Raw genomic sequence first — 71,477 nt, 5'->3', positions numbered from 1 at the left:
AAAAATTTATTTTTAAGGGGTTGAATTAAATTTAAAATTTATCTTTTAACATGATGCTAAATTTATGCTTTAAAATACTTGTTGTTTATTAGACATATTATTTCACTCACGTTTGAGTGAATTGATTTGAGAGAGAATGAATAAATGATTGTGACATTGAAAATAAATTGTATGTTGTTTTTTAAAAGAATTTGGAAGTAATTAAAAATGATTTTACAAAATAAAGTTGGTGAATGTTTCAAGAAATTTGACTTATATGATAAATTAAAAAAATGTTTTAATATATAAAAAAATGAAAACTAACCATTGCCCTTAATAATAAAAATAATTTAAAATGATATTTATAAGTAATTTGTTAAAAATTATTTGGAATAGTAGAATTAGAAAAAAGTAATAAATAGTTAATACAATACATTCTTTTCAATACTAAATTTTTTTGTTTAAATAAATAATAATAATTATCATTATTATTTATTATCATTATTAATTAACAAGAGAAAAAATTGGTTGGAACACTAAAAACACACCACCTGCAAGAGACTGCTCGTGAAAATGAAAGATACATAAGTAAAAACATAAACAACACCATCAAATCCTTTCTCTGAACATAATATGCCAATGAATGAATTATGCTAATCCATCTTTACAAATATGTACAATTCAATAGAAATGAACATAACAAATTTTCATAAATTCTCACCTAACATATATTAAGTTCTTTCTATTTTATATGCCTTCCACAAGAATAATATCCGATTAAAAATATGTCATTTAAGGCGACTCTTTTTTCCGTTAGTTTTTCTATATTCTTTATAGACTTCGAATGATTATTATCTAATCATTTACTTACTTACCTAGTGGGAGTCATCACATGCTTATTTAATGTAAGTGCCTTTTAAAATAATACTTTGTTTTTTTAAGATTTCATGTATTGGAGGTTTGAATTAAATGATAATATTTTTTAAAGTGTAGTGTATAATATTATCTCTTTCATCAAATCATATAAAACTTTATCTATGTTTATTATATCAAGTTTCTCTTTATTTCTACTTTCAATGTTTCTGGTGAGAGAGAGGGTTATAGATCTTTTATATCAACTAGCCATATGATTGAGTTTTTAATTTATAAACGAGTCCAAATCTACCTCCTTAAATCAATTTTTTGAGATTGAATTATAAATTATCTAAAAATGATTTGAAAATTTACAAGACATTAGAAATAATTTTCTCTCAATGACGACTCTACAAAAGTTAATCTTGAAAATTTTAGTATTTGACTTTAAAAAAAACTAGCCTCTTACAATTTAGTATTGACCAAAGAAATCTTATTTGCTAGATAAAATAAATTTATAGATCAAACCTTTTAAAAAAAAATACAATGTCTTTCCATATCGGATTGATAAAACATTCAATGAAAAGGGAACAAAGCCTGAAATTTCATCTTTCATATCTAGTTTCAAATTTTAAAGAATGTGATAAGATATGATGTATGTTTTATTGTATATACATTTAAATTAATTTTGCGACAATGAGTTAAATTTATATTTAACTACTTTAATATGATATTGGGGTCTAATATGATATTTAGTCTAGTGATATTGGAATGATTGAAAATCTATAATTGAGATTTAGGCCTTTTCAGTCACTTATCATTGAACTCTCTCAACTTTCTTGTTCGATGTTTTTGAAATATTCTCAATATATTATATACTAACTAACTAATTTACAGAATATTAAATTAAATTAAATCTACTTTTCATTACTTTAATGATAAATAACGATTTATTTCTACCGACCAAATTTGATAACTATGTTTATTAATGTGAGGTAAGGAGTAAAAATATAATTAATATTATTATTTTTTTCTCTTGCTGCCTTGTAACATGTTGGCACATTCGAAACGCGGGGGTATAACAGAGAATACAATGTGCACATTCGAAATGCGGAGAGTATAACAGAATACAATGTACGTATAGCAAAGTCGATTTCTACATCAAAGCAAAACATAGAATACAGTGTAAAAGGGGCAGCAGGAACAGGAGAAGAGATTTTGTTGTCTGAAAAACGGTACGGTGTTACAAGTTACGGTTGCAACGCAGCGTGGCCCACTCCAGTTCTGACACGTGCACATCCCTGTCCTCCTTCACTGTTCCATGCATGCAGATCTCGAACACTATGACAGTTGGAAGTGACAATGTTTTGTCCATCTATTATCACTCATATTTTTTTTTATAAAAATTATTAATTAATATTTCTCACATATCATCACTTTCGTCGTTTGAATTAATAAAAATGTTTTCCTTTTTCTTTCTTAAAAAACATTCAACGTTACTTTTCTAGAACAGACAAGAGTACTGAAATGACTTACTGGATTAGCGTAGCTTTCTGTGGTTTGGGTTTGACTAACAGGTGTATTCAGGGTACATAAATGGCAACTTTTGAAAATATAATAATTATTATTTATAGATTTATCTTAATTCTATATTAATCTAAGCAGAATTTATTTCTTAAACGGTGCGGATTCTGTATTCTTTTAAACTAAAGTGACGATAAAAGAATAGGAAGGTTCCTGATTTTGTTGAATGAAATTGTATAATGTTGATCTGGTGGCTTGGTATAGATATTGTAATTTATTAAAATGGGAAAAGAATATGAAGAATAAAAGAAATGACCGAAAGATGAAACAGGAACACGTAGATTCCTAAATTATGTTTCCTTAATTACCACCTAAAGCAGTCCTTTTCAATTTTTACTATAAAAAAATTAAGAAGTAAGAGAAGGTTTAATTACTTAATTATATATTGTTTCTCACCAACTTATTGTATATCTGTACATCACTTTCCGACACCGTACGTTTGCATTCCCAATAATTGTAATGTCTGTCCAGTTTTATATTTGGTTTAGACTTTTAACACCAAAAGTAAACAATTTGCTTCTATTTTTTTTAAGAGCTTTAGGTTCTAATTATCTGTAAATGAAAAACTCCATGCAATTATTTTCTTACAAAATCATCAGAGAAGGAATGCTCTAGAATGACAGTACACTTTGCACATATTGAAATATTTGTAAATAAAATAAAATTATACGTATAACGGGTAGGGGCGGATTATTCGAGGGCCAGGAGTGTCATGGTCATCAATTTTTAAAATTTTTCTAAATTATACGTAACATATATGGAAATATTGAAAATTAATGAAAATTTAATTAGGTTTTTTTCTTCTTCTATAAAGCATAATATTTAATATTAGTAAATAATAAAACATAACATTAAATATAATAAAAAGCAAAATATTTATTAAGATATTTTTTATTATTTTTATTATTTTTTTAGTTTTTCACCTATTGTATTTATTTTCCATTGTCTCACAAACTAATATCTGTGTTTTCATTTTTCATCTATTCTTTTTTATTCTTGAAGAAAAAGAAAGATAATTCTATCTTCTCTTGATAATAAAATTTTACTTTAATTGTAATTCATTTTTTATGAATATAAAAGAAAAACTAATGAATATATGATTTTTAATTGTAGCTTAATCATCATATATTTTTTTAGTACTTATATCTTAATGTTTTATTAAATTACGATAAATTATTTTTCAGTATTGAACTTTAAAAAATTATATTATAAAATAAAATAGATGATAATTTTCTTACCAATATAAAATAGTTGAAAATTTTAGTTTTGATTCAATTATTAATAAAAATATGAAAAAAAAATATTTATATGTGTGTGTTTTCTTTATAGTTATAATCATACTAAATTATATATATATATATATATATATATATATATATATATATATATATATATTAACCATAATTAAATATATAAATTTTAAATATATTATTTTAACTCTTAAAAATATTGATAAAGATGTGCTACTTAGACATATATTTTTTTAAAAAAGTGAACCATTCCTAATTAAGCATTATAGTATGACTTTTCAGAAACCACAATGAAATTGCAATAAAAAAAAACCTAATTAGTTCACTGGTTATGTTATTAAAATTCTTTTTCTTAACTGCCCCTGTCCTTAAATGGGAGAGAAAAAGAAGTAAGAATACTTTATAGGGATATCATTTATTATTAAAATGTGATACGTAAAAAAAATATTTAAGATCAGAAAATTTTTTAAATAATTTTTTAAACAAGTAATGATAAAAAGGTTTATAAACTAATTTTTTTAATATCATTTCCCTTAAACTCATATTATTTAAACTCTCAAAGTTTTGAGAAGATTTTAACTATTGTGTTGTTAAGAGATTGTATCTCCAAGGTAGTAGGATAAATAATTTGAATATTTAGACTTTTAAGACGAAACGATTTGATGTATAAATTTTAACGAAAATCTAACATTAATTTATTGGAAATAGTCTAATTAGATCATTTTACAAAAAAAAATTAGAAATATAAATTGAACCAAATAAAAATTAAAGATTTAATTGATTTTTTTATATAAAAATTAGAGGATAAAAAAAGATTTTAACCTAATTCGTATGATGTATACATGTTATGAGTTAATTAGAAGTTTAAAAACCATATAAACAAATGTTTGATTTATTAGAATGTAAGTTGGGTTGAAATTATTTATATTAGTTTTCCTCTCCATTTGCAAAAAATGTGTGTTTTCATAATTATAAATTTCTTAAGGGGTAACTCATTGTTGGGAAATTGATTTGTTTATAATGATTACACTTAATATTCACCATTACTTAAGCAAATATGACATTCCAGTGATGACATCTCTCTTTCATTTGGAAGGATATCAATCAAGTGACATAGTATTTTTTGTGATGCACATGGATTTCGGAATGTTGGAGAATCAAACATATAGTCAAGGCTTACAAATAACACCATATTTGCTTAAGTGAAGATAGGGTTAGTGTACATTAGTTATAATATCTTGATAAATCATGCAAATACATCAAGGTCTCTCTAGGGAGAGGAATTCACTCAAACAAAATGTGATTGTAATTATGTTGTATATATTTGAATGTATTTGTATATATTTAAGTTTATTCACGTATTTAATATATTGATAATGGTATAAATAAATTGATATAATTAGTTATATATGTACTAAAATATATAACTAAAGAATGACATACGTGATGATATATATGTGATGACATACACATAAGGCTTACTATTACGTACAATGTATTATTTTTTTTAATACGTCCTTTTGTTGTACAATATATTTACAAATAATACGTTTATGTTGTATATAGTACTATCAACTTGTACATATATACTAACTTGAAATGTCACACTCCAAAGTCATAGCTTATCAAAAGGCTAATAGACATAAGTTAATAACCCAGTAAATTTAATTATTTTATTTTATTTTTAAGAAATATTTTCTAAAAATCACAATTAATTATGTGAGTATTGTATAATTATTTTAACGAAAAAATTAAAATGATTGTAACTTTTTAAGAAAACATTTACTCAATTTCAATCAATAATTAAAATTTAGTATGCAGATATTCCTAATTCACTAGTAAAAAATGACGTTTTAAACTCGGACATTATGCCTCAGTTTCTACGGAACCGAAGTCTATCAAAACGCGGTGGCACTCTGGTAATTTTAAAAGCATTATATGCCTCGGTTATTAGATAACCGGTGTCTAAAAACGATACTAATTCGATTTCCAGACTGAACCGAGGCGTAATGCTCACATGCGAAACATACGGACTCGGTTGAAAATAGAACCGGGGCATATTACTAGGCCTACGGACTCGGTTGAAAATAGAACCGGGGCATATTACTGGGCCTTAAATCTGAGATTTATCAAAAGTTTTCCCCAAATCCTCCTCTTCCCCTCTTCTCTTCTCTTCTCCTACTGCGACCACCATTTCTTCCTTCCTCTTCTCCTACAACGTCGACGACAGTGGACGCAGCGAGGACGCGCGGTGGCGAGGACGCGCGGCGGCGAGGACGCGCGGCGGCGAGGACGAGGCTGCGGCGAGGACGTGGCTGCGGCGAGGGGAGGAGCGGGGGATCTTGCGGCGCCACGCTTTTCTCAGCAACCGGTAGCGGAAGACGAAGGATACCGGGCGGAGAGCTGCGGCGGAGTGCCCCGGAAGGGAGATCCGGTGCGGAGGCGGAGGCTCAGGGCGGTTAGGGATGAGTTCGACAGGTAGATCTTTGTTTTCTTCTTCTTCTTCTTTTCTTTGCTGTTGTTGCTGATGGAAGAGGTCTTCTGTTTCTTCTTTTCTTTGCTGTTGTTTTCTTCTTCTTCTTCTTCGTTAAAGGGTGTCGGAGGTGAGGAGACGAAGTGGTCTTTGAGCTTGTGGCGGACGCGGGCCTCGGGGAGGGGCGCGGGATCTTGCGGCGGGGGATGGAATCGGCGTCGGGCGAGGAACATGCGGAGGGTCTTGCGGCGGCGCAGGTGGATTACATGGGTGATTGTTGGACTGCGAGTGGGATCTGAGAGAGGAGAGGGAAATAGATTGATTAGAACTGAGAAAGGAAAGGGAAGGGAAGATACTGTGTTGCCCTTTGCTTTGTGCATTTTGGTTCTCTGATTTTGGACATTGATGATACTGTGTTGCTGATTGAGTATGGACTGATTGATTCCTGTTAAAGTTTTCTTGTTTGTTTTAAATTTTTGAACTGAAATGGAAAGAAATTTTGGGAGCTGAAATTGGAAGAATGAACTGAGAAATGAATGAACTGAGAATGACTGAGAAATGAACCGTGAATGAGAGAATGACTGAGAAATGAATGAACAATGAACCGTGAACGAGAAAAAAAAATACACTCTACTGTCTCGGTTATCTAAGAACCGAGACATATTCTTGTCTCATTTTATCCCGGTCTATATAACCGAGGCATAAAATTTAATCTTTTTACATCGCCGGTATATGCCTCGGTTGTAGAACCGGTGCCTAAAAGCAAAAGTAACCGGTGCAGTATCATCTTATTGTAATAGTGATTTAAATTCCATTCTCATTATACGTTTACATGATTCAAACCACACAATAAGAAAAAGTAATTATTTAACTAATAGTTATATTGTTTTATTTAAATATTATATATAATATAAAAACAGGTAGAAAAAAATAAAAATGCTAACTAGCAGCTCACTCATACGGATTCACTTGTGTTACCATATTACACTGAATATATGTTGTGTAGTAAAAAAACCAACATAGGTCATAGGTGATGACTTGACATTATTGGACTTTCAGAAACACTTTTTGTTGGTATTAATTAGGCAATGATGCAATATCAATCTTAGAGACACCCCCAAGAACGATACAAGGAAATTTCCAAACTTTCACATCCCCACAACATTTTCAAATTCATTACTTGGTTTGCACATCAAATTAACAATCTTTTCCAACTACTATTCAATTAACATAAAAAATTGTAACACTTAACGTCAGCAATGAGCTCCATAGGAGGCAGAAAGTTCATGCCCCAGATGAATATTCAATTTTGTAGTGGTTAACTTAGCTTTGGAATAGTTTGACAAGGTTGATCATAAACAAACACTTAAACTACTTAATCGTTGATTTTGATAAAGTCAATCTGGTTCTCACTTCGAATTCCTGGATTGCATTTTACTTCGAGACTTTGTCAAGAAAATGACCCCTTCAAGATAGGATTTGAAAAAGAGGGTTATTTCTTGGAAAAATTCTTTGGAGGATATACATGACAAAAATACAAAAATACAAAAATATATATAGTAGCAAGTCAAACCAAAATTCGAACTAAATGTTTCCTTTCTGATGTACATAAACTCATAAAAACTGCGAGAGAAATAAATACGTACACTGTTTGCTATAGTTGTTACAAAAAATATTAATATTATCGACGAATTTTTATCGACGGATCAATATCTATCGATATATTTTAATTTTCGATGGAATTATTGATTGTGTTTTTAATCTTTTTTACTAACAGTCAAAAGTCTTCGGTATTTCCACTAGTAAAAAATGGGGTTTTAAACGCGATGTATACGTCTCGGTTTTACTGAAACCGAAGCGTATAATAATGCGGTGGCAATTTCGTAGTTTAAGGAAAAATATATGCCTCGGTTGACCAAAACCCGATGTCTAAAGCGGCTACTGCCTCGGTTCTGAGAACACCCGAGGCAGAAAACCTCAAACATTTAATAGAACGGTGGCAATTTCGTAATTTTAGGGAAAATATATGTCTCGCTTGTGCAATAACCGATGCCTAATAGTCCTAGTGCCTCGGTTATGAAAATACTCGAGTTGATAAGTTGATATTTCTGCACACCTTCCAAAATTCTGCACTACTAAACCCTAAACGTTTCATTCCTACCCATCCCATTTCCTCTCCACTGCAATTGTCCTCCTCCTCCAATCATCACAAGTCCCTTGAGGCCGCGGCAGCCCAATCTCCTTTGAGGACGCGGGTTGAGCGAGAGCGGTGAGCCATTCGTCGTCGCCGCCGCGGTTGAGCGAGAGCGAGAGCGGTGAGCGAGAGCGAGAGCGGTGAGCGAGAGCGGTGAGCCATTCGTCGTCGCCGCGGTTGAGCGAGAGCGAGCGAGAGCGAGACCGAGAGTGAGAGCGAGACCGAGAGCGAGAGCGAGACGGGCGGTTGGTAATCTGCGTCGAGGAAGGAGGGCGAATCCACTAGAGGCGCGACCTGGGAGGCTTGGGCTGTTGAATGGGAGGAGGCGTTGAGATGCGGTCGTGCGCAGGTTCTGCTGGGCATGCGACTGTTGTGGGTTTGGGTTATGAGGTTGGGCTTGTGGCTGGGGTGGGGGCTGGGGCTGTGGTGATGGCGGTGGCTGGGGCTGTGACGGTGGCAGTGGCGGTGGATGGGTCTGTGACGGTGGCGGTGGCTGAGGGTGAGGATGATCAAAGGTGGGTTTTTTAATGATGGGTTTGGAGATCTTTTGGTAGGAAGGACGCGTTGGAGGAGCAAACGAAGGGGAAGAATCGTCACCACCACCAGGAGCAAACGAAGGGGAAGGACGCGTTGGAGGTGCGTTTTGCGAGTAGGAGTGTTGGTCGCCATGGATCACCACCACCAGGATCGTCACCACCACCAGGATCATCACCACCAGATCCTCATCCCCATTTTTATTACTTTCTGCATTGGGGTTATATGAAATTGGGTTTCTGAAATTGGGAAATCTTGGGTAATTTCGGGTTGGAATTTTCTGGTTGCATAAATGTTTCAGGTTCCAAGTTTCCAAGTTGAGATTTTCTGGTTGCATATTGGGTAATCTTGAAGGTTTGCACATGGCTTCCACTGTACCACATAACCAACTATGAATCGCGTTCGAAATCTAAAAAATAAAAAACACGCAACTGCCTCGGTTAGCGTTCGAAATCTGAAAAAAAAAATACGTAACTGCCTCGGTTATTTAAGAACCGAGGCATAATCCTGTCTCATTTTATCTCGGTTTGTGACCCGAGGCATAAAGCCTGTCTGGTTTTACCTCGCTCGTATATGCATCGGTTGTAGAACCGATGCCTATAAACAAAAATAACCGGTGTCTATTTATCTTATTGTACTAATGGACCGTCGGTAAGTGACATGCACATTACTAACGGATTTACCGAAAGCTTTTGATTGTCAGTAAAAAGAGTGAGAATTTTCCCGCCCATTATTTCGCTTGACGATATTGCCGACAGATTTACCGAAGGCTTCTGAGCGTCGGTAAAAAAATGGAAATTTTTCGGCACCAGCTTCGCATCCAGTGCCAATATATGTGGCAAACACTCATTTCTCCTCTCATTTCTCTTCTCATTTCTCTCCATCTCAGTGTAATACTTCTTCCTATCGCTGCTCTCCACCGCCACTGTTCTCCACCGCCGCTGCCCTCCACCACCACTGCCCTCCACCACCGTTGCTCTCCACCACCCTGCTCTCCACCGCTGCTGTCCTCCACCGTCGCTGTCCTCCACCGTCGCTGTCCTCCACCGTCGTTGTCCTCCACCGTCGTTGCCCTCCACCACCGCTGCCCTCTACCACCGCTGCTCTCCATCATCGCTCTCCACCACCGCTGCTCTCCACCACATTTTTGCGATTAGGAACATTTCTCTGACAAATATGAGAATTGCAGAGAAACTCTCCATGATTCCCTATGATTTTAACTATTGAAAATAAATTAGTTGTTTAATTCTTTGGAAACGAAAATAAAATGACACAGAGGGAGGAAGGAAGAAGAAGAAGAAGAATCAGATCGCGATAATTACCGACGGATTTATCGAAGACTATAAACCTTCGATAATTATCGACGACTTTACCATAGGACAAAGCCTTCGATAATTATCGACGATTGAAATATCCGTCAGTAAAGGTTTTTATCGACGGTATTTTGACCGTCGATAAACGATAATTACCGACAGATTTGATATATTACCGATGAACTACGACCGTCGGTAATATCAATTATTCTTGTAGTGGGTTATTGGTCAAATATACAAAATATTTGGTTGAGAATTTAAAAAAGTCTCAAATTTTCAATACTTGAGTGATGAATCTTTAATTTTCTTTTTAACTTAAAATGCCGTGTATTTACTGGCACCGGTGTTGTAAAAACTTGGATTACATCTTTAATGACTTTGATTTAATTTTGGTATATTTCATTCCTGCCATAATCTCTATAAAGTTGTTGAAATTTCACCGTATTTATAAATTTAAGTACTTGTTTTCTTTTTTCCATAATGAACAAATTCATTATAATTATGCTTAAAGTTCTTTGAAAGTCGTCTCCACATCCTTGTGTTTTAATTTTTAGTTATCTTTAATAAGTTTTATTTCTAAGGTTAATCATTACACTTCATATATTGTCTGTATAGATTAATTTTGTTTTTAACATTAATTAACAAGCTATAAAATTTAATAAATGTCTTTGATCAACGTGTCTGATAATTAGTTACCAAAATTTGCAAAAGAATTATCTTTTGAATTAATTGCACTCTATTTTGTACTAAGATCATGATAATATAATGTCAAATTATTTGTTATAGTAAATGGTTCAAGATATTTGATAATGCATGGAAATTCAGAAACCATATAATCTTTTAAGAACCATTTTAATTTGATTTGGTGAAACGATTGAAACACAAACGTATGGTATGTAAACATTAATTCAAAACTATTTTATGCTTTATTTATTTATCAAAACAGGTCATCTTACTTGACTCAATCCATCAGTTTATTAGGGATTGGTTAATTAGTGAGGCAATGCAACTCAATTCAATTATTAGCGAGTCCAAAAATTTTGAATACAACCTGATCTATCACAGATTAATGGATTAAATGGGTTGGTTCACTTAATTAAAAATTATTTTTCTTTAATCCAAAAGAAAAAATTACAAATTTTTTCTAATTGAAATCTAAATAAAGTTCAATCTAAATATAATCTAAAATGATGTTAAACTCCAAATATAATCCAAATCACAAAAAATACAATATAATTCAAATACACTTAAAGATAGAAGAAAATTTAGGATTTTTATTTTTAATATAATTTAATATTTAAAATTTATAGGTGAATTGGTGAGTTAACCTGTTGATCATGGATTCAATTGGAGGAAACGAATTGATCAAATTTATTTTTTACTTTATGTCAAAATTTGTAATTTTTTAAACCAAACTTGAATCTTAATTTTGGTAAATACTTGTAAGTTTTAATTTATTTTAACAATTCTAATTTATATGGATGAAATTTTAAAAAATTATATTAAGAAGTAAATGATATGATAAATTTATTATTGTTATTTAATTTGAGGAAAAATTGATATAAACAATTGTGATAATAACTAAATTAATAAAAAAAACCATTTTTATATAATATTATTAATGATATAATCTATAATAATATATAAAAAAATATTTTTTTTGTCTTATGTATGCAATTTATATTTCTATTTTACCCTTAATTATATTAATTAAAAAACTATCACAAGAATATATGTTTGATATTTCTATTTTACTCTTAGTTATATTTTAAAAATAAAAAAAAAACTATTAAAACAATTAAAGTGATGATTATGCAATATTAATTATTTTTGTATGTAATTACTATTAGTGATATTTTTTTCTTAAAATATATAAAATCACAAAGTGTCTCTTTTTCATTAGTATTTTTAATAAAACAAATTTGCTTTTGTAATTTTATAAATAAATTATCTCTCCCATATAATTAGGGTTACCCATTTATAAGAGAGACCCCTTATAATTAAAAATTTTGTTTTCCCTAGTCGGGTATCCATTAGATAGGAAATAATAATACAATACACATTCTTTTATATAAGGTAATTTTTGTGGTTAAATATAAACTTAAGCACGAATATTTTACTTTTATTTTTATTTTATCGAATCTACTTATCTCATTTAGGTATCAAAAACAGAGACGTTGCTTAAGAAATTGGGTCGACAGTTGAACTCCAAGGTTTACGAAACTAGTTTTCCACAATATTATATCAATTTGACTACCCTAATTTTTTAATATATATTTTGAACATTGCAATGTTACGCGTACGCGTGAAACTGAAACAAAACGTTCACCAAGCTTTATTTCATTATATAAAGATAAAAACTCCAAATTAAAATATTTTATCAAATTCTTAGTTTTTCAAATAATTTCATTTCACTTTTTTAATTTTGTATTAACGAATAATTTTCATTTTTCTAAAACGGATAAGAAATTAAAATAAGGTTAAATGTCACGTCATGGGTGTGCTGGTAAAGAGGCCACAAACCAGAGTCCTTCTAAAAATAAAGTGAAGAAGGAAAATCTGAAAAAAGAAAAATGGAAATAAAATAAAAGGAATTTGAGTATACTTGTTCGACTCCACGTGGTTGGAAAGTGGAAACACTGTCTCTCTCTACTTCCTCTCTCTTCATCTTCATCTTATTCTTTCTTCTCCTAATATGTATATATATGTGTGAAGTGTTTCATGGTGAAGGATCCCATTACCTTTGATAACAAGTTCAAGCTAGCTACCAAGTTCAGTTTTCCTCAATCACCATCTCAAAAACCACCATTTCACTTCATGTAACATCTCATTTCCTTAACTCAAAAACACTGTTCATTAAGATTCATTCTCTCGTCTCATCAACCCAATATAGATTCTTTTCTTTTCTCCTTCCTGGTTTTCGAATCTTCAGGTACTCTACTACCCTCCATTTTTTGCTTTTAAGAATCTGTTTTATTATGTATTTCTTTTTTGTGGAATGAATGGTTTGCATTTCCATTTCTGCATATTGAATACGGTGCTGAATGTTTTTCTTTGAAAGCTATTCTGCTCAATCTAACTACCTGTGAAGAAAAATATAGTCTTTTTTATTGTTGATGTCTTAGTGAAAGTTTTTGTTTTTAGATCCTTAGTATTCTTTAACTGGGTTATCTGATATGTGTTGGTTTGGAATCTGTTTAGGAGAATAAAATGGGTTTGCCATTTACTGTGTTTGAGGTTCTCCTTTCATGTATACGAGACTATTTTCTGTGATTTGTCTTTTAAAATGGGTGTTTGGTTGGTGGGTTTTTCGGATCCGTGATCCTTTGTTTCTGATGATTTTGCAGCAGCATAAAATATGAGTTATTGTTGATGCTTTTTGTTTTTGCCCAAAGAATAGTAAAAAGAATAGTGCATTTTGAAATGGGTCTCAAGAATTTTTGGTTTTCTATTTTTTTTTTGTCTTGGTAGAATTGTGTGTGGCTTGATGTGGTGAGTATGGTTTGAATTTGATGGTGTGGAACCGTTTTATTTCTTATGACTGTTCATATTATTGATGTACCTGTTCCATCCAGTTTGACAAATTGAAAATGTATCTTCTTGTACTTTAATGCCGACTTTGCTATTTTCAGGTCCACGAATTGCACAAGTTTCTGCATATTGGTTTTGTTGTCATATGGGGATATCCTTCTCATGTCCATTTGCCAAGTACAATGATGTGGAAGATAGCTTAGATTCTGTGGTTGTAAAATCCATCAACTTTGGCAATGATGAAATCAAGACTCCAGTACGATCTGTTAGTTTCAAAAAAGAAGATTTAGAACCCACCATTCTGAAATCTCTAGGTTCTGGAAAGATGACAATAGAGACATCAGTGAGCTTCAAAAGAAAAGACATTGATGACATTATCTCCACCAACACTTTGTCATTTGACAAAGAGGAAAACATGCCTATCGCAAGGACTAGCAAAAAGATCAAAGAATTGGATGATATGCCACTCAAGTCAGAGAGTCAAGTGGAAACCATCCAATCAGCACTTCTAAATCCAAGCAGCCCTAAACACATTGCTGCGCTTAAATTGCAGAAAGTGTACAAGAGCTTTCGTACCAGAAGAAAGCTAGCAGATTGTGCAATTCTTGTTGAACAAAGCTGGTACTTATTCAATGGCCTAAAAATCTCTTACCTTTTTCACAAAACTCAATGTGTTTCTAACATGTTTTTATCGAATCTTTGAATAGGTGGAAGCTTTTAGATTTTGCTGAACTCAAGCGCAGCTCCATATCTTTCTTTGACATTGAGAAACACGAGACTGCAGTTTCTCGTTGGTCTAGAGCAAGAACTAGAGCTGCCAAGGTACTTTAACATTATTCAGCTTTAGAACACGGTATTGGTGATTACTGGTTAATACCTTCAGTAACTACCATGCTCTAACCTTTTAGTTCAAATTTTCATGCTGGATTGAACTTGATTAAACTTTTCTTTGTCATTGCAGGTTGGAAAAGGTCTATCAAAAGACGATAAAGCTCAAAAACTTGCTTTACAGCACTGGCTTGAAGCGGTTAGTCAGACATAATTGTCATGTTCTTTCTCTGCTTATATATTGGTTTGTTAGTCTTTCATCAATTATTAATGTTTTTCATGTGTAATAGATTGACCCACGCCATCGCTATGGACATAATCTACACTTCTATTATGATAAGTGGCTTCGGTGTCAGAGCAGAGAACCCTTCTTCTACTGGTAAGATTCTTTATAAACATTGCAACTTAAGCTAGTTTAGTATATAGATCTTAAGCCACCAGAGTTTGAAACTAATCTTGTTTGAAATTGCAGGCTAGATATAGGAGAAGGAAAGGAAGTAAATCTTGACAAGTGCCCTCGTTTCAAACTTCAACAGCAGTGTATTAAATATCTGGGTCCGGTAAGGTTTCCTTCATTTTATGAGAACAACTCTTGATAGATAAATTTGCTTGAGACTCTTTCATTTCAAATTTTATTAATTATTTTGATTCTACTTTGTTCCAGATGGAAAGATTGGCATATGAAGTTGTTGTGGAGGATGGAAAGTTCTTCTACAAGCAATCAGGAGAACTCCTTAACACCACTGGAAAAGATGCACATGCCAAGTGGATTTTTGTCCTTAGCACATCCAAGACATTGTATGTTGGCAAGAAATCAAAAGGTTCATTTCAGCATTCTAGCTTCTTGGCTGGAGGAGCTACATCATCTGCTGGGAGACTAGTGGTTGAACACGGTGTGTTGAAGGTAGAAATCCGGCACAAAGCTTGTGTAAATTTATGAATCTTATGCTAGATTCCTACCACCATGGATAACCATTTTACTTGCTTAGCTAAAACTGATTTTGTTGTTTCTTTTCAACAGGCAGTTTGGCCACACAGTGGACATTATCGACCAACAGAAGAAAATTTTAAGGAATTTATTTCATTCCTTCAAGAGAACAATGTTAGCCTTTCAGATGTCAAGGTATAGAAATTAAAACACAGAACCAATGCTGTACATTATTTTACCACGCTCTAATAGTTTATGCAATGTAATTACAAGAGGTGAGAGAATATCTAAGGAGATTCATTTTGTTATATGCAGATGGATTCAGTTGACGAGGCTGATGAATTACGTTCTCTGAGAAGTGGTCATCTTAGAAGCCACTCCTCTGAAGAGGACTTCACTGAGAACATGAATGGCCTGGAGATTGAAGATACCATTATTGAAGGCTCAGCTGCAGCAGAGAAGGCCAATTTGATTCAAACTGAGAGGGCTTCTGCAGTGATGACACCTGGCCCAAGGCAGTTTCAAATTATTGGAAGAGAACTTAGCAATCTTGAAATACCAAAAAAGGGTGGTAATGTGTTTGAAGGACTAGAAAAAGAGGTAGAAGGTGTTGAAGAAAGTAGTGAGAGTTTGGAAATGGAATCTGAGTCAGTTGATGAAGAAACAACACAAGAGAAAAAGTGTTGTGATGATAATGATGTAGAAAGCATTCCACCAGAGTCCATACTGAAAAGAATAAACTCACATAAAGAAATGAAATCATATCAGCTGGGGAAGCAGCTATCATGCAAATGGACAACTGGTGCGGGACCACGCATTGGATGTGTGAGGGACTACCCTTGTGAGCTTCAGTTCCGAGCATTGGAGCAAGTTAATCTGTCTCCAAGAAGTGGATCACGCCATAAATCATCCTTGACTCCTAGAAACACCACTTTGTTGAACTCTAGTCTTTCAAATGTAGCAAGCTTATGTGGGGACACAAGTATTGAACCACTTCACATGGCTCAAAGAGGTGAGCAGAATAGTTCAAGATCAGAATTCTCCCCTTTGTTCAGAGGAACATCAGTTATACCAGTTATTCATACTTCATGAGTGGATAGGAGACTCCATTGTTTTATTCTTTTTTACTTCATAGGTAACCCAACAGTTGTATTTTTGTTATTCTTTCCATTGATTCACACAGCCATTCTTTTTTCACTCATGTATAGTACTATATCATAGGATCAAAATTGTAAAATTATCATGGGATCTATTTATTCTCCCATTACAAAGGAAACATTTCATCTTCCACCATGATAATTGTAAAATTATCATGGCTTCAAATTCAATTATATCTATTTATTTATTTTTGAATATTTGAAGCTGCAACTTTATGTTATCCTTTTCCCTCATGATTGTTCGTGTGCTGTGCTGCTGGAGGCATGTTTATGGTTTTTCTGGAAACAAAAGGTCTCTAAAGAACATGATCATACCTGCACTTCTATTATTACTAACTCTTCACCTCATACTAATAGAAAAAGATAAAAATATTCTTCTCACTGCACTATATCACTGCTTCAGCCATTGTCATGACCATGGCCATTGCACCTCTGCTCTCCAGTGCACTCTTTGAGAGCAAGAAGAGAGAGAACTCATTTTGGAAAACTTGTTCCAAAAATTTTGTTCTGAAAAGCTCATCTTATTACTCATTTCATGTGTTGTGTAGAGTTTATTATGAAAAACTCATTTCAGAAAGCTTGTTCTGAAAGGTGTCATATATGTTCCATAAATTCTATAAATCGTGAAATCATTCCAAAATATATCTCATTTATTCCGAAAAACTTGTTCCAAAAATCTTATGAAAATCTTATTTCAGAAATTCTATTTCGAAAATCTTGTTTTAACAATTATGAAAAGTTTCTTCTGAAATAATTCAGAGGTCAGTTCTACAATGATAAAATAATCCTTTTAAAAACTATAAGAGTACAGTTAGAAATAATGACGGTATATGAAGAAAAGGCCCCAATTGTAAATGGACAAGTTTCCAAGGACAGACAATAAAAGCCGAGAAAGAAAAAAACACAATATGAGAGAAAGAGGAAACGAAGACAGAAAATGAGAAATTTTTTTCATCTAAGCAAAAATGTTCTTAATTAGTTTCGATTTATTTCATAAAGATATTTTTTCAAATAATCTCTGAAAAATTACAAAGGTAGCAATACTTGTCTTTCAATGTTTTTTCTCGTTTCTAGCATAGTCTTTAAAAAAAGTGAATAAATACTAATTTTAGTATTTGGTTGTGTTTTTGGTTTCGTTTTGAACAGTAAGTTGAAGAACTGTTTCTTAGAAGAGAGTAAACAAAACTGTTTGACAATTATTAATTTGAACAATATTGTTTCAGATAAGAGAAAAGATAAAGATTAATAAACTTCTACTGAAAACATAAAAGATATACAAGAAAAAGAAATAAAACATAAAACTCGTTTAATGGAATTTTAAATTTTTTATGATTTTCTAAAATTAAATATAAGAAGTTAAATATGCGTGTCTGAGGTAGTATAATTATAGTTTAATTAATAAAATAAGGTTCTTTATTATTTATAAATAAATAAACACTTATAAATATACGATTAAATGACTTATTATTTTATTTAAATATGATTATATATATATATATATAATAATAATAATAAAATATATAAGTTTTGTTATATTAAAAACACATTACATTGGAATATCTATTTTATGTCATATAAAAAGTTTAGATTTAGGATAATTGGATGCAATTTTTATAGAATTAAATCCTTCGAATTTTATTTATTTATATGCAACACTAACATTTCTACTTCTTTTAATTTCAACTTTCATAAATTTCAATTACATTATAGTTAATATGTTACATTTTTAAATATAATGAACATGATTTTTCTTTTATAAAAAAAAAATAAGTGGACGTTGTTTTATTAAAAGAAAGGAGGAAAAGTAAGTATACTTTAAAAGCAGATAATTGTCACTTTATCAAAAACTAAATTGCAGACAACCTACTATAATAACATAAATAAATAAGAGAATGATTTATGAACAAAAAAAAGTTTATTAACATTTAGCATATATTTAGAGAGAGAAGAAAAATGATGTGTTTATAGGTTATCTCATGTGATAAGAAGAGATATATAAAAGAAATATGCAACAGAATAGACAAATTTAATGTTTTTGTAAAGTATTTTTTTAATTATCTCCTACTAAAAAGATTAAACAAATTTTTTAAAAGAATTAATTAAATTTTAGAGTAAGATCTATGTCTCATGCTTGTTATGGGACTTTGAAAAAAATATATTATAAAAACATAGAAAATGGTATCTTAGAAATGATAGTGATTTAAAAATAATGAGAATTGATTATTTTAATATTAAATGGTTTTAATATAAATAGTTTCATTATAAAACGAGTTTCATTATTTTAAAACACATCATCTATGAATCACTTTTTTATAGTTATCTGACTTTTCTCTATGAGTTCTCATCCCCTGCTCATCTGTTTGAATATCAGATACTGCTTAAGTGATCCTTGCGGCGAGATCTTTAAGTCTAATCGATCAATTTTCAGATAAAGTTGGTTTTTTGCTCCTTTTCTTTGGTCAGTTTTATTTTCCTTGCATGCTAGCTCTCTTTGTTTTGCATGTGAAGTTTGAGTCTTCTATAAGACTCTAAATCGATCGATGGTCCTAACGGTGTATCCTGATCATGTTTTTGTGGTTCGTAGGAGCATATAGGAATTCATGTATGTTGGAACTATTTTAGGCTTTCTAGAGTGGTTTTGTCTTCTGTCGGGTAAGAGAAACTAATATTCGCTTTCATTTTTGTATGAGAAGTATGAATTTATGTTTGATAGGTTATGAAATTTATGCTTGGTTGAATATGATATTAATTGAAATGCTTGTTGAGTGATGTTGTATATTGATGAATGAATAATTGAATATTGATGAATATTGATGAATATTTTGGTGTATGCTTGTGACCTGATAATGGTGTGAACTTTGGATGCTGCTATTTTGAAGTTCTATAGGTATAAATCTGATGTAGAGTTGAAAGTAGGAAATAAAGAGTGTTGTTGGACTGATTTTTAGTCTAAATTGAGGTTTTAATAGGTGAATTTCTAGAGGAGGGACTTTGGAGAGATAACTAATGTTTAAGGTATATTTTTAGATCATTTTAAACTTGTCTAGAACCTTAATTAACCATAAATATGATGTTGTGATGGTAAGTAGTTAATAGGTTGAGTTTTAGGTTACTTTTAGTCTATTTGTTTTGGGGTTTTAATGGGTGAAATCTTGGAGGAATGATTTATAGGTAAAGTTGTTGTTGATCTTTACCTTGAGGTCACTTAGGACTTAGTTGGTTAGTTAATGCATTGAAAATCTGATTTAAAGCATTAGAATTCTAATTCATAAGTTGTGAGTTGTAGGTTGATCGATTGAACCTTGATTCCTGACCAAATCACCAAATTGGTATCTAATTCAATATAAACCTGTTTTTGAATCATTTCCCATGTCTAGGATGTCATTTTGATCATTTGGATACATATTGGGGGCAAATAAAGCTAGTTTTGAGTTTATGGTGTTCTGGTATGGCATTGAGCAACCCTTTGTGGCATCGAGCAACCCTCTCTACTCTAGCGCTTCTTTTTGGCGTTGAGCGCCACCTTTCCAATGGGGTTTGGGCATTGGGCGAAGGGATACACTCGTTGGGTGAGTGTAGTGTTGGGCACCATGTGTGCATTTTTTGTGTCTTCTTTCCTATTGTTCCTTGTTAGGTTTGAGCTGTATCAGTACTTTGATGCTTGTTTGGTACTATCTATTGAATTGTATGATGTATGATGAGGATTAGTAGGTATCATGCACATGGAAGATGGGGGTAATTCCATGACTCTCGTGGAGAGAGTCCATGATGGTGCCCTTTAGTGTATGTATTGATGTAGGGACTCAACCTTGGAAGTTATCATGACGTTCCAATAATCACTAAATCTTAGGTAGAGAAGGAAATTATGTGGTGATGAGTAATAAAAGGTCCTAGTCTATGGTATGGTATTCTTTGTCCATAAACTATTCACATACTATTCTTGTGTGGTAGCTTGAGGGGTAGTTGTTCCACCACTACAAGTGTACAACTTGACATAATCTGACATCAATATATGTATCCGGATTTGCTCAAGTCTAGAATTTATCTGTATATTTAGGTTTGATTTGGTTTGGAAATGAATTGTGTTATAGGATGTTTTATATTTACATGATTTGATTATTTTATAATATTAGCTTAACCTTTTGTCTTTGTCCGTTTGTGTGTTTGTTTTCTCTTTTGCAATGATTACCTTAAATGACCTTAAATGGTGTGAGCTTAAAGGAAATTTTCTTGCAGTTGATCCAGCGTAGGGTAATTGTGAAGCAACAATGTAGTTAGGTTTTCGTTAAACAAGTGTAAACCTTGAAGCTAGATCTCATCCTTGTAACGTTTTATTTAATAGTTTTACACTATTAAAATGATATATTGCAACATATTTTAAAATCTCGCCCTAAAATTTTTGTAAGGACCTAGAAAATAAATAAGAGTAGTAGTTGTCTTAAAAAGACGATGCTAAATTATTTTATTACTAAAAATTAAACTATAAATGATATTTTTTATTAACAAAGTTTTATTCTATAAGAACCATTTCCCTATAACTTTTTTCTAAACCTTTTCTCTATATCTCTTACTTTATCATTCACCTATTTGAATATTGCAGTACGCCACAGGATTCTTGGCGTTGAGGTTTAAAATCCCACCTTATCATAATTTTGAACAGAACGAGTCCATTTGTTTTGCTCTTCTTTTGAGTCTTATTATTAAAACTATTGCATGCAAGGTTATGGGGTTTCCATGATGTTAAAGAGTTCAATGTGAATGTATGTTCAGTTAGGATTGTAAGGGTGTGTTCTCATTATTTATTAAAGTTCTTTGTGTGCAGGTAGAGCAACCTGTGTGAGGTAGAGCTTGTGTGGAACACTTTTTTAGTTTATGAGCATCCATCCATGCAATAAAAGCTAGTATTATTTTTTGTATAGTTTGATTTACCTTGTTTAAATTGTGTGTATGTTGATCTTTAATGGAATGGTTAAATTGTTTGGTTTTAAATTGCTTGATTTAGTAATCATGTATTGAACATGGTTGTGGTAAATTTGTTATCTAATTAGTGAGAATTGAGGATTAATATATGAGTTTGTATCCTTGGCTGCTAACGGTTCATTTTAAACTAAGTTATATTAACTTTGATTGAGATGGAGATAAAAATATGTTGACTAAAGAAGAATATGAACATGTTGCTTTAATAAAGAGTTTTGATAATGATGACTCATGAAAAATTGTTAAAGACTTAAAGAATGCTTGGATTTAAGAGATACAATAAAGACTTAAGAGTTTAGTTGTTGAAATCTTCTAATATGTGTATATTGTCTAAATTAGTAGGTCAAGAGTCAAAAGGTAGAACCCAAACAACAAAACATTCAAGAAAAGTTTTATTTATCATAAAATCAAGTTTTTCAAAAGAGTGTATGTGATAATCGGTTATCAGTGTTAGTAATCAATTATCGCAATGAGAAAATATGTTTTTGAAAAGGTTTCTATGATAATCAATTATCACTTATGATATCGATTATCAGTGGCAGTTACGACCAAACTCTTCAGTTTTTTGGCCTAATTTTTAAAACATAGAGTTTATATATTTTAGCTAAACCTACTTTCCAAAATAACTTTTTCACTCGGAGGTTTAAAGTTGTGACTACTAGATAAACTTTGTGTTTGTGAAAAGGGATTTTGAAAAACCTAGTGTAGGTAGAAAAATAACTTTCACTAAGTGTGTCTTGAGTGATTGAGTGTTGTCGATGGTGATAGGAAAAGTTTTCATCCTTTGTGTGATTCAAATGAGGTGTTTTCATTCCTTGTGTGATTTCAGGAAGGTGTTGTTCATCTCTTGTGTCTTCAAGAGAGATGTTTTTTAGCCTTAAACTTTATTTTCTGTGATTGGAAGTTGTGATTATTTTTGAGTGGTTGGTTTAAGAGATTAATAATTGGACATATGGTCTTTTGATCTGAACTATCTATGCAAATATCTTTTTCCCTATATTCCTTATTTCTCCTCTTATTATTTAAAAGGAATCATTTTTAATTGTCAAATTAGTTCATAAAAAGGAAAAACTTTTAAAAGCACAATTTTATTAAAAAAACTAATTCACTCCTTCTTGGTTTTTGTTTACATGAGAATATTTCTAACAAAATACTCATTAGAGCCAATGGTACAATGTGATATGCAAAGTTATGTTTTTAGTTTATTAAGACTTGCTGGATGAGCCAAACCTCTGAGTGTGTGTTGAAAGTAAGATTACAGATAACTTTAGGACTTTCTACTTGCTAGACAAGCTAAAGCTTATTGGACAAGCTTGATTTAAATAAGTTCCCAAGGCTTGAGTTGTTGGGCGAGTGAATGAGTCATTAAGCGAGAGTGAAATTCAAGTTTTGGTAGAGGCAAGGGAGGTTGGTCGCTAAGCGAGTTTGTCTTCACTAAGTGAATTCATATGTATTTGGTTTCAATGCTTGTCTCGTTGGGTGAGTCACATAGTTGTTGAGCAAGTACATCCCCAGGAATAACTTGTTAGTGAGCAACTGTACTAGCTAAGTAGGTCTGTGAATTGTTTTATGTGGTATTGTTTGGAATGCAGTATTCAATTGATAATGTATGATTTATATGAAAAGGCATATTTTTGTGTAAATGTTGCATCTAGTTGAAATAGTTGAAATTTTATGGTGGTTTGATATGAACGATGAGGAGAGGATAGTGATTTCTAAGGTGGGAATGCTACTATGTTTGGTGACATATGGAGTGTACTAATGTCAAAGTTAAAGTGAGATTATCATGATTCTACTAAGTATTGGACTCATGTAAAGAAAGAGATTTAAGATAGACTGTAAAAAGGTTCTCATTTATAAATTTGGTAAAGTGAGTCAAATCTTACATATACGGGATTTACCTATCATAATCTTGGTGGGGATGTGGCCTTATCAATGATATAATTATAATTCTTGTAAGACATGAACAAGTGTGACAAGTGCATGGTCTCAGATTTATTGAATACATTAAATCTTTTGGAGGTCATGTCAAATGTATATTGGTATATAAAAGAGTGATTAGACTTTTGTATTTGTGATATTCTTTTAGATTTTGGTTATTAAATGTAATGTGTGTGATTTTTTTTAATGTTTAGAACTTCAAAATTTGTAGTATGATTTATATTTATACTAACTTACTTTGAGATTGTTGATGAATAGTTAGAGTATAATTGTTGTATAAATATATAATTTTTTATTATATAAATATTCTATTTGTTGAATTTTTTATTATATAAATATTCTATTTGTTGAAAAAGTAATATATATTTTGTGAAATTATTTTGAGTTTCAATGAGAACTATAAATAAGCTTATGTGTTTTTTTAATATTTTAATATCTAAATTGTAATAACATTTAAATAGTATAAACATGTTAGATTTAGACGTTACAAATTTACTTTTTATTAATTTTAGAAAATTTATCAATATTCTAAATTATAATGGAATGATAACTTTCGTTTTCTTTAAAACTATATTCCTTGCAAATTTTGAATTTAATCATGAAAACCCATTTTTAACAGAAATAGTAATGCAATGCAAGTAGTGATAAATTGTTACGTCAATATTTTATTTATGAAAAATGTTAAATATTTTTTATTTAATATTTGTAGTTATTTATAATAATTTCCTAATTTAATTTTAAATATATGCTTAAATACAATAACGATGGTTAAAAATAATTATATGTTTATTTTTTTGAATTTATTGAGTGAATATATAATTACTCTTATTTGTATGTCTATTTAATAAAATTATATTTTTATCATCTTTTGGTTACTTCAGGAGGATATGAGAAATATATTTCCAAATTCCAAAACACTTGTCTATTTTTAATATGATTATAAAAGTATTGAATTGATTTGTGAGCCACATTACTGAAATTTTATTTTTAAATAGACATTTTTCGTAAAGTATATAAAGGTGTATATGGGTTTGGATAAATTATTCTTTAAACACAATAAAAGTATCTCACCTTTTTAGGTTTTTAAAGAGTCAAATAATTTATCATTTTAAAATATAGTTTTTAACAATATAATGAAAGAAATTAAATAATAATTATATGATTAATAGTATTATTATTTTATAATTTTGGTTAGGTTGCATGTATAAAAGTTTTCTCAATTAGTCCCTACGAGATCAAGATGAGAAACTGCAATTGATCAAATTTTATATAATAAAAAAGATCTGTTTGGAATATATCCTGTCACCAATTAGTCCACCACATCAAATGAAAATTCACAAATGGATTCAGTATGAAAAAGTTAATAATACTCTTTGGTTTCAGGTAATTTTATTTTAAGAGAAGTTGAGATGAATATGTTGGTATTTTTTTTATTTTTTCTAAAATACATATTTATATTTACAGTGAATTTATGAAACTATTTATATTTTTGAATATATTAGAAGAAAGAACTTTTATAAGAGTAATTATTTTTTAATTTATTATGGTTTTTCTATTAATGAGTAAATTTTTAGAGCTTTAAAAAAAATGACATTTTTCGCATTTATGTACGGTTTTGCACTTTAAAATTTTTTATGTTTTTTTTTGTGAAAAAACTATTACGATAATAAATTAATTAATTTAACTTTAATTTATAAAAAACAATATATGTAACTTAATATTTTATTTTTATATATTTATTTAGATTTTTTATAATAAATATAATTTATTTGTGTATAATAAATTATAAATTCTATCATAAATTTAGTGTAATTTTATGTTTTATTTTTTATATATTTATTTTAATAAATTTTCATGTGATATGAAATTATTGATAGATTGTGTGATGTCAAAATTCACATATCTAATATGATATTATTTAAAAAATAATAATAACTTTTTTTTTGTTCAAAATACAATTATCATTTACATTTTTTTCAGTTTTAAATTTTTGTATTTTCTAATTTATTTAAATGTGTTATGTAGATTTTTTTTCTTTTATAAGATTGTGATAGTATTACAATATCATTAGGTTGTATGATAAAAAATATGGAGACTATTATTATTATTAGGATTAATTAAGTTTTAACTTTTTTTATAAATTTATGAATTTTTAATTTATTTGTTATTAAATTTATTTTTATTTAATATTCAATATTTTTATATTTTTTAAAATTGAATATGTGGTGTTTAAATTTTTTTTTTATTCATCTTACAACACATCTTTTGAATATAAAGATAAGAAAGGAAGATAATTATAATCAATTTATCCAAACAAAAAAATATATATATTACAGAATTAATTGAAAAAATATGAAAATTTTGAGTATCTAGTAATACATAAGTTCATAAACTTGAATTTAATTAATTAGGATTATTATTATAATTATTATTATTATTACAATATAATAAAGAAAAAGATGACTACACAAGGAAATGCCAACTGAATAAGTTTATAGCCACCTAAATGTACTTTTAAATTCCATTTAAATCGAATCAGGAATTGGAAAATTCTGGTTTCTACTCTCAATTTCAAAACCGAAAGAAACGAACCCTTTTTATTTTGCTGTTCATTGCTAATCCCTGATCTCTAATAGCTGTATTCTCCACCGCCACTTTCAGGTTACCCTTACTCTTTTTTCTCTCTCATTCTACAAATTAATATTATTCATTTTCCTTGTTGTTTTGATCTTCTATTCATCTCTGATGCTGCCTACACAAATTAGGTCAGAGTTTGGCTCGATTCTTTATGCTAGACCAATTACTGTCAAATTTTAAACGTATTTGCCTGATTAAGGAACAATTCAATTGCAACATGCAATCTTGAAACATTTGTATAGCATATATATTTTTTTTTAATTTCATTTTTGTCCATTTCTGTTGTTCGTAATGTGCTCTGCATTCTTCAAGATAAGATTTTTGAGCTGTTACTCAGTTAGAGTCTGATTCGCTAACTGTGGTTCTTACTTCCCAAAGATAAGAAGGCAAGCAATGAAATCCAATTGATTGAATTTCTTTGTAATGGATTAATACTTCCAATTTCATCATGGGCTTCTCAGCAAATAATCTTAACGATGCAACTGGTACCGAGAATTAAGAATCTCATGTTCTAACACTAAAGCTACTCCGTACTAGAAGGGGGCACTTTACATTGGAAATGTCCTTATGTTTAAAGAATACATTATATGGGAAACATGGATGTAAGAATAACAGACTATCGGTACCAGTAACATGCATGTTAGTACTGTTGTCCCCAAGTAAGAATTTCATCCTAGAGAGTTATCAATTTTGTGTCTGTACTTTGTCAAGAGTAATAAACTTTTGGTGGTTGGAAGACCAAAGTGTGCGAAGTTAAAAAAATGATTATGTGGAAAAGCAGAATCTAAAGTTCAAACTTTCATATTTGAGTTAGCTGAAAAATTGAGAAGTTTATAGAATAAAATAATATAGGAGTTTTAATTCTCTTAATTGAAGTTAAAGACACCAAAAAAAACCTAAGACATTGGGACAACACTAGAATGGTTCATCGGATTACAGTGATAAAAACCTGTGAATATCAGTTGTCTAACTTGATAAAGGGAGTAAAATATTTAGGATGCTAAAACAATAACTAGTTGTTGGTTTCTGGGACCCTCATCAGCAGGAGTCTTAGAGTTCTGTTAGTTGAACATCATACTCTTTTGCATCTATTGTGATGTTATTATGCTGAATTTGTTAGTTTTGTGGAAAATCACAGTATATAGTCAAATATCTTTTTGTTTTCTTTTTGTATTGTTAACTTATCCAGTATGATGTGTATTTTTTTGTTACCTCTTGCCTTGAGGTATTAAAAGTCCCTAGTGCCTATTGGGTGCTTTCTGCCTTGGACTTCCTTTATGCCAGTTCCTTTATAACTCAAGCTTCTACCAAATTCAAAGTCTCAATAAAATTATGCTTATTAATAAACTATATTTCTGAATTGGGTATATGCAATTCCGAAAGGCTGTAAAGGCTAGGAAAAAACATCTAAGAGAGGGAACCTCCAAATTGTTAATTATTGGGGTTCAGGGGAGCTGGAAAGTAACCATTGGGCCTAGCAATAGACTACAGGAGTGAACATCAAATGACACCCATTCTTCACCCAAAACCTTAAGGAATTGGGTATAGGGGTCTGTTTTCTTATATTTTCTTCATCTAACCCATTCTTAAACTATGTTGGACTTCAAACAAGCTCTTGAATTTCCAACATTTGTTTAGTTCTGCAGCCTTGTTTTCGGTTGGTGTTGATAGCTTTTCCTCCCTTTTTTCCTGTTTTTGCCATGATAGACCAATAACTAGATGAAGCCATTATAGTATATCAAATAACAGTTTTGTAGGGGTATGAAGAATTGTTTTAGAAGAATGCTGAGTGTTGTTTGTGTCTTTTTTATGTAATAAACAATGATTTTTTGTTTTCTTTTGTCTTGGGTATATTGTTTTTTGTCATGAGAAAAGTGAAAGCTGGTTGTTGCTGTATGTTGTCATACCAATTCATCTATTGCAGAGCCACTAGTTCTTAAGCTTTGGTTTTCTTCCTTTGATTCTCACTTCAATATTATCCACAAAAAATATCTATTGTTCAGTATACCTTGTAAAATTAAATTTTGAGGCTTTTGTTGGAGACATGCATTAGCAGTAGATATCTCTAGTAAATAATCAAATTTCAGGATCTCCTAGTGCACTTTGAAATTGTAGTAAAAGTTTGAACATGTGTTTTTTTCCTTGTGGATCTATGTTTTCTTGCTAATGTTTCTGCTTCAGGTGAACGGTGCTCTTCAGTATTAAGTATCTATTAACAAAAATGAAGTTCTTTAGTCTGTTTTAATTAGTTTGTAATTGTTGTTAATACAAGTTCCCTGGCATAATTTTTCGGATCAAGTATTTATTATATGTTCTGTTTATAACTTTTATATGCTATTCATTCGTGTTTGTGAAATATGAAGGAATTATGGGCATGTACAGCTTGTTAATGTCTAAAGTTGCATTAATATTGATAAGAAAAATGAAGAGTTTTAACTTTTTGATCCATGAGATTTACTGGAAAACTCAATTGTGTGATATCTTCTGATGTTTTCTGTACCTTCTCATTTCTTTAAAATTTATAAAATTTTATGCATTTGACTTTTTGTTTAATTTATGTCGTATCAAAATCTACTAAGTTTTTGTCTTTCTCCTGAAGAGCATCTGAAGCAACTGACATTTTGGGCAGCAGTAGGCAATATTCTGAAATTTTAAAATGCTACGATTGTCTTTTATGTTGTCAGTGACAAGCATGGTATCCTCTTTTAGTGTGTCTAAAATAGATTTGATTATGAAGTGATATCTTAATGAACAGATACACGATGCCACCATATATTATTGTTTTAGATCAATGGTCATTGGGCAGTAGTCATTGGTGGTGTCAATTTGCACCTTTTCTAGGTCCAACTAATCGTGTAAATGGACGCAATCTTCAAAATCGTAATATTTGTGAATACGAATCAATCTTGTAAACAAATAGTGGTTGGATAAGAGGTAGAGAATTCTAATGATGTGAAGAGTGGACCTTTTCAAAATAAAGAGCTTGTTATGCTTTAATTATTGAATTACAATCGGTATTTCTTTACGTAATCCATTTACTTTTTGATTGTTTGAAATGTTACAGATCTTGTGTTTAGCTACTGCATCTTGAATTTCAAAATGCCAAAAGTTAGAAGAGTGAAGTCCCCATCTACTGATTGCAATCGATCATTTCCTTACCCATCCACCTCCAAAAATATTGACATGCGTAAGCCTACGAATTTGTCCGGATCAGTTGATGAAATGAAAGAATGGGAAGAAGCTAGATGTCCTATTTGCATGGAACCTCCTCATAATGGTGTTCTTTTGAAATGTTCTTCCCACGAGAAGGGCTGCCGTCCTTATATGTGCAATACCAGTTACCGCCACTCCAACTGCCTTGACCAGTTTTGCAAGTCCTTTGCTTCTCATCTCTCATCAGAAGTACTGGAAGAAATTCCTGCCGCAAGCAGAGTATCTCATGGTAGAGAAGTTCAGCCAGAGCCTGGGCACCCATCTCATCCTGGGAGCCAGTTAAAACCAAAGCTCACTTGCCCTCTTTGCCGAGGAGAAATATATGGATATATGCTTTTGGATCCTGCTCGAAGCTATATGAATTCAAAACCAAGGAGTTGTTCTTCTGAAACTTGTGAATTCCAAGGGACATACCCAGAACTCAGGAAGCATGCTAGGTCCGAGCATCCTTCTGTTCGGCCATCAGATGTGGATCCCTCGCGTCAGTGCGATTGGTTAAGGATGGAACAAGAAAGGAGCTTGGAAGATCTTTTTAGCTCAATCCATTCAGGTTCTGGTGTTGAATACAATAGAAACGCCATTCTGACGGGGGGTCTTGCTGACTTGATGTCCTCATTCTTGTATGAAATCTTTATCTCTATTGAAGATGTTAGCCGAATGGCTACTTTGTTAACTAATTCCAGACACAGAGTGCCATTATATGACAGAAGGTCTGGAATAACGCACAGGGTATCAAATCATACACAGGCAAATCAATCGGCTAGATGGAGATCCAATTTACCTTCAGTGCATCAACTGGAGAGAATTGCTAGGAGTAGTAGAGTGAGAACCAATGTTCCAATTCTATCATCCCGTGATCTGGAGGCAGAGGCTAATCGAACTGCCAGATGGAGGACAAATTTATCATCTTTAAGAACACCTCGTGAGGAGCATCAGTTTTATAGAGACCTCAGCGCAGAGGTCACATCTTCAACAAGGATGCCTCGGACCTCACAAGGTACTCAGACTAATCCCCAGAGCGACATTTCTTCATCTGGAAGGATCCCAGGTCGTCAATTACGTTGGCGTGATCAAAGATGGTCCACCAACAACAACTACTACCAACGATGAGTGCCAATAGATACCAAACACTCTTTCATATAAATATTTACTTCTGCTATCCATATATGCTCATGGAGATACCCATCTATCATTAAACTCGTTTTATTAGATATTTGGTTCAATGAAATCCTTTTATTTGAGTTTCTTAAATTAGATCGGTAGCAGTTACAAAATATTCATCTAAATTCTAGATACTATCTTACCCCTCAACTATCATTCTAAATTCTAGACACCAACATGATTTAATTCTCTTCTGACACTTGTCTTATTACCACAATTTATAGCAGCATCATTTGTCACATCTGGCATGATGTTGTCTCGTCCAATAATTTGCTTGAAAAACTTTAATTGCATCATTTGTTTCAATGGATTTTAAGAAAATATTTTCAATTTAATTTGTACAATCACATGTCAAAAGTGAAATCCCATATCTATTATTCACTTGCATATTTTTCTGAACTTTTTTTCGTGATGTTGCCAATTACTTTTTTTCTAAAAGAATCCTCTCTTCTTATAAGTTAGGTGATTTGAAATTGCATTTGTTCTTCAATAACTTTTCATGGTTTGAATGACAAGTGAATTTTTACCAAATTTAGAAGGTAAACAATCCATGTATGCATTTGCCAATTTCTTGAATGATGTCATCTTCTATCATTTTAACATTTCGTTCATATTTTTGAATTATTAATAATAATTAAAATGTTCTGTCTAAAAGGAATAAAATAAAATTTCAATTGCCCTAATGTACGTGTTTTTCTTTAATAATATTTAGCCAACTAAAAATGAAACCTTTTCAAGTCCCCTACGTGCTTCTTCTTTGTTAATAATTTCATTCAATCTATTTTTGTTGACTTTTTGAATTCTTCTTTATAGGTATAATAAGTTGTCTTTTATCCATTTCTTTATTCCATTACATGCCTTGCTAAATACTCAATATATCAAAATTTTAGAGATGTAAATTTTCTAATCGGATGTTAATGTTGAACATTCGTGTGTTTTTGGAATTACGCAGTTTACAAAATTTAAAGTAATCAAAGAAATTTAGTATGCGCCACACAATCACACAATATGTTATTTCTAAACAATAACATAAACGTGTTCGGTGTCATTAAAATTTTTTTTGTTAACAAAAACAAACGAGTCTATCATTATATTAGATTGTTATCATCGTAACAGCATAAAATAAATTATAGAAATATTGAAAACCTTTTTTTCTCTCTGAAAAATCATAAAAAATAGAGGGTTATTTCATGTGGATACAAGAAATCTGGTTACGAAGTTTTTCTAACTTAGTTTTCACTAATATTTATTAAAGACTTAAATTTAGTTCACTAACAAATGGTATGACACATTCAAAGTGCGGATTTAAATTGCACGGATTTAAATCTTCATGTTTTATTAATGAATTCGAGTCCTTTTACACTTCAAATTTTTAATTTTGAAAAATAAACACACATGTAAAACGGAGACACACATAAACACATTCATAGACTCCATCAGTATTTGTTTGAACATTTTAATTTTGTCTTATCCCATTACCTTTCTTCATTAGTAACTATAAAATTGCTGTAAGGTACTACAGACCCTATTAAAAGATAACAGTAAAAAGAACAATTGAAATTAACTTATTTCAAAACTGAAATTAATTTATACATAATATCATTCTCCCTTATTTTAACTCGTACAATTGTTTATGTTAGAGTTTCTTCAACCAGACCTATAAAAAGGCGTTTTACTTTAAAACTGAATAAATTTGAAGAGCTTTATCTTACTTTCATTAAGATTAAGCAAAATACATACCAAAATGAATATATGTTAAAACAATAAACAAAAAATCAGCCTGCTTTTGATGTTCTTGTTACATTTGGCAGAACAACAGAATGAAGATCCCCAGGATAAGGGGTAAACAAGCCTAGCCCTCCCCTACTTTCTCTTAAACTGCTATTCTTTAGTTTACTCAAGTCTTTAACCCATTCTATGGGAGAAGAGTGCTCTCTTGTGTGAGGGTGCAACACAAACAGTGAATTGTATTCACAGTTGGGAAACATGAAATATTTGAATGATTCCCCCAATCTGTATGCAACATACCCAAAACTAAGTTGATCTCTTGGTGTGAAGAGATGAACCTCATTGAACCACAAGCAGCTAAACAAGTTACTCATGCTAGTGTGTTCCCGAATGATAATGGCTCCTTCTGGTACATCTGAAACATTATCATATGTTAACTACATCACATCACCAACAATTACTATGAAGACAGGTGGGAGAGAACATCTTAGTTAATGAATCCATGTTCTTCACTACTCAGCTCATAATTTTCAAATTTTACATTACACTATTTCTAACAATTAAACATAAACCACAACATTTGCATACCATACAGATCAGTGAAGTCATCAGAGAACTAGATTTCTTACAATTCCCATACGTTTCATTTTTTAACCTTACAGGCTATTTGTTGACAGGATTCTTTTGTCAATTGGGCACATTGATTTCTTACTTTACAAGGAGCTCTCATAAGAAGAGTTTACAATGATTGCAAAGTAATTCCGGAAGAGTCTTTCTACACACAACATAGGATCTTGAATTTGATGTTTGTTTTAGTGGCCAACTAAAAGGTTACAAATCCAATAATCAAGTGGTGGTAGCATAAAGGTGATAAACGATTAACTTCTATGAGGAAGCTACAGGAGAGAAAAAATTTGGAATCACAAGACATGTCTACAAAGGGTAGAAAGGTTGATAAAGTAGTCTTGTTTTGGATGAATAAAAAAGGTTTTGGACTGGCCTAAGAAATGTGGGTGGTTGAATAAAAATATTCAAAAAAAAGTGAGAAACAAAATAGAGGGTCTTAAGGTCTTACATAGGGTCAATAACGTTGAAATTTGGGCAAAGTATCAAAAGGCTAGATGAGAGATGGAAAGTTGAGTAAGAAAATCAAATATTATACCAAGTAAGAAAAATTATGCATGAAAAAAGAAAAGTTTTGTTTATAGATCAAAATGTGATAGAGAAATAGAAAAATATTTCTACAAAATTTTCAATGATGGGCAATGGTTTCTTTGCAATGTGAAAGATTAGAAATCAAAGATAACAAACAAAATTTGACCTACTATAGCAAAGAAACCATTAAGAGGGTGAACATAATAATAGTACTGGTCTTGAAGGTATTTTTTTCGATGTTTGAAACTATATTGGAGAACAAAAATTCACTTGACTCATTAACTAAGAAGAGACTAGAATTGAAGAGAATCAATTGGTATTGAGGTCAAGGAGATTTACAATCCAAGTAATTTAACCTCTACGGAGGTTGATCAAAAGAAATCAAAGAAGAAAAGAGAAATGATTGGTCACAGTAGTGTGGAACCTTGTTTGATCCTCTTTGTATGTAAAAGCTCGTCAGGTTGGCGACAGTTACATTATCACAAAAAGATTAGTCTCAGGATCACTAGACTAAGAGAAACCATCAAAGTGAAAAGCAAGAAAACAGACTCACAAATGAATTTTATTTGACTTGAAAAAGGCATATATGATCCAGTGGCAAAGAGAAATCTTGTGAAAAGCTTAGGTAAAGGAGTATGTTTGCATAGATTATATTCAGGCTATATAAGGCATGTAAGGTGAGATAACAACTAATCTGAGAACTTTTAAAGGTAAGACTAAGAATTTCATAAGGACAGGTATCCATTAATGCTTCATTTTGATTCCTTGTTTAATCTAGTTTTGGATATGCTTCTCCGGGACAACTAAAAGATTGTCCTTAAATAGATGTTTTTTGTTGATGATATAGTTTTTATTGTAGATTCAAGAAAAGAAAATATACCTAAACAAAGACAAACATTACCGTCAAAGATTTTTGCTTCAACAAGTAAGCCATAATATATATGCACTGCATTTTTAGTGAGACAAGAAGAAAATGACTTGGATGTAAAAGTTGAAGTTATCGTACCATAAGGTTTGAAGTTTAACTATCTAGAATCAATATTACAAAATGAAGAGTGTTAAAAAGTGGACTTTAAACTTAACTCAATCCCACAAAACAGGCTTATAAGGTGAGGTTTGCACCAACTTACATATTATGAAATTGTCTTATGTCTAGTTGGTGTGAAACTTCCAACACATACCTCTCACACAGAGATATATACATCTTGAACGTGAGACTAGACATTAATAGGTAGTCCGATAGTGACCCGATAGCGGATAGAATAATATGTTCAACAAACAACAAATATCACTAGAATAGGCTTTAACATGACTTTTATACCATGTTAAGAAGTAGACTTTAAGCCTAATTCAGCCCTACAAACCGGCTTATAAAGTGAGGTTTGCACCCACTTATATACTATGAAATTGTCTTATATCTAATCGATGTAGGACTTCCAACAAGGAGAAATTAAAATGAAGATGTCACAACAAGGATCCATGTAGGGTGGTTAAAACTAAAAGACACTAGAGGTTATTTGTCATACAAAGTACCAATCAAGCACGGAAGAAATAATATTGTTGTTTGACCAACTGTGTGAATGTTGGACTTCAACAGGACAAGAGAAAAGAGTGAGCACAATAAACGAGAATGATAAGATAAATGTTATACAAGAACAGGATGGTATGGAATAATTCTACACAAGAAAATTTTGGTGCGAGACCTTTCAAGAAGACAACATAAAAACTATTAAGATGATTTCGATATGAGCAAAAAAGAAAACTAGAGGCAACGATGCAGTAAGGTGAGTAAATCACATAAATTTTAGTCATGTAAAGAGGAGAACAAGCAGGACATTGACAGAAATTATTTAAAAGGATCTTATGGTGAGAATAACATCCTTGAATCCAATGGTGACATGTAATCCCTGCAGTCAACCTGGACTATTGAAATAAGGCTATTGTTGTCATCAATGCTATTGTATAGGATTAAATTAGAACAAATTTAGAAAATTAAGATAAAGATGACAAAACAATGTGTAAGGATAAAAGTGATCTTGTTTACTCTTACCAAAATAATTGAAATCAAACAGTAGAAATAAAAAATAAAACCAGAAGGTCATGTTTCCTATCTTACCACTAATGGTCTTTTTATTTGAACTCCATGGTTTCATTCCCTCATAATAGTAGATTTTCATGTGGAGATCAATAAGGGGTCGAGCATATCGCTTTCGCCTTTTGTTTGCATCTGCCTCCTCATATATGCTACGGTGATGCTTGTGTTGAGCAATGGCAAACGTATGCTTCCCTCGCCACAGGTATCTGCACAGTTAATATAATCTTACAAGGTTATCATCGCCTCGAGTCAGAAAAGCATGCACAGATATGGTCAGCAGTTTATCAACATTGCAACAGTATGCTCTTAACATGAAGCTGCAATGGAAAAATTTATGCCAATGCTTCATTGTCTTCTGTTTGTTGAAATAGATGTTCTCAACCAAAGTTATCCCCAGTTTTATATATTGGAGACAAATATCATTGCGAATTAGCTTTCAAAAGGAACTAGATATGCTGTTATACCCACATGTATCATGGCGTCAATTGCAAATAAACATACATAAGCCAGATAACTACAGGAATAAGAAAAAAGGTATCCATTCTGCTAGAATGCACTATTTTTATCAGTTTCAAGTAAGTCCCTAAAGCAAATCTACAAACACATCACAAGCAAGTCCCTACCAAACCAATATTATGTGTCTATAATGTATCAACTTCTTCGGTCCAAAATGTAAAAGGTCCAAGTAAGAGAAAAATGGGAACACAAAAGACATCCATTAAGGTTTTTATGTAACTAATGACCACGTGAAATTTACCAAATTAAATATAAAATGCCTCCTTTTATCCTTCTGAGATATCTTCCTAAACAAAGGATAAACTTTAAATGTTCATTCAGGTAACAAAAATTTAAAATGGTACTCTTATCAGAAAACACTTGGCATAAAATACTTAAATAGATATAAGTACCTCTCAAGGATTAGCAATGGATCAACTATCAACTCCATTTTGCCATCAATCCAAATACTATACTGCGCTTCAGGGAACAACCTGTGGGTTAATATTTTAGGAACCTTCCCATTCCTTCTTGGTTCATCATAGGGAGGATCCTTAAGAAGAATAATCCGCCATATTCCCACCCATTTTCCACCAGAACTGTCTTCTTTTACAGTACCATTTTCCCTCATGAATTTCAGAGATACCTCATCCACTACCATAAGAAAGCAAAAAAGCTTCCTTGAACTGAAACTTATATGTGATGGTTCATGCGGTAAATCATAGCCATCAAAGATGCCAGATGCAACAACAAATTTGCATTTCTTTACATATTTTATGTCCGCAAGCTCCATTTCAGCCCCACCACCTTGGATAAATCCACAATGCACCTAGTTTGCAGAGCACATGGGAAAACACGACTCGTTAATTGGGAAACAAGCCAAATACAACATAATCTTACAAAATCGTAAAGCAATTGCAGCTAAAATGAAATTGATCATATAATGCTAATTAATTTACCTTCATATTTGACTTTAGTTTGAAACTTTCTTCCCTTTGTTTCCAACTTGGATGACCTCCAAACAAGGGAGATGATTGAGCTCCATTACTTGGAAACTCATCTTCCATAACATATGACAAATTTTTGACAATTTCGTTGGGAGTTCTTCCAGTTGGGATATCTATTCTATCAGGGTTATTGGAAACAGGAATCGGACATCCTAGTGAATATAGGTAGCACCAATATCAAACACATAAATACCACTTGATGAAGACCAAAAAGAAGGGATGGAGACAAAACTGCTAAAATCTTACTGTGAGGTTTTGAATCTTTTGATACAAGTCCCATAGTGTCTAACATGGTATAAACCTTGCTATCTCTGTTACACATAGCTGCAGGTTAAGCAGAAAATTGATATAGTATTCAGAAATGTTATCATGGTGTTGAAATTTCTGAAAAAAAAGAAAAGAGAATGAAAATTTCTACTATACAAGCATTCCTTGAAGTGTACCTTTCAATAACCTAACAGAACCTCCCATTAAATTATTATCCTTCATTTCTACTCATGGCAAATTTGCACCCAAACTCACCAACCAAATTTAAGATATTTGTGTTTCCAAAGTGAGTTTCAACTATCTAAATATACATAAAATATAAGACAAGTGCAGTTCTACTTCCCCTTAGAAAATACAAAATACCATCAAAGATAGGCAAACATGACAAGAGAACATCACATTAAATTCAACTTTCTGTACCTAGATACATATACTATTCTTATCTTCACCTAGAAATAAGAGTGTTCCTAACCTTTGAAGTCCATTGTCTGCAAAAAAGTTATGCTACTAGTACAACTAACGAATATGAGAGAAAGAGACATAAAACTTAGCCTTATATACATTGAAAAATGAATTAGCAAACCGTTTCTTTTTTAAATGCCATCACAATAAATGGCAAGAAACGTTCTTTACCTGTTGTTTTTCTAGTCCAAGGAACCAATAAATTAACAGACATAGACAGCTACAAAAATCAAGTTAAAATATAAAATGATGTGATTTACTCCCTTCTACCCAACTCCCAAAATATCACATTAAGAATAGTCCGATAGATGAAGAGTCTGTGTTATTACAATTAAAAAGAGTTATCAATAAGAGATAAACATATTCACCAAAAAAAAAAGATAAACTTGAGAAGATTCCCAAGAAGTAACCAAATGTAATAAAGTTTACTAACCTGATAAAACAGAGACAGTTGTTTGGCATGACCATATATGAAATAATAATGCAAGAAGAATTAATAACATCCACAAGATCCCGACTACAAGAACCAATCGAATAAACCCTTTCTTCCAAACAATCTTCATGGGGTAATCTTGAGATACCCTCCCCGGAGAAAATAAACTCACATCAACATCTGCATCACCAACAAACAAACACAGTTTATTTGTCAGTGCCAAAGTACCTGTTTCCCACACTGTAATATCACCTAATAGAGAAAAAAAAAAGAACAAGAGAACGATTCCTCAACAGATAAAAGAACGGAATCAGTTTATAACAAACCTTCCTCACCTTTAGCGGGAATTTGATTACTTCGGTCTCCTCTACGACTTAGGCGCAGAGATCGAGTCCTTTGAAGATCACCCTCCATATCAGATTCTTGCTTTAAGTTATCATCCCTGCCAATGTATAACAAAAATAAGGAAGATTAGAATAAAAAAGATGATATTTTTTCTTAATATAAGATGCCCAAAGTTATCAACAACTAAATTCAGAACGAAAAAGGGAAACTGATCCACACAGCAACTGATTACCCCATCAACTCCTAGAAAATATTATATCAGAATAACTTCCAAAAACAAAACTTTAAGAGAGAAAAGAGGGATCCAAAGGGAGAAAAAGAAGAGGGCAGGACCGAAATGGAGATTAAGATTAGTATAATGAGTGGATATGGATAAGGGGTGGTGTCGGTGAGAAGGGTGTGGATGCATATAGCTGAAAAAATAATGGGAAGAGGAGCAACGAGTTGAGGCATCACTATCAGGTGTCAATTGTGAATGAAGCAATGGAGGAAAAGAGGAACAAATCGGTACCTGGCAGTGGTGAACGAAGAGATGGTTTTTTTGACAGTGATAAGAAGAAACAGATCTGTGTGAAAAGTATAATGTTGTCTTGGATTGCTTCCAAAAAGAAAAAAACGTGAAGTGAAACTAAGAATGTAATGAAGAGATGTTGAAGTTTCAAACTGAAACAGATCTCCCTCTATCTATCCTTTGTTTTCTCCTCAACACTCATATGGGGTCATCATAACATCATTCAAGCTTCATAATCTCTTGTTTTTTTTACTTTCAGCTTTAATGTTTTCCCCCTTCAAGAAAATAAGAGGGTTGGGTCAGGGGGCGCGGAGAATATCTACTTAATATTTTTTTATTTTAAATGAGTTTATAAGGAAATATTTTAGTTTTAAATATTTTTCAATTTTAATAATTATTATTTAATTTAAAAAATTAAGATTAGTATATTATAAATATTTGATATTTGATATATATATATATATATATATATATATATATATATATATATATATTTTGTGGGAATAAAAATAAGTAAGCAATTCTTTTATATTTTTCATATCTCATATTTTCAAAATTCTTAAAAAATTTAAACTGTGAAATTAAGAGTTATTGTTAGAATGAAAGAAATTTTGTTAGAAGTAGTTATTTCACTCTTTTATATTGAAAATTATAATTTATGAATTATAATAATGTAAACTTATTTAGAAGAATTACATTTATGAGAAATTGTGGAGGAAGACAATAATAAGTTGTTGTCTGAAAATCTCATTATGGTTCAAATCCAAATGCATAAGAAAAAACAAAGACAAAATAATGATTGTTTGCTAACGTTTCACAAATAATCTTTATTAGTATTATGATTATGAAGTCACTTAAAAAAATTTGGAATTATTTGAAATTCAATGCATGAAAGTTTTGAATATAATAAGAGAGTTTGAGATATAAAAAAAACTGAAAGAGTTAGAGACAAATAAGAAATTATTGGATATTGTTAATGATAATAGGCATTATCATATAATTATTTTTATTTTTTATTATTATTGTATTTTAAGATAATTAAGAGTTTAATAAATAATTTTAGAAAAGATAAGTATTTTATCTTTTAATAGTATTTTTATAATTATCTTATTAAATAATTAAGATTGATAATTTTGAAAAAGATAAGTATTTAAATTTTATTTGTAAATAAGTGAGAATCTCTAAGGATTGAAGAATATACTAAGGAGTATTAATTGCAATTTATTTAAGTACAAATTTCAAGTCCAAATCTTGTTTGGCCTATTAGCCTAACAACTTGTGCCTTGTAGGAATTATTAAATAGATGCATATCAAAAATGCATCTTTCACGTCACGACTAAAAATCATCTAAGGTAATGGAAAGAGATTCTTGGAGGTTATTTAGGATGCTGGAAAACTCTCATTTCTCCTCGAGTTTTCATCTTCATTCAGGATATTTTGCCCCTTTTAGGTCGAGGAGAAAGATGAGTCATGAAATTAGAGGTGGAGAAGCGAATGGGAGACACCATTAAAGCATCGATCAACTACCAAGAACATTGGAAGAGGTCTTGTTAAGGATAAAACATAATGCATAATTGTTTATTAAGGATTCAAGAAATTGAAACTTGATGAGTTGACAATATCTCAAAGTAACTAGAAATGATTATTCTTGTAAATTAATTTTGACATGAAATTAGAATTAAGATGTTTAAAAATGATGAGAATGAAGTAAATGAAATATAGTTTTAATAATGGTAAATACTCTATGTTAAATTTTTGTTGCACACCAATTGTGTGATAAGAATACCAAAAGAGTTTTTTGGTGTTTTTGTAAACTTTGTTGTCTAATTAAATGTAAATTATAAGAGTTGCCAAGTGACGCACAAATATGTTGAAAAACAATATTTGGATTTTTTACTTTATTACTTGTACGATTTGACATTGGCTAATATCATAATATTTAACAAGACAAAATTATTAGGAAAAAAGTTTCCATATTCCAAACTCGTTTAGAAAATTTTGGTGATGATGGTGTTAGAAAGATATCAAACATCTATTACTTCACTACAAAACACACAAGATTTGTTTACAATTAATTTGACAAAGTGATACATTACAAGATTAAGAGCAACGAAGTTTAATGAGAGAAAATGGTTGAAGATGTTTTATTTCATATTGAAGAGGATGCTCTCACAATTAAGAACAACAAAAGAAATAAATACAACAACACGAGTTTTTACATCTTATCCTTATTACAAAAAAAAATCACCAACCCAACAAGTGTTAGTTGAGGTCAAGTGTAAAATGCCACAAATATGGTTAATTACGACATGTGAGAAAGATATGCAAATCCCAAGATATCCAAGAACATGTCAAGATTGTAAAATATAAATTAAAGAAAAAAGTACTCCTTGTAACATCATGTATTATAATCAACAAGGTCGGATTATAGATAATTGTTGTACAAATCATATGAATCATGATCGAGAAATTTCCAAATAACTCAACAAAATAAATATTTCCAAAGTAAAAATTAGGAATAGAGAACAACTTGTTGTGAAATGTACAAGAACAATTTCAATTAAAATGCATTCATGTATCAAATTAATTATTATGTCTCATATGTTTTTGAGATTACTCATAATTCGTTAAGTATTGCTCAAATATTAGAAAAATGTTATAAGACCTCATTTAAAAATAAAATTGTATGTGATCAAATATGCTAATAACCTATAAGTATTTAAAGTTTATATGAAAAACAAGATTTACTTTGAATTTAATGATAGAAAAATTGGTTACAAATGAAGAAAATATAAAAGAAGGATGAAAATTAGAAAAAAAGAAGAAAATGAATATCTCTTAAAAAAAATTTGATATCTAAATAAAATAAATAAATAAAGACCACGTGTCATTATCATGAAATTCACAATTGACAAAAAAAAGATAATATATAAAAGATAAAATACAATAAAAAAATTGTCAAATTGAATAAATATGTGATTCTATAAAAGAAAAAGAAAAAGAAAAATTACAAGTAAAAGTTGAAAATATCAAGAGAAAAAATCACATTTGAAGACTTGAAATCCAAATAAATATATATTAAACAGTGTTAAGAATATTTTCTTAATATATTTTTTAATTTAAATTAATTTTTAGAAAATATTCAAACTTTAAAATATCTTTCGATTTTAGAAATTAGTTATTATTTCGATTTAAAAATTTAAAATTGAGATATTATAAATATTTAATGTTTGATATTATATTACATTTAGCTCTTTATATATAGAGAGTACATAAATAAAATAAAATTACAAATTGTTCCATACAACATATATCTCTTATATCTTTTATATTTTCAAAACTCCTTAAAATTCTGACAATTTGAAATGGAAATAATCCTTCCATGTTTTTCAAATAATTTTGAATATGAAATGTCACCTAGTTTTAGTCCATTTTATTAACTCAAAAGCTGTGTTCCAGTTTAATATTGAATATAACATTATTAATTAGTAATGATAATATACATAATGCACTATCAGTTAAGTGACACAAAATTGTTTGAGTTTAACTAAAAATCTTAAATTCAAGCTTTAAATATACAATTACATTAAGTTTTAGAAGGATGTACTCGATAAAGAAATAATAGGTAATGAATTCATTCAAATATTTGGTCTCTTTAGATAAATTTACTTGCTTGAATTAAATTAGTCAAAGTTTAAAATAACCTTCAAAAGTTATAAAATAAAAATACTGTTCAATTAAATCATTCAAAATTTTATTTATAGGATATTGATTGTAACAAAGTATCATATATTTTTTGTTCTGTTTCAAATTATTTTCCACTTACTTAGAATTTTATTCATTTAAGATATTTTATTTTAAAAATAAAAAGTGTGTTTTTAAAATACTTATTTACTTTGCAAAATCAGAAGACATAATTATTGGTACAATTCATAATACTAGGCGACACTTTTTACTATAATTATAATAAATAAATAAATAAATAAAATTAAGACATTCTTTATCATTGTATGTTAACTTAAATGCCAACTAACTGTAACTAATAACAGACACCTTTGAAAGTTACACAGATGAACTTTACGTTTTAACGATGCAGGTGAGTGATTCTTGTCTTTCGTTTGTTCTTGTCCATTCAAAGCTCTTCATCATCCACGTGGCTTTTCATCTTTCATCAAATGCCACAAAGTGATAAGGTGTATTTTACAGAGCTACCTGAAGTTCAATAAAGCCAACATCACTTGGTTGATGGTGACAACTGGCAACACATGGACTTCTAATTGGAACGAGCCTAAAATTTCATCATCACATAAAATGATCATAGAACATGAGAGCCTCTAGTTTTGAATGTCCATCGTGTATTACCTAGCTACTTTCATCTCTTCTTGTACTCTTGTTCCTTGTTTGCAGAAAGGAACATGGAAGCTGTGTGTGCTTTTTCTGTTGGCACACTTCACATCCCAACAGCACCAGAAAGACTAACCTCATTTAAGAAATCGATATTCTTCAGCAACCATGTGAATTCACATATTTCTTTGGTTTCTGGGGGAATTTCAAAATCCAAGCTTTTCACTGCCTTGTCGCCCCCTCCATTGACAGAATCCAGCAACCAGCCTGAGGCTGAGCCAGAATTTGAAGGGCAAGCAGAAAAGTTTGATTGGTACTCTCAGTGGTACCCTTTGATGCCAATTTGTGACCTGGACAAGAGGAAACCTCATGGGAAGAGGGTGTTGGGCATTGATGTGGTTGTGTGGTGGGATAGAAATGAGGGTGCTTGGCAGGTTCAAGATGATGCTTGTCCTCACAGATTAGCACCCTTGTCTGAGGGAAGGATTGATCAATGGGGCAGACTGCAGTGTGTGTACCACGGCTGGTGTTTCAATGGCAAAGGAGAATGCAAGTTCATTCCTCAGGCACCACCTGATGGCCCTCCGGTAATTGATCTTCATCATAAATTGTAGTTGATGAATGTCGTTGTACTATTGCTTCTAAATTCAGTGCATTTTTATGTTTCCTTTCCTACGTATCCAGAACATACTAGAAAATGTTTACTCTTCAGCCCCTTTTGCAATCAAAAGATTCTGATTTGCATGCACCATTTACTCTTTTCCTGGTGGTTAATTTTAGCTTGTCACAATTTCATGTTTTGAAACGCAAAACATTGAAGGTGTGACCATATTATGTTGATTCGTGGAACATGAGTAGTGCCTTCTGAGTTATGTTGATCTTCTGAGAAATTGTGCAGATTCATACGTCCAAAAAAGCATGTGTAGCTTCTTACCCAAGTTCGGTGCAGAATGATATCTTGTGGTTTTGGCCCAATACTGATCCTCAATATAAAGATATTCTTACAAGAAAAAAGCCCCCATACATACCAGAAATAGATGATCCATCTTTTACTAAATTAATGGGAAACAGAGACATTCCTTACGGGTATGATATGTGTCTCACTTTCTTTACATGAACCCCTTCTATTTTTTTTCCTTCTGATTGCTAATGGACATAAATAACAACCTTATTCCCTTCTCTGTGTATCTTTCTTACAAAATGATTATGCAATTCCAGGTATGAAGTACTGACAGAAAATCTTATGGACCCTGCACATGTTCCATATGCACACTATGGACTAATGCGTACTGCAGAACCAAAAGGTAGGCATGTAAGATATATCTTTCTTCACTTGAGTAAATTTCAGTTTACTATATATAGGACAATTACATATGTAGAGCTTATTGACAGTGAAAGCTGATAGAGAAGGGGGCAGGCCACTTGAATTGCTTGTTGAAAATTTAGATATCAATGGTTTTATAGCAGATCAGGGTTGGAGCAAAAGCAAATTTATTTCACCATGCATTTTTTATGCATATACTCCAGATAAACCTTCCTCATCTGGTGAAACTCAGGTAACATGTTGAGTACATCTATCTTTTGATCAAGAACAGTAAATATGCAGTTTCTTTAACTGTTGCATGATGTGTGTTAAACTTTATGCAGAAACCATCAGCTCAGAAGAAAATGGCTTTAATCTTTATCTGTGTTCCGGTTAGTCCTGGTAAAAGTAGATTGATATGGTGCTTCCCAAGAAACTTTGGAAAGTGGATGGACAAAATTGTACCACGATGGATATTTCATATAGGACAAAACCTGATTCTAGATTCAGATTTATATCTCCTCCATGTTGAGGTAATTCCTATCATAATTTATAAACTATTTATCCGGTTAACTAATCAGTTCCATTAGTCTCTGCTTTTTCCCCTTCAAATTATTATAAGTTATATTATACCAAACAAAGTAATCACATAGAGCTGCAACAACTTATTTCACCAGGTAGAATTTGTTACATGAACTAAACAATGTTATAATGTTTTGTTGGAAATCTTATTTATACACATAAATTTCCATGAAGTTTGAGTAGTGCTTCTTTTGTCATTGATAACACTCGAGGTACTCTTCCATTTTATTCATCCTACTCGAATCCTATGGTTTACATCTCCTCTTTTGCCCATTAAAACAATAAAAGAAACGTATTAGTAGTTACTATTACATATTAGCAATCTAAAATTCAGTAAATATAACTTTTTCAATGGATTAGTTTATTTAGCTTGCGTATGTGTTTATTAACTTTCGTCGACATTTGCAACAAAAAATTTGATCAAAATATTAGTAGATGATATTTTTAATACAAATGCTTGTTATACATAGTAGCTGACATCTTAACTTTATCATTGAATTTGTGGTCAGGTTATTAATGTATGAAATCTCTTTTCTCAGTATTTGTAATTGATTCTTTGTTAATTTCTTTAACTGTGACAGATTGATCACCCATGTTTCAGTCAGTATCAGAAATTTTAGTTTTTGATGAAATTTATGTTCTTCTAACTTGAATAGTCTCAAACTAACTTTTCTAAGCCTTGGTGAAGATATGGACTTTTCGGCACTAAATTAATTTTCTGTTGGTCGAACTGATGGAGGATTTTGTCTAGTGCGAAATAACTCTTTAATGCAATCTGCAGATTTATAATTCCACATTTGCTTCAACTGTTAAGATTGAATATCTCTTAAAAGGGTTAATAATTTTACTTAACAATGTTGAAAAAGCTAATATGAACAGCCAGTTGCTACCTCATGTAACCAAAATGGGGTACCTGTCTTTATTCTTTTCTTGGCTGTTTTATTTTCTTAGTTTTGGTGCTACATAAAAAAAAATATCTAGTTTAGTTTGACTCCTCATATTTGGTTCTTGAATTCTTTTGATAGGAACATAAAATAATGGATATTGGTCCAAACAATTGGCAAAAAGCCTGTTTTGTTCCAACAAAGTCAGATGCCCTTGTTATTGGTTACAGAAAGTGGTTAAAGAAGTACGCAGGTGGTCAGGTTGAATGGAGAGGAAAATATACTGGAGCTCTTCCTTCAACACCTCCTAGAGAACAGCTTTTGGACAGGTACTCATATATGCATTTGAACATGGAAGTTTCAATTTAGTATATTTCAAATAGATTTGCTTCTTCCTTCAATATGTTTTAAGGGAAGAATTATAACGAGTTGGTATACCATTTGGTCACTGGATGTGGCAACTTCAGTTGCTTTGTCCATGAAAAAGTCTATACAGATTAGTCCTTCGATGTGTGGAATTATTTACAAGTTGACACCTTTAAAAGGGTAAATTTGTTATAGATCTCTTAGTTTTTTAGTTAGAGATAAAGAAATGTAACAAAGTAGCAAAAAAGAAACGTAATATGAAAGTGTGCTCTGACATAAATGTAGCTTTAGATAGGCTTGTTTCAAAACCCAATTGCAGCAGATGATCAATAATAATGTTGTACCACACCCTTGGGGCTTGATATATAAGGCTTTTTCTTAGCAAGTAGAACTTGTATTTTTGGCCTTTGATCACGGAACTTTCTGGTTGCTCAACATAGATCTCTTCTTGCAAAAAGCCTTTAAGGCAGATTAGACGTGCATATGGAACTCTTGCCACCCGTTTTGTGCTACAGTGGTAATTACTTGCCTTTAAGTGTCATGTCTTGCCACTAGAGCAAAGGTATTAGAGTAGTCAGTTCCAAATGTTTAAGAATAGTCTGTCACCACCAATCTTGCTTGGTGCCTGTTTATAAAGGCACCAGGGTTGAAATTTGTTCTAAACACCCATTTCAACCCAATGACATCTCTATCTTGTGATCTTGAAACCAGCTCTCATGTCTGATTTCTCTAAATCATGGACAGCTCCTCCTGCATTTCAGCTATTTCTCCCTCATAACAGCTTATTCAAAACTGGCTGGTTCACCCACAGCTATGTTACACATTGTTTTATTTCTTCTTTGGTAGATACAAAAAAGTAACCTTGTGCCACAAACATGCGAATGATCTATTGTTTCTTCAAACTCAATTGCAATACTTTGATTATTCTGAATCACTCCAGCATCAGCTTTCATCTTCCATGAAATTCACATCACTAATTTATAAGCACTTTTTCCGGTCCCTTTTGTCAAGCTTATCACACTTAAGATCCATATACGTGAGTAGCACAGGCAACCACATGCTTTTCAAAAACTAAAAGAAAGTTTAAAATCAAACCAGGCCACAAAAGGAGTTTGATTCTCCAAATTCAAGTAGGAAGCCTACTTTGAATGAATACAGATGTATTTACAGCTTCAACCCACACTATCTTTGGTGATTCCTTTTAATAAAGAATACAACTAGTTGATTCCCTTCTTTCTCTTGTGCTTTTTATCATAAACAACTTTTGGAATGCTTGTTTTTGGGTGGGGGAGGTACTTTTGGAATGCTTGTTGGTTACAATTTAATTTGAACAGGTACTGGTCCCATGTTGTGAACTGCAAGAGCTGCAATTCTGCATACAAAAGCCTGAATGTGATTGAAGTAATGCTGCAAATTATATCTGTTGCTTCAATTGGGATTGTGGCAACCATGAAGCAAGGTACAATGTCAGTGGTAACAAGAAACTCATTGGTTGTATTAGCAGTACTATCATTTGCATTGTCTCGCTGGTTGGCTCACTTCATATACAAAATCTTCCGCTATCATGATTACGACCACGCATTCCGCTGATATATGTTTTCCGTAGTTCTTCAAGCATATTTGTATTTGTATACCCATACCATACCATACCATAGCAAAGCTCCACAAGAATGAAGCCAAATATTCTCAACTGCTAAAAAAGGAACAGATCTGTGTTAAAAGTGTAATGTTGTGTTGGGTTGCTTCCAAATAGAAAGAAGATGAAGTGAAACTAAGAATGTAATGAAGAGATGTTCAAGTTTCAAACTTAAGCAGATATTCCTTTATCTATCCTTTGTGGTCTCCTCATCGTCGTGTTTCTTCAGACTGTGAATTAATACAATATTACTCGATTTGACAAGAGATTGCAAGATTATTTCATTTTAATTAAAAGTTTTAAATTTGAATTTTGAACATATGACTACATTAAAAATTTAGAATAATATAGAATGAATTCACCTATATATAACTGTTTCCTTAAATAAATTAGCTGACTTGGAGTTAAATTAGTCAAAATCTAAAATAACGTTCTGAATGTTTCAAATATAAAAAAATACTATTTAATCAAATCATGACAATTTTACTTAAAATGTGCTGGTTGTAATAAAGTATATTTATATTTTAAACCATTTGTCACTTAGAAATTTATGTATTTAGATTTTTTATTGTAAAAGTAAAAATAAGAGGTGTTTTTTAAATATACTTATTTACTTTGCAAAATCAGAAATAATTAACTCCTGATACAATTCTTATTACTCGGTGAGAATTCATGTAGGAAAATTTTAGTAAAAATGGTGATTTTGTTATAGTTATAATAATAAATAAATAAATATATCAAGATATTCCTTATCATTGTATGTTAACTTAAGTATCAAGTAATTTAAAACTGGGAGACTGGTAATAATGAATATTAACTAATAATAACTGACACTCATTAGTAGCGGTGTTTCTTCTTGGAATGGCGAACAAATGCTTATGTATTTAATCGGATAAAAAATATTTAATCCATTTTGATTCGTTAAAAAATTAATTAAAAACAAGATACATATAATACAAATATTTTTTTTGATACATTAGAGATCAAATATATACTTTTTAAAAACAAATTTTGTGAAACAAATGTAAGAAATATTTAATAATTGTGAAGAATTAATTTTGTAGACAGGGTTGATAAAAGCTTTGAACAATATGATTTAATAAACAATGGTTAGTTATTTATAACGGGTTAGCAAAAGGAAACAAGTAAACGGAAACGGAAGAGTGAAGAAGTTACAGTACACTCACACCACTGAATGACGGGTCACCAGATTCAGATCCACCGTCGCTATCATCATCACCGTCTCCACTAACCTCTTTCTCCAACCCTACATTCCTCTCTTTCTCAGATTCAGATCTCAAATTCTAAAAATGAAGGACTCCAACTCCACCACCAGTAGCAGCAATGGCAGAACCGAACCCATTGCACAAAACATCATAAAACTCATAAGCAACCTTTGTTTCTCCGTCTTCGTCTTCTCCGTTCTAATCTTCACTGTCATAGCCATAACCTACCAACCACCAGACCCATGGCTCCAGTCCACCCCAGCCCTAACCAACCTCTTCACCCAATCTCAAAATGCCACCTTCCAAATCGACTCCTCCGTCATCAAAACTGGCGAGGACCTCGCCCCCTCGCCCCAGGACCCTCCCCTACCCCCGCCGCCCCCTTCCGCCGCCCCTGTAACCGAAGCCGTCATCGAGAAAACAGAACAGCAAATCCTAAATTCCACCGCCAACTCCACAGCCCCGCCGCTTCCTTCTGTCGCCGACTGTGACTTAACCCTAAACTGTTCCGATCCTCGCGTCCTTATTGCTGTTCAGAGGTTTAACCTCCGCGCCTTCAAGTCCATTGCCTTCTTCGACTATCAGCCGCCGGTGAACGGCTCCTCCACCGGCGAGTGCGACGTTTCCTGGCGCTTCCGGAACAAGCGCGAGCGGTCGTGGCGCAAGTATCGCGATTTTCGCCGCTTCAAGATCAGCGTAGCCGACGATTGCAGGTACAAGGTGGTGCACGCCGGTGGGTGGCACTCCGGGGCCAATGCTCGCCGGAACTTTACGAGGACTGGAACCGGTAGGGCTGGTAGGACCCTGCCGCCGCGGGTTTCCGCCCGCGATGATGAGATCAATGACACGATTCCGACTTTGGGATCGGAGAGTAACTTTAGGAGTGGGAAATATTTGTATTATTCACGTGGTGGGGATTATTGCAAGGGGATGAATCATTATTTGTGGAGTTTCTTGTGTGGGTTGGGGGAAGCTATGTATTTGAATAGGACTTTTGTTATGGATTTGAGTGTCTGTTTGGCTTCTAGTTATAATCCCAGTAACAAGGATGAGGAAGGGAAGGATTTTAGGTACTATTTCGATTTCGAACATTTGAAGGAGACAGCTTCGATTGTTGAGGAAGGTGAGTTCTTGAGGGATTGGAAAAAGTGGGATAAAACCCATTTGAAGAAGAAGAGGATTCCTGTTAGGAAGGTTGTCACTCACAAGATGACTCCTATGCAGCTTAAGAAGGACAAGAGTACGATTATATGGAGGCAGTTTGATGCGCCTGAGCCTGAGAATTATTGGTACAGGGTTTGTGAAGGTGAGGCTGCTAAGTATATTCAGAGGCCATGGCATGCTTTGTGGAAATCGAAGAGGTTGATGAATATTGTAACGGAGATTAGTGGAAGGTTGGACTGGGATTTTGATGCAGTTCATGTGGTTCGGGGAGAAAAGGCTCAGAATAAGGAACTGTGGCCCCATTTGGATTACGATACGTCGCCGGATGCTCTTCTTGAGAAGCTTAAAGGAATGGTTCAACCTTGGAGACATTTGTATGTTGCCACCAATGAGCCTTATTATAATTACTTCGACAAGTTGAGGTCAAATTACAAGGTCCATTTGCTTGATGATTATAAGGAAATGTGGGGAAACACGAGTGAATGGTATAACGAGACGACTCTTCTCAACAATGGAAAGCCTGTTGAGTTTGATGGGTACATGAGAGTTGCAGTGGATACAGAGGTCTTTTACCGTGGAAAGACACGTGTGGAAACATTCTATAATTTGACTAAAGATTGCAAGGATGGGGTCAACACATGCTGATCAGGTTGCCACTACTGGTTTTGATGCTTATTCAGAATACATGGTACACTCGGACCTTGCTTTGGATTCAGTTTCTGATTCATACAATTGGGTTGAATATGAGCTAATTGTTGTACTTGCCCGTTCTTTTATTGTATTGATTTATGTTGTTTATCATGATCTTGTACTATAGAATCCATTTCTTTCCTCTTTCCTTAAATTGGCTCAAGCTGCTAAAATCATTCTTATTCTTTTCTTCTCTTTTCTCATCAGAATGTCTGTTTCTAGAATGACCACACTGTATTGAAAATTTATAAGGGTTCTTTGCGGGAAGATATTTGATGTTTGCATTTGGTAGTTGCTCTGCATTATAATTTTTCATAAGTCATAGTGAATACGAAAATGTATGCATCGGATGCTTACTTCATCTTTAAACACATTATTACCCCGATGATGTTCCAACCAAACTTTTCGACCTTACAGGATCTATGTTATACCCTAATTCCGACACCATCTATCTATACTACCTTTACTTCTGTGCCACGGCCAACTAATGCACTAATTTGATTTCATTCAACTTTAGCATGAATTTCATTTTTACGCAATCTAGATTAACAATAGGTTGTATCACTTATGAATCTTTCTTCACTTACACGTGTCATGTCTACGCCCCCCTCGAAGGTCTGTTTTATTGAGATTACAGATTACTCTGCCCTTTCTGATGTGTGGCATCTCTAAATTGGTACGCCCTCGTGTTTTCTGCCGAAACATAAATCGTTCAGAAGTACTGAGCAAAAGTTGCCATAATCTTGTATTTCGGGCAAAACTGTTACTGATTTTACACTAGAAGCCGTGTAAAAGAAAATGAAATGAATCAATAATTATACCTTCTTGCATGTGTTTGAATTCTACATGATTTTTCATTTTTTATTTCCTTATGTTGATACACTGCGTTGTGAATCGTAAAATGTGTTGTTTAAACATGACACATGTACAAGTGAGACGATTGATTATATCCAGGAAAAAGGGTGTACTTCTGTTTTGAGCATATACAGGTCTTATTTTCTGTAATATAGAAAAGTCAAACACTATGTTTGACCTCTACCCAAATCTTTGCCACCACTAATTGGTTCAAGTTTCCTCCTGTAAGGCCACTTCAGAATACGATCCCATTGCATGTACCTGTGTACTTAATCTTCGTTTGTGTTTGTATTAGGTCCCTTTCTGACCTAGCGACCCTGTCCTTCCCCTTAGTTTCTAAACTAGCAGAATCGTGGGACATCCAAGGTATCACCAGAATGTTTGCCTGCACATCAGTGTAAGATCAAAACTTGTACATCTTGTAAGCCTAATGTTATTATGTTTCGTTTAGTATGAAAAATCAACTGCTTGAGTTAAACGTCAATTAAAACAACATAGTAACACGGCACATGCAATATACACAAGCACTGCAGCACTTGATCCGTTTTATTGCCAGAATGTTCTCAAACATTAAGATCTTCCGTGAAACAACCGTTTAGCAACCTTAATTAATTATTGATGCTTACAACTATAGTCGCAAAAGCATTTTCCTACGAACAACTAACAAAATAATCACCGATACCTAGCATAATAAGCCTAGCCCGAAATGCGTTAGGCTTGTCTACAAACTCAATATGTTTCCGCATTGAACTTCCTGAACCCACCTTCCGACCATCTAAATCTTTTGCAAACGAATATTTTCCATCAAGTCACGGCCACTTAGAAATAAAGAACTTAAGAACGGTTTCGTATAGGGTTTAAAATTAGACATGGATAATAAAACACGTCACAAATCCTTCACCAGCAGTATCTTATTATTGGCATTTACAGATTCATTGATTGCGACCTCATCCGGAATCTATTTCTCAGTTCTCACACAAAGATACATCGTCTTGAAACTCGCCAACACCGTATCTCAATAACTAGATTTTCACTAAAACACAATTGTTGCCCCATTGTCAAAATGTTATTCCATGCAAATTGGAAAACATTAAAAAGACATTAACAGTGGTAGCATTAGGTGTAGCTTAGGTTTGATGTTTTGTGCAGATGTAATATCTAATCAGCACAAGACCGTCCATAAGCACAGCATTTAATCATAAACATCAAAAAGAGACAAAGAATTCACCAACAAATAATATCTTACATAGGTAAGCAAAAAGAATAATTCAAGAATGTCTATCATCCTGCACAAAATCCTCAAGACATGGAAACCAAGAGAATCTGAAATATAAAGAGAATGACATTCGCTTTGGCACATGCTTTGAATTCACAGGCTGTAGTGGAGCCTTGCAAATCTTCGAAATGTGCATTACCTTAATAGGACTAAGTTAAAATAAGTTACACCATTGATATACAAATTAAATCAGCATGCTGTAAACTAATTTTTCATTCACTAATTAGTGTAATTTACTAAGACAAGCAAATAATCAACACGTTACCAATAAATAATTTAATTGTACATCATATTACTGACTCAAAGAACAAATTAAAAACAGTATCCAAATCCGATATCACATGTATCAATACAAATCACTGAGAGAAAGTGACTATTCATCCTCCTGGCTGCGTAATCTGGCGGTTTTATTTGTCACGACAACATCAAGCTGCGCAGCTCTCTCAACTATTTCTTTCCTCTTCCTTGTTGATACATTGTGTGCAATCTCCGCACAATAAGTCCTGAAAATTAAAAGAATACGTAGCAAGACATTAAACGAAAAGCACCAAAACCGATCGATAAGGAAATCATAAAAAACCTAGAAGTTCAAAATAGCTATTCGTATGAAGTACTACACCTGTTGTGCATCATGAGCAATTCCAAGTCCTTCACGTTGCTAACAACAAATTTTTTGAAACCGTTAGGCAGATAGTGACGAGTCCTCTTGTCTGACCCATAACCAATGTTTGGCATCAAAACACATCCTTTGAATTTTCTCCTAACACGAGAATCAATACCCTTCGGTCTACGCCAGCTAGGCTGATAGAAAATATATTATGAACGGAAAATCGTCATTACAAAATATAAAAAACGAAAATTATCAAACATTACACACCACAAGAGCAAAACAAATTAACGTCCGGTTAATACGTCCATTCAAAAAATATTGCTTTTGCAATCTCAGCCGAAAGATGGTGATATTGATAGTAATAATCACAGACAATCAGCAATTTACGAAAATGTCATCATCGATTGCAATTCAGAATACTCTAGAGTAAATTATTAATTAGATACTCAATAGGTTCTTGCATGAAGCGCACAGTAAAAATTGGTTACTAACTACAGACACATCAGTAGGGGTTTATAAAATCGGTTTTAACGTACTCAAAATGTAAACAGGAAAATAGTAACAGAAAGCCTATTAAAAGAAGCCAACTGTGTCGCAAGGCCTGTAAAAATTCTATATACGCCCTGCAAACGAAATGTCCAGCTACAAAGAGACAAAGTCAAAATTCTGGACATCAGATACCATGGGCAATAAAAAAAATTGTTTAAAAAACTAAAAAAATTAATAAATAACAACTGAAAATTGTAAGAGATCAGATGGTAGTGCATGTTTTTAATCATCACTTTAACTGCAGAAATGATGGATAAACATCATCATATCTCTTTGTATTTCACGAGAAAAAAAGCGAATACTTTCATGAGAAAAATAAATTGGACAGTTAACACTTTTGCCCAGAAAATAAACAGCAAGGATGAACAACGACAAAATGCTGGGACAATTCAGGTGATAAAACTACAAAATCAAAATAAAGAAGCAAAATGATATATATCTAGTGTGCCATTTAATTAGGAGATCAGACAAGTAATATTTCACCAGGGTGCGCCATAGGAGCACGTAAGACTGGGTGTCAACAAGTTATCATCAAATCTCATGCTTACAAATAAAAAAACCAGGATAGAAGCTGTCGATCACAGGTAATCAAACAATCATTATTGAAACCTAAACTAAAAATATCAGATCCAACTACGAAACACAGACTATAATTCATAAATATGGGATCAGATAGTCGATCTCTCACCACTCATAAAAGTATATGGTAAGACTGGGTGTCAAAAGGCATCCTCATATCCCATTGGTTATTAAAATAAAACATCATAGAGAATGGCAACAATATATCAGTACAACCAAAAACAAAAAATAGGAAAACTAAAAATAATTTAAACCAAGAAAAACAAAAATTAACGGTACTAACCACGTAGAAGGATCAGATATAAAGTCAATCACCATCTTACACCTTGTGGTGCAAATTAAGACTGGGGCGACAAAATACTATCATCATATCCTTTACAAATAACACACCAATTCGATTCAAATCACGGTGTGATATCAAAATAACCACTTCGCAGAAAAAACAGAGTGTTGGAAAGAAAGAATGTATACCTTGACGGAAATCTTGCGGTCACTCTGAGACCTCTTGAACCTCTTCACTCTCTTCTTCACGATCTTCTTCGAGATTAGAGGCACGGCCATTTTCTCTGAACTGGCTTTGGTTGCGGTTTAGTTAGGAGATAGAGTTCGTATATATAAGCGCTTCAGCGTTTTAGGGTTTTGAAGTCATAACAGAATGCCTCTATTCTAGGGCTTTTTTGGATTCAGGTAAGTGTGAATGGGATTGGGCTAAACAATGACCCAACCAACAATAAAAGCTTGTTATTTTCACTCCCAGAATTTCTATTAACACCTCCTCTGTTTTGAAATTTGAGATCTTAAGTGATTGTAGAAAGTGTAGTAGTAGTTCTCACATTAATTACTTATGGTGGGAGTCAAATGTTCTTTCTTAGTTTATAAGTTGTTGCTGAATAAATTAATGATGGAGTTTTTTATATACATTTTACTAGTTTCAATACAAATATATATATATATATATATATATATATATATAATCTGTTTATCTTTATGAAATTTGCTATAATTTGTAAAAATATATTAATTTATTATTTGTGCTTCAATATTTTAGAGTTATTAACTAGAAATTTAATATATTAAAAAAGAATACATTTATCTTATAAAAAAATACATTTTTTTTAAATAATCCCGGCCACAAACAATATTACATTAACAGCAAGTTCCACAGTATGAAATGATATTAACATATGATAAAATAATATTATTATCAATAAACATCAAAACTAAGGAAAGTGTTTTAGCTGAATAAAATTTTCAATTTATTAAAGAAAAGGGAGAAAAGGGAGTCTGATAACATATCTCCTGACCAAATAAATATAGATTTATTGAAAAGTAGTCTTAAATCCCTCTATACGTATGCGCGTTCTATTTTTGTTTTGTTTTTTTAATTTGTATTAACAAAATTAATATATTTAATATATTTATTATATTTAAATATGAATTTATTTATATAGTTATATTTAATTATTATTATTATAATTACTTATAGCTATGAATTTAGTATTTAACTAAAAGGTTTGATAATATAAAAATAAATAATTAATTATAAATATATTTTTTATAACAAGTTAATAAAAATAAATAATATTATCTTAATATTAATTGTATTATGTTAAAGTAATGAATTATAAAAATGTCAATTAATAATATTAATAATAGTAATGATAGATTATACTAATAATAATAATAATAATATTAATAATAATAATAATAACAAGATTAAAAGATAATATTTATATATGAATTTGTTTGTTTTAAATTATAAAATCAAAATAATAATTATTAGTAATGCATACATAGACCCTCATTGAGTATTAGATGTGGTAGTGTTTTAAATAATGATATTTCATTATTTTAATTTAAAAATATCAAAAGTATAAATATAATTTTTTATTAAAGAGTTTCATTATCTAAAAAGTTTTATCTTTCTAAAACTCCTTTCTTTAAAATTTTTCTGTCTTCTCTCTATAAATTTTAACTCCCTATCCATCTATCTGAAGATTAGAGATTGCTTGAGGGATCCTTAAAGCGATATCTTCAGTACTAGCCAGTCAATTTAAGTTAAAGAGTAAGTTGATTTCTAACCTATCTTTAAATCAGGTGGTTTGCATCTGGTTGATTTCTTTGTTAATTTAAGCTATGAGTCTTCTCTAAGACTCTATGTTGATCAGTGGTACTAAGAGTATGTCCTGATCAAGTTGTTATGGTTTGTAGGAGCGAATAGAGATTTGGAAGTTGTGGGAGAGATTTTAGAGCTAATAGTACCTATCGAACGTCAAACATGTAAAGGAGGTTAGTATTATTAATTTTAACTAGTAGACAAGTCTAAAATGATGGTTGCATTATGGTATGGTAGTTGATTTGTGGAATTTAATTGAATTGTGAAATTTGATATGTTGAGTTGCTTATAAAAGTGGTATGTTGAACTACAATTCATTAATGTTTGTGTGTGGTTGGTTTTATGATGATTGGAATTGATTTTTAATGACTTTGAGAATGTTTGACTAGTTATTCTAAGTTGGTAAATCTTTGTAGAAGCTTAATGTGATAATAATAAGATAGAAAAATGATGATTTTTTTTGTCTAAAAAGGATGTTTTTATAAGTCAAATTCTAAAGAAATGGTTTTGGGGGAAATAGGAAACTTTGAGTACTCTTTTGGGGTCAATTAGGACTCGGTTGACCTCTTACTTTGAAAAAATCTGATTTGAAATGTGAAAAATCTAGTATATGGGTTTTTAAAATGATGAATTGATTTGGTACACCTGATTCCTAAGCAAAAGAGCAAAATGGTATTCAATTATGGTCATAAACAAGTTTTTTGATCAATTTTATTGTTAAAGATGTCGCTTTGGTCAATTGAATGAGTCTTAGGTACCCCAAAATCAGAAATTTTAGGTTGTAAAAAAGTTATAGAAATAATCGATTATCCTGCTTGATAATCGATTATTTCAATCATTATTTTAATCATATTTGTGAAGCATGAAAAATCTATAATGTGAAGTAGTTTACTATAATTTCAACTTCAAAATCCAACAACGTAAAAGCATAAAATCATATGACAGAAAAATGTACATACATCAACCTTGAAGCCACACACTTAGCATTCGGTGAAGTTGGGTAAGTCCCTAGTTTTTTTGGTGTTGGAATGAAGTATGAGAGATTTTCAGATAACTTTGGTTGCATCCATGTTCTTTCTTCGATTCAAGGAGATAGGAAAAAAACGTATAGAGATTTCATATTTCAATTCTTTCTTCTTCAAATTTCATATTGTAATTCCATAGAAGAATTAAAAAAACGTGAAAAAACATAGAAAAAATAAATAGAATCGTTAGAAAAACATGGGTAAAACACATACACATATCAATCGAAAACTAAAAATCATACTCCTTTACTGATAAGAAATCTTATTCTAGAGTTGTAATAGAGACCTAGAATGAAAATGACGAATATGGAAAATGCAAACATCACTAAATGAAAAAATAAAATTGAAACGCAACCTGTTACATTCCATTTTAAGCGCTTCAATCACTGTCAACAATCTAAAGTGTCGATGCTTATGAGAAGAAGAGAATCCAAAAAGAAAAGTATGACAAAACAGGTGTTGAGAGTTTTCTAAAGTTAGAAGGCATGAATAATTTCGAAACGAGGGTTTCTCTCTACACCTCCAAACGTTTCTTCCCACGTCTCTAACTCCCTAAAATGCCCCTCAATAAGCAGTAATTACTTCTTACCGAATTTGAACTTCCAACCACCACTTCATTCAATGTTATCCCCTTCTTCCTCTTTATATCCTCCACACTCCTAATTTATTCATTATCATTCATTCAGTTTTCTTTCTCGCTGTGGTGGTCCATTAAGTGGGGTGTTTGTGGTTGGTGATATTGGTGTTGGCGTGTGTGGTTCGTTTTGTCGGGGATAGGTGGTCTTAATGTTGGTACATTTGTCTTTGTGGAAGCTTTCACTACCTTCGAAAGCTTTTTTTGGGTGAAAAACAGGTGCATGAAACCTATACTCTAATTCACAGGCTTCAACGCATTTCAAAATTCGTTGAAGGTCTTGACGAATTTCGTAATCTGCTTAAGGCTACAATTGATTTCGAAATTCATTCAAGTTTGAACAAATTTCAAATTTTGTTGAAAGATATTTTTGTTATTATTTTTTAATTTTTTAAATTTCAAATTTATAATAAATGTTTTATTTATTTGATTTTATTATTAAATTTTTATATGCATTTTTTAAATTTTTTTAAAAGTTTTATTATTTTAAATGCATGAATAATTTGTTAGGTACTTTTTAATTATTTTATTTTGAAGTGTTATTATTTAAAATTTATTATAAAAAATTGGATGTTTTATAATGATGTTGTAGATTATTATGAATCATGTTAGATATTGAGACGTGAATAATATGTTATAGGTGATTATATTATAAAATGGAATAATATCCTTACGGTATGGATTCTCAAGTAAATTTTAGCCTCATATAAGATTTTTCCTCTCATATCATAAATGAAGTAGTGAAGGGAGATTTGATAAATAATTTTCCTCTCGTGATGACTTAATTTAATGGGTGAGAGGGATGACACATCATCTATAGTTTGTTGTGGTAGCTATAAGATCGGAAAAAGCTACCACTGAACCCAAAATGAAGACGTTTGTCTTGCTAGGATGTGAAAGAGATGAAAAGTATAGGAAATACAAACCCGTTGTCCAACCCAATATATATGGCACCTGAAAATGTGAGTGTTCCCTTAAGTTAATGGGCAAGCCATCTTCTAATGGCGACAAGTGGATATTGAAAGGCATTTGTGGATATCACAACCACGATTTAGCAAAAGATTTAGTGGGTCACCCTTTTGTTGGGAGGTTAAATCTCAATGAACAATCATTACTTGTTGATATGACTAAGACTCAAGTAACGCTTACAAATATTTTATTGACTCTTGAAGAAAATAATGATCGTAATATCACAACAATCAAAAAAATCTAAAATGTAAGGTATATATACAAACAATCATTAAGAGAGTCGATAACTGAACTATAGTAGTTGATGATGTTAGATCGTGATAACTACGTTCATTAGAGTAGGTGCGTCAATGAATCTGAGATTGTAAGTGATCTCTTTTGGATACATTATGATGCAGTCATATTGTTGAACACATTTAATATTGTTTTTTTGATGGATTTAACGTACAAAACAAATAAATATCGACTTCCCTTGCTTAAGATTGTTGGTGTGACGTCAATAAGATTGACCTTTTCAGCAACATTTGCATTTTTAACAAGTAAACAACTAAATAATTTCACTTGGGCTTTGGAAAGAATGGAAGGTTTATTTCTAACATCCGAGGGTGATCCACAAGTCATTGTCAGTGACAGAGAGTTGACTTTAATGAATACCATTAACAATGTATTTCCTAAGTCATATAAATTGTTATGTCGTTTCCATATTCTGAAAAATGTTAAAGCCAAGTGCAAAAGGTTGGTTAATTTTGTTGAGGTGTGAGATTTGGTCATGGAAGCATGGAAAAATGTCATGGATTATGAAGATCACACCATGTTTGGTAACTATGTGAATCACCTTCAGTATGTTTGTAGTTCATGGCCTTTATTCTTTGAATATGTAAATCATGCTTGGATTATTACATACAATACATACTTTGTAAAGGACTGGACAAAAAAAGTAATGTATTTAGGGAACAAAACAACAAACAAATATGTTTTAATGTTATTTTACTTGTTTTTGTTAAATATTTTATGATACTATTGATTAATTTCTGTCAGAGTTGAGTCTGTTCATTAGAGCCTGATTTTTTTTAAAGTAGTATTTGTTGGGATGTTATTCATAACGTCATTATCCTCCAACATAATAAGACTATGGCGTCCTTCAAAAAAAGTCTCAGTCTTATGAGTGAAGCTTATAAAGGAATGAGATATAAAAGACTTGTTGGACGTGTATGTAGATACATTTTGAGACTCATTGCTGGGAAATTAGAACGAGTACAACATATAAGACTAAATAGTGAAAGTTGTGGATGTATATTGAGACAAGCATATAATTTTCCCTATACTTGTGAATTAGCATGCTATGACACTAAGGTGATTCCTTTAGCTAAAATTCATATAATATGAACCAGATTGAGATTTCCAAATAATGTATCAAATGAATCTCAATAGAGTTGTCCATTGAATGTGAACTTGATATGGTTTAGGAACGATTCAAAGAGGTTAACACTGGAGGTAAAGTCATCATCACACAAAAGTTACTTTAAATTACTTATCCTACAATGACATTTATGGTACTTCCATTACATGAAGACAAAGGATGCACAAAAAGTAAACTTCAACGAACAAAAAGGTCTACAAAGCAATGAACTATCATATTTTGAGCATATAGATGCCTTGCACCTAACAATTGAATCTTCACCTGGGAAAAAACAATTGCAATCAAAGCCAAAACTTGTGCAAAGAAGGAGAGTACCCATGATAGAGCAGTTTCATCCTATTTGTCACCTAAACATTGTCAATGTTGTTGATGTCGTGGCTGGTGGTGGTCATTGTGGGGGTAGAAGCATTGTTGTGTCATTGGGATTGAGGGAAGAATCATGGCCCCTTGTCCAACACTAGTGGGAAGTTATGACTAACTTCAAGAACTGACGAAGTCTTTGCTAGTCAAGTCACAATCACATTCTTATATTGAAGAAGTATTTATTATTTGTTTTCTTCTTATTTCATAACAATTTCTTTCATTTCTTACAAGTTAATGCGAACAAGTGGATGACTATACTAGACATTGGCTATGCAATTGCTAATCGATATAATGTAATCTCAGTCTATTTGTGTATGGTCAGAATTATAATATCTTCCCACTACATAGCATACCGCGTTCTGATATAAGACAATATCGATTAATTTGTATAGGACATGTTCATGGATTTCATTTGTGCAGGTAATGCTATTATTTTTTTGCTTTCATTTAAAAATTACTTGTCCTTTCATTTAATAATATAGGTTCACCTACAAGAAGGTTGATTGATATCATATTCTCAATCCATTGTTATCTTGAGGTGTGGACATGGTCATCTTTTTATACAAGTAGGGATGCAAACATTTGCATAGTTTATGGACATTACTACCTCTTATATTGACTTAGTTGAACCATGATCTTTATGTAATGTGAAGAAATATATAAATAAACATTGAATAGTGTTGTTAATTAACTACAAAGCGTTATACTCTCATGCATATAAATCTCTCATCCTCTCCATCATCAAAAGAAATACATACAAATGAATAAGTATGTAAATATGAACTAAAATGTTAAATTATGTTCATAAAATGTTCCTTAAATCAAAATATTACAATAAAAGTAGTAATAGTAGAAGATAATCAAAATGAATACATAGTAAAAGAATATGTTATCCGAATGAACATGATCGTCTGCCACATACATTCCAACAACCTCTACTACTTGGTGAATGTTCTTCAACCGACACACGAGCTATTTACAGGGTCTCGTTGGTATGATCACATGTTATAATCATCTCGCCCACATCACGACAAGAGATCATCGTCTCTAAGATTATGGCAATGCACCTGAAAGAACCCTGCATTAATAGTTACACAAAAAATAATAAACATTCATAAATTAACTTTATAAAATAAACAATGTAGGATAACATACCAATAAACCATAATTTATGGGAGATCTACGACCAACGAGCACGTCATATGGAATATGTCATCAAAGTCTATGAGTAAGACTAGGTCAGTCCTGATCGATAGTAGGAATAACATATGGATGAGATACCCTTTTGAACCCACTAGTACAAAAACACTGTATAACGTCGGTGTTTTTCGGCCTTTCACGTCGAATTCGAGGTTGACGTCATATCAAGAAATGTTAAATTGACGTCGAACATAGAACAATTCGACGTCAAACAAATTAACGTCGAATTTTGACATTATTCGACGTTAATCAATTATTTTTTGTTTTTTTTTAATTAATTGTGATCTTTTTTTACAACTCTACAAGACCTAAAATGTAGAAAAAACAACAAATTTTAGTTTTTGGTATTTTATACAGCATGAACGAACTATGAACGTCTAATGTAGTATCAACAACAATTAACAATACCAAACAACAAACAAGGTCAATCAAACAACAACAAACAAGTTCAACAAAAAAACAACAACAAACATGTTCAATAAATAAGTTCTTCAAAACGAAAACAAAAACTAACCTTCAAAAGATGGGTTCGTCGGAATGAGAGAGAAAGCAAAATGCGCCTATGAAGGACAAAAACACGAAAATAATCGGTCAAAACAAAAGAAAATCATACTTAAAGTAGTTAATTAACATGCATTTGTAACATAGGAAAGAAAGATTACATGTGATGGTCGTCAAACTTCGTTATTGAAAAGTTTGAGCAAAGAAGAGGGTATTGCGCATTAAGATAAAGTGAATAAATTTTCAATCTCCCGCTCAAATTTTTATTGAATTCACTAACCTTTTAACGTCTAACGTTGGGACATTCGACGTTTTATATACTTTTGATGTCTAATTTTAGGGAATTCGACGTCATACGAAAATACATTTTCACCTTCGCGCCAAGCATTTTCGCAAAATTTACACAATATAACAAATTGATGTCGAATTACAATTCTAAATGACGTCTAATAATTGCATTTATTTACAAAAATGTCACCGGTCATTTTTAACGTTGGTTATTCAGTGGTTGAATGTTGAACGCGTGACGTTATACGTTGTTTTTGCACTAGTGACCAATGTAGGTATCAGAATGAGATGGAGATAAATTTGGTCTTCATGCCTTATAACATGGTCTACATAGTGCAACCACACAATATCAATGCTGAGTATGTTCGCCTCTACAACAACATGTGACAATCGTGGGATGATTTGCTAAAATCCAATCAATCTCAAAACACGCTCAGACAATTGTCGGTGAAATATCTCACCAATCTTAATCCATCTAGAAAACATACATATACCCAGAATTATAAAATTATAAGATTATGAAATTATATATTAAAATAAAATTATAAAATTATGAGTTATAATATTATAAAATCATAAAATTATAAAATTAAATATGACAAATGAAGAAGATAAGGTATCAAAATAATATAACTCAATTTATACAGATTTCTCAAAATAATTCATTTTTACTCGATTTAGTTTTTTGTGAGTTAAAAATTTCTTGCCGTTTGATCTAAGTTGGTGAGTGAATTTACTAAAAAGTGTTTTATTTTACTGATTTATTTTATATATTTATTGATATACAATTAAAGTGAATTGACCTTCTCTTTTCCTACAGTAATATAGTCAAACTCTTCACATATTTTATCCAACGTTAATATAGAAATAATGGTTAAAAATTAAACTAAACTAGTAAATGGTCATTCTTTCGTGAATTATAAATTTATTTACCTTCAATTTTATTCGAACTCGTTTAATATACATATTTGACATATTTAGATAACATAACATTTTTTTTTTATCAAAGTAATATAATTTAGTAAAACATAGATTATAAAAATTTAAGAGATTAAAGTTTTAAAATTTATAATATAAAAATATTTTTAAGATCTTTGTTTACTTTTCATAAAATTCTACTGTCTTTTAGCTGATTAAAAATAAATATTTTGTTAGTTATTCTTGTCTGCATCGTAACACTTTTTATTTCAAAATTATTTGAACCTTTTATTAAATTTATGTTCAATAAAATAATTAAGCCCAAATATTATTTGATGGATAAATGGAAGAATAAGAGTCATACTATATATGGAAAGAAAAATATTTTGTCAAAAGAAAGAAAAAGAAGAAAAGAAGTAGAGAACATTAATGAATAGCATGGTCACGGGTTTTGTCCTGTTGCAAAAACTAATACCTCTTTTGGATTCATCTAAAGAAAATCAAATCATTAACTTTTAAAATGTAAAAATTAAAATTGTATAATATATAAACTGGAAAATGTACTTTAAAAAATATTTTTCCTATCTCAATATTTTTCAGAGGATTCTTTATATTTTAATTTTAAGTGTCATTATGATAAAATAATATTCAAATTATATTTGTATGTGTTTCACATTTTTCACAATACACACTTATGTTATAATTTTTCAAAATAAGATAATCCCCATACATTAATTTATTTTGATAAAATCGTGTTCTCATGTTTTACAAGTTTTTTGTTTTATAAAACCACATTAATATTTTAATTTTGGAGATTTCGAACTTATTTTTCTATAATATTGCTAAATTATATTTATGTACTCTTTTTTTAGAAAGAAAATACTTGTCACTTGTATTAAGGGAGGGTGTCACTCTACTAAATAAAATAAACAGTGTTAATTAATCTATTTTTATACAAATCAGAATTAATAACTTATTTTCAGGAGTTATTTCTTCCATAGAGTACATTAAAAAAAGTTTCTTAAATATGAATACATGTATGGATTTCTAATTAAATTTTACTATTTTACAAATCATGAAAATTAAAAATAAAGTTACATCATGATTCAAATTATTTATCATAGATAGAAACTACAATTTATAAAAATAAAATTACTTGTTTATTGTAAACTAAAGATTTATCCAAACCATGCACAAGATAAATATATAAGTGAAATAAGTATTATTTTTTAAAACTGAAAAAAGTTCAATACCATTTAAAAATATTTCAAAGGTTATTAATGTGGTTTTTTCGACTTTAATTTTGTATTGAATTTCTTACCAAATCTTGAATCTTCTTAGATTAACTATCAATTATATTGAACTTCTTTTCTTAGGCATACTTTCTTAAGAAAAATGTAATGGAACTAAATGCAATGAATAGATAAAAAGTTTAATTATCAATTTTACTTTATTCCATAGATAACACTTAAAATAGTAATTCTTAAGAAGAAATTATAGGTATCTTCATAAAACATTTGATAATTTGTGTACAATTTTAGATTTAGATTTCTTATTTATTGATATTAATTATTATTATTAGTCTTTGTGTTTTGTATAAATAAATAATAAAAAAGTATTTTGAAAATAATAATAATAATGAAAATTAATTTGATTCACATTTTATAACAGTAAATTAGTTTTATTAGTAGGTGTTATTATGTTAGAAATATGATATATCAAAGAGGGAAGAATCTTTTGATTAAAGGAGTGAAAAGAAGCTTTATAGTGAGTGCATTATTTATGAATAATTAATAAAGAAATTGGAAGGTGCATGTGCAGATTCATAAAAAAATGTGAAAAAAAAGGGTAAATGAAGAGAGAAGAAAAGAAGAGCATAGGGCAAAATGGAAGGCAATGATGTGGATGTAATGTTGTCTGGTAGTAATAACTCAGTGGGAGTGAGTGAGTGTTTCAACTCACACTGTTACCTCTTCCTTCTCTCTCTCACCCTTTCTTCCTCAATTCTTTCTCATTCCTTCTCCCAACACACCAAAAACTAGTTTGTTGAATGTATCACTGCACCTACACATTGCAACCCAAATCCCCCAGTTCAATTTTCTCATTGTTTCAGCTTCTGATACTTGGTACTGTGTTCAAAGCTGTTGCCTTTTTTCTGTTCTGTTTTGTTCTGTCCCACCTTTCAACTAGAGAAGAGTAGCTACCCAGCACCCACTTTACTGGGTTTCTAACAAAATCAGGTCCATACTCCGCATTTCTCTTGCTTTATTTGCAAACCCTTTTACCAGGGTTAGGTTATTTGGTACTAAAAGGGGAATCCCACGTCTCTCTCTCCATTTTTAGAAAAGTTTTTAAAAACGCAAACTTTTTTTTTTGGCTGAGAGTTGATGTGCACAATGTACCTATTTGGAAAACTTGTTCTTACTAGATTTGATTTTGTGTCAGTTTTTGTGCTAGAGTGCATGTGGGAGTGTACATTGATTATTGTTGGTTGTTCCTACACTTGGTCTTTGCATATTTTAGTTTCCTGTTTGTGTTTTGTTGGTTTTTAATTGTTCAAAATGTGATTTCGTGTTTTTTTTTGGGTTAAGTTTGATAGCTAAGGCTTTGCTGGGCAGCAACATTGGGCTGAGCTTGGTGCTGAGGTTGTGCTGGATGTGATGACGCTTGAAACATGGCTTGCGAGTGTTTTGTTGCTAACTATTGCTATGCTTACCACCAAATCAGGTAGGTAATTTATACCTTTTCATTGTCTATCAGATTCTTCCTGCAAAGTCATTATTTCATCAAGCTGACTACAGAGTTGCCTGATTCTCCTATGCTTGAATTTGCATTTGTTATTTATTAGCTAAAATTGATTAGGTGTTTCCTGTATTGGTGGATTGAGATTGTGTTGTAATTTGATAGTCACGAGCAAGGATTTTACAGTAAAAAATACTGTTTCTTGTACGTTGGTAATGCTGTTTATTTTAATACATGTGCTATAGTTGCCACAAGGGGAAGTGATTAGGTTTGTGTGTGTACGGTTTTGACTGTATTATCTTTTTCAGTTTAAGCTAGATCTAATTTTTTAACTTGCAGGTGCATACGTGGGGGTAAACATTGGTACTGATGTTTCTGATTTGCCATCTGCTTCGAATATAGTTGACATTCTACGGGGTAATCAAATTACTCATGTGCGTTTGTATGATGCTAATGTGCACTTACTACAAGCACTTTCAAACACAAGTATTGAAGTAATTGTTGGTGTCACCAATGAGGATGTACTGAGGATTGGAGAGTCTCCATCAGCAGCTGCAGCCTGGATTAATAAAAATGTTGTTGCTTATGTCCCTTCCACCAATATCACAGCAATAGCAGTTGGCAGTGAGGTTCTTTCCACAATCCCAAATGTCGCCCCTGTTCTGGTTCCTGCCATGAATTCTCTTCACAAAGCCCTGGTTGCTGCAAACCTAAACTTCCAGGTCAAAGTTTCAACTCCCCAATCTATGGATATTATCCCTAAGCCTTTTCCTCCTTCTGCTGCCAACTTTAACTCTTCATGGAACAGTACTATGTATCAACTACTTCAGTTTTTGAAGAACACCAATTCCTCCTACATGTTAAATGCCTACCCTTATTATGGTTATACTAAAGGAGATGGTATTTTCCCTATTGAATATGCTCTCTTCCGTCCTCTCCCTTCAGTGAAGCAAATTGTTGACCCGAACACTCTGTTTCATTATAACAGTATGTTTGATGCTATGGTGGATGCTACCTACTACTCTATAGAAGCCTTAAATTTCAAGAATATACCCATTATTGTCACAGAGACTGGCTGGCCATCATTTGGCGGAGCCAATGAACCTGATGCTACTGAAGAAAATGCTGAACTCTACATTAATAACATGATTCAGCGGGTCATGAATGATTCAGGTCCTCCTAGTCAGCCAAACATAGCCATCAATACATACATATATGAATTGTTTAATGAAGACAAGGTGAATGGGCCTGTGTCAGAGAAAAATTGGGGCATCTTTTATACCAATGGGAGTACTGTTTTTCCTTTGAGTTTTGGTGCTTCTGACCAGATTACTGCTGGAAATTCTTCAGGAGTTTTTTGTGTGGCTAAAGACGGTGCAGACACTGATAAGCTGCAAGCTGGCCTGAGCTGGGCTTGTGGACAAGGAGGAGCTAATTGTGCTGCAATTCAACAGGGGCAGCCATGCTATCTCCCCAATAATGTGAAAAGTCATGCATCTTATGCTTACAATGATTATTATCAGAAAAAGCATAGTAGTGGTGGAACTTGCGACTTTGACGGTACCGCTACAATTACTTCCAAGTATCCTAGTAAGTTGATATGATTTCTTGTTTCTGTTTTAACTCATATTCTGCTATTGTTCTTCTGTAACACAACCATTTTGTTTCCAAATTGTGCACTAACAGTTGTAGGAAACTGAGAGCTTCATTGGTCACTGTATCATATCTATTTGATTGACCAATGGGCCAAGAAAACAATTATAACTATAGCTTCTCAATGTATAGGCACATATGCCTACATGCTTTCCAAATTACACCATTACACATCTATTGCTTCCCGAAGATTGAAGTTGAATAAATACTTCCAATTCCCCCTGCAAAACATTATGGGATAATAAATTATGGATTCTAAAGTCTTTGGTTGGTGACCTTGTCTCTACTTGTCATATTATTATTATCATTAGATAAATTTAGCAAGAAGTCTTTGAATAATTGTAAGAGTGGTGTAAAGTTGTAGGTTTGTACAGTTCAAATTGAATTTAATTACCATCATTGGCATCACCTTAAAAGATAGATCCATTACTCTGTTGAATATTAGAATAAATAATGTATCCCTTCTTTGATCGTAGTGTAATACAACATCTCGTGGTTTCAGTTTCATTGCTTAATAGTAGTTACTGAATTAGAGCGACAGTGTCAATAAGCTGCACTTCAGTTGTCTAATAACTTGTTATGTAGGCCTAGGTAATTACTATTGACTGGCTGCATATCTTTGTGAGTGTTGTCATATCTTTGTGTTGAGGAATTGTAGGAAGTTACTTAACCAATTAATTCTGTGTACTTTGTTTCAGGTTCTTCATCCTGTATATTTACTGGAAGGTATAGAATCTCAATCTTTATACATCCTTCATTCATTAGACTTAAGCTCTATCGGTGAAATTTTTTCTGTAAACACTTTTAATAGAGAAAAAGAACAAGAAAAAATGATTTTTTTATTAACATAAGTTACTTTATCTACTGGAGTAGCTATAAGAAATAATAAACTACACAAATTAACTCATGTATAATTGAATTTAATTTTTCCTTTATTTTTCTTTCCTAGAACTATTTATGTAAAAAAGTTTTCAAACAAGAATCAATTGGTGCGTTTTGAATTTGTTATATGTTGATGGATTTTTTTTCATCAGTTCAAACTCGAGCACTGGTGGATTGAGTATACCTCCAACAGCACTAGGGCCATCAGGCCCCTTTGGTGGAAGTGTGAACCTGCAAGTGTGTAGCCTTAAGTATTTGATATCTGCAATTGCTGTATTTTTGGCTCTATGAATGCTCTTTTAATGGTTCGTGTAATGTGTTCATCATCGATTTTGTTTTTCTTTTGTCCATTTTATTCTTCAGATGTGTCCCATCTAGTGCATTTGGGATCATTGTAATTCATCACTCTTAAGATAGGTAGTTATTAAATCTAGTTTTTATTTTTATTTTATTTTTTTATTAATGTTTCTTCTAATTCATCACTAGAAACGAAATTCATCTCATCTATTACTCCATTTTCCTATGTTATAATGTTACTGTAATCTGAATAACCCGTCCATATTAACCCATATTTAACGGTAACCTAAATTATCTATGTTCAATTAACTAGATAAATTAAACTGTCATATTGGGTCTTAAAATGTTAAATTCAAATTATAACGTATCAGTCGGATTGATCCCAAATCCGACCCAATCCGGCCGTTGCTCAGACCTACCAGTATTTTCGACCTTTCTCGAACAAACAACTTTAAGCTAGTTCTTAAGTTACCTACCTACTCTATAATTTATTTTGACACATTTATGACCAAAAAAATAGGGACATCAAGGAAAGATTCCACGAAGTAGCAATGAAGGTAAAAAACGTAAACCTTGAGATGGTGTTACACCGCATGGTCATGATGTTTATGTTAGATCCATTCTTTGATAATGTTAAAAAAATAAATAATGTCAAATGTACAAGATTTAAGGCTTAAGGTTGCCAAATTCATGTAAGTTAAAGAGTTGAACTACTTTTGCAACCAAGTATGAATCAAGATGGACTAAGAGAAGGTCCAACTACAATCAACGTCGGCCAATGAAAAGCAGTAAAGTCAAACGGTCGTAATTTTAAATAACTTTAAGAATAGTCTGTAATCAGGTTTACCGGTAAGTTCTACTTATTAAGACTATGGACTGATTACGATCTTACTAATCACAAGCCCAAGTCAACACCTATAAATACAAGTCAAAGATAAAAAGGTAAGTGATTACATTTATTGCGAATTTGAGATTTTAATGTGATCTCGATCGATTAAATTACTGATTTGAGCATCAGAGTGCCTTTGATAATACCCGTCCGTAAGGTTTGGAGTTTGAACATCAAGAAAGTATAAGGGAGTTAACTAAAAAGTGTTTAAGATAACCTAAGCTGAAATTGAAAAAGTGTGAATGAATATTTTGTAGAGATCCTCGATCCTACAACCGAAATAATAATGAACAAATCATTTAAACATGGGTTCTTGACACCACTAATAAGATGAATTACCCTTACCCAAGCCAAACACATAATGGAAAAAAAATACATAAAGGAGATTATACAAACTATGTCAAGAATTGCTTAAGGTGACAACAACATAAAAACATAATACACTTTTGCATTGAAAAAGTTTCAT

General features: G+C 31.7%; 7 protein-coding genes and 4 non-coding genes across 15 annotated transcripts; 5 read left to right on the top strand and 6 right to left on the bottom strand.

Moving 5' to 3' along the window:
• The first annotated feature begins 12,811 nt into the window (after window positions 1–12,811).
• Window positions 12,812–16,819, top strand: LOC108333103 (IQ domain-containing protein IQM2). The gene is made up of 9 exons (XM_017568441.2): window positions 12,812–13,111; window positions 13,812–14,331; window positions 14,418–14,532; window positions 14,672–14,737; window positions 14,829–14,917; window positions 15,011–15,098; window positions 15,203–15,442; window positions 15,560–15,661; window positions 15,782–16,819. Exons 2-9 carry the CDS (start codon window positions 13,856–13,858, stop codon window positions 16,556–16,558), a joined length of 1,953 nt encoding a protein of 650 aa, XP_017423930.1. The 5' UTR covers window positions 12,812–13,111; window positions 13,812–13,855; the 3' UTR covers window positions 16,559–16,819.
• Window positions 16,820–26,053: 9,234 nt separating this feature from the next.
• Window positions 26,054–30,642, top strand: LOC108322413 (uncharacterized). Its single transcript, XM_017554491.2, has 2 exons — window positions 26,054–26,202; window positions 29,243–30,642. The coding sequence occupies exon 2, from the start codon at window positions 29,278–29,280 to the stop codon at window positions 30,499–30,501; it is 1,224 nt and encodes a 407-aa protein (XP_017409980.1). The 5' UTR covers window positions 26,054–26,202; window positions 29,243–29,277; the 3' UTR covers window positions 30,502–30,642.
• A 1,598-nt stretch (window positions 30,643–32,240) lies between these two features.
• LOC108323714 (probable hexosyltransferase MUCI70) lies at window positions 32,241–39,322 on the bottom strand. 5 transcript variants are annotated; one of them, XM_017556281.2, is made up of 8 exons: window positions 39,051–39,322; window positions 38,521–38,636; window positions 38,195–38,374; window positions 37,279–37,356; window positions 36,985–37,184; window positions 36,439–36,854; window positions 35,552–35,736; window positions 32,241–32,695 (listed from the first exon to the last, which is right to left on the bottom strand). In XM_017556281.2, the coding sequence occupies exons 2-8, from the start codon at window positions 38,606–38,608 to the stop codon at window positions 32,328–32,330; spliced, it is 1,515 nt and encodes a 504-aa protein (XP_017411770.1). In that variant the 5' UTR covers window positions 38,609–38,636; window positions 39,051–39,322; the 3' UTR covers window positions 32,241–32,327. The 5 variants fall into 5 exon arrangements, with proteins under 5 accessions (XP_017411770.1, XP_017411779.1, XP_052723718.1 ...); XM_017556290.2 differs by having other exon boundaries at window positions 38,530–38,636; window positions 39,051–39,320; XM_052867758.1 differs by lacking the exon at window positions 39,051–39,322 and adding an exon at window positions 38,772–39,019.
• Window positions 39,323–43,334: 4,012 nt separating this feature from the next.
• Window positions 43,335–48,359, top strand: LOC108323795 (protochlorophyllide-dependent translocon component 52, chloroplastic). Its single transcript, XM_017556545.2, has 7 exons — window positions 43,335–43,981; window positions 44,293–44,480; window positions 44,613–44,698; window positions 44,787–44,950; window positions 45,042–45,230; window positions 46,305–46,492; window positions 47,864–48,359. The coding sequence occupies exons 1-7, from the start codon at window positions 43,466–43,468 to the stop codon at window positions 48,117–48,119; spliced, it is 1,587 nt and encodes a 528-aa protein (XP_017412034.1). The 5' UTR covers window positions 43,335–43,465; the 3' UTR covers window positions 48,120–48,359.
• Window positions 48,360–49,275: 916 nt separating this feature from the next.
• LOC108345191 (uncharacterized) lies at window positions 49,276–51,399 on the top strand. The gene has a single exon (XM_017583774.2). It carries the CDS (start codon window positions 49,476–49,478, stop codon window positions 51,198–51,200), a length of 1,725 nt encoding a protein of 574 aa, XP_017439263.2. The 5' UTR covers window positions 49,276–49,475; the 3' UTR covers window positions 51,201–51,399.
• Window positions 51,400–53,554: 2,155 nt separating this feature from the next.
• On the bottom strand, window positions 53,555–55,745 carry LOC108345180 (60S ribosomal protein L32-1). Its single transcript, XM_017583764.2, has 3 exons — window positions 55,586–55,745; window positions 53,996–54,177; window positions 53,555–53,879 (listed from the first exon to the last, which is right to left on the bottom strand). The coding sequence occupies exons 1-3, from the start codon at window positions 55,673–55,675 to the stop codon at window positions 53,750–53,752; spliced, it is 402 nt and encodes a 133-aa protein (XP_017439253.1). The 5' UTR covers window positions 55,676–55,745; the 3' UTR covers window positions 53,555–53,749.
• Window positions 54,312–54,395, bottom strand: LOC128195067 (small nucleolar RNA Z196/R39/R59 family). Its single transcript, XR_008246641.1, has one exon. It is a non-coding gene; the product is annotated as a small nucleolar RNA Z196/R39/R59 family (small nucleolar RNA).
• On the bottom strand, window positions 54,732–54,809 carry LOC128195066 (small nucleolar RNA Z195/SNORD33/SNORD32 family). The gene has a single exon (XR_008246640.1). It is a non-coding gene; the product is annotated as a small nucleolar RNA Z195/SNORD33/SNORD32 family (small nucleolar RNA).
• LOC128195104 (small nucleolar RNA U31b) lies at window positions 54,996–55,074 on the bottom strand. The gene has a single exon (XR_008246677.1). It is a non-coding gene; the product is annotated as a small nucleolar RNA U31b (small nucleolar RNA).
• LOC128195103 (small nucleolar RNA U31b) lies at window positions 55,407–55,488 on the bottom strand. Its single transcript, XR_008246676.1, has one exon. It is a non-coding gene; the product is annotated as a small nucleolar RNA U31b (small nucleolar RNA).
• A 10,652-nt stretch (window positions 55,746–66,397) lies between the features above and the next one.
• LOC108328955 (glucan endo-1,3-beta-glucosidase 4) lies at window positions 66,398–70,276 on the top strand. Its single transcript, XM_017562922.2, has 5 exons — window positions 66,398–66,788; window positions 67,140–67,275; window positions 67,630–68,880; window positions 69,642–69,669; window positions 69,978–70,276. Exons 2-5 carry the CDS (start codon window positions 67,209–67,211, stop codon window positions 70,114–70,116), a joined length of 1,485 nt encoding a protein of 494 aa, XP_017418411.1. The 5' UTR covers window positions 66,398–66,788; window positions 67,140–67,208; the 3' UTR covers window positions 70,117–70,276.
• Window positions 70,277–71,477: the final 1,201 nt, after the last annotated feature.

This window comes from Vigna angularis, chromosome 1 (genome assembly GCF_016808095.1).
Source record: "Vigna angularis cultivar LongXiaoDou No.4 chromosome 1, ASM1680809v1, whole genome shotgun sequence".
NCBI classification, from domain to species: Eukaryota; Viridiplantae; Streptophyta; class Magnoliopsida; order Fabales; family Fabaceae; genus Vigna; species Vigna angularis.
The sequence above is the reverse complement of the archived record's forward strand: the minus strand, read 5'-3'. Positions and strand labels throughout refer to the sequence as shown.

Bases quoted from the DNA above. Each gene is read 5' to 3' on its own strand.
- LOC108333103 (XM_017568441.2), top strand. From the start codon at position 13,856: ATGGGGATATCCTTCTCATGTCCATTTGCCAAGTACAATGATGTGGAA. The intron at 15,099-15,202 runs GTAAGGTTTCCT...ACTTTGTTCCAG, and splicing joins GTATTAAATATCTGGGTCCG to ATGGAAAGATTGGCATATGA. The intron at 15,443-15,559 runs GTAGAAATCCGG...TCTTTTCAACAG, and splicing joins TTGAACACGGTGTGTTGAAG to GCAGTTTGGCCACACAGTGG.
- LOC108322413 (XM_017554491.2), top strand. From the start codon at position 29,278: ATGCCAAAAGTTAGAAGAGTGAAGTCCCCATCTACTGATTGCAATCGA.
- LOC108323714 (XM_052867758.1), bottom strand. The intron at 37,357-38,194 runs GTTAGTAAACTT...CTTAACCTGCAG, and splicing joins AACTGTCTCTGTTTTATCAG to CTATGTGTAACAGAGATAGC. The intron at 36,855-36,984 runs GTAAATTAATTA...TCTGCAAACTAG, and splicing joins AACTAAAGTCAAATATGAAG to GTGCATTGTGGATTTATCCA.
- LOC108323795 (XM_017556545.2), top strand. From the start codon at position 43,466: ATGGAAGCTGTGTGTGCTTTTTCTGTTGGCACACTTCACATCCCAACA. The intron at 43,982-44,292 runs GTAATTGATCTT...GAAATTGTGCAG, and splicing joins CACCACCTGATGGCCCTCCG to ATTCATACGTCCAAAAAAGC. The intron at 44,951-45,041 runs GTAACATGTTGA...AACTTTATGCAG, and splicing joins CCTCATCTGGTGAAACTCAG to AAACCATCAGCTCAGAAGAA.
- LOC108345191 (XM_017583774.2), top strand. From the start codon at position 49,476: ATGAAGGACTCCAACTCCACCACCAGTAGCAGCAATGGCAGAACCGAA.
- LOC108345180 (XM_017583764.2), bottom strand. From the start codon at position 55,675: ATGGCCGTGCCTCTAATCTCGAAGAAGATCGTGAAGAAGAGAGTGAAG. The intron at 54,178-55,585 runs GTATACATTCTT...ATTTTCTATCAG, and splicing joins ACCGCAAGATTTCCGTCAAG to CCTAGCTGGCGTAGACCGAA. The intron at 53,880-53,995 runs GTGTAGTACTTC...TTTAATTTTCAG, and splicing joins TTGCTCATGATGCACAACAG to GACTTATTGTGCGGAGATTG.
- LOC108328955 (XM_017562922.2), top strand. From the start codon at position 67,209: ATGACGCTTGAAACATGGCTTGCGAGTGTTTTGTTGCTAACTATTGCT. The intron at 68,881-69,641 runs GTAAGTTGATAT...ACTTTGTTTCAG, and splicing joins AATTACTTCCAAGTATCCTA to GTTCTTCATCCTGTATATTT. The intron at 69,670-69,977 runs GTATAGAATCTC...TTTTTTCATCAG, and splicing joins TCCTGTATATTTACTGGAAG to TTCAAACTCGAGCACTGGTG.